At 40.5% G+C, this 72089-nt stretch overlaps 5 protein-coding genes, 1 long non-coding RNA gene and 1 pseudogene across 6 annotated transcripts; all 7 read left to right on the top strand.

Moving 5' to 3' along the window:
• Positions 1 to 6178: 6178 nt before the first annotated feature.
• On the top strand, positions 6179 to 7255 carry Taar7c (trace amine-associated receptor 7C). Its single transcript, NM_001009975.1, is given in 1 exon segment — positions 6179 to 7255. A coding segment is annotated over 1 exon segment (1077 nt).
• An 18965-nt stretch (positions 7256 to 26220) lies between these two features.
• Positions 26221 to 27297, top strand: Taar7d (trace-amine-associated receptor 7d). The gene is given in 1 exon segment (NM_175591.2): positions 26221 to 27297. A coding segment is annotated over 1 exon segment (1077 nt).
• Positions 27298 to 33819: 6522 nt separating this feature from the next.
• Taar7e (trace-amine-associated receptor 7e) lies at positions 33820 to 34896 on the top strand. Its single transcript, NM_175590.2, has one exon. The coding sequence runs from the start codon at positions 33820 to 33822 to the stop codon at positions 34894 to 34896; it is 1077 nt and encodes a 358-aa protein (NP_783180.2).
• Positions 40035 to 40923, top strand: Taar7f-ps (trace amine-associated receptor 7f, pseudogene; annotated as a pseudogene).
• Positions 48180 to 49256, top strand: Taar7g (trace amine-associated receptor 7g). Its single transcript, NM_175588.1, is given in 1 exon segment — positions 48180 to 49256. A coding segment is annotated over 1 exon segment (1077 nt).
• Positions 49257 to 59078: 9822 nt separating this feature from the next.
• Positions 59079 to 60609, top strand: LOC148006880 (uncharacterized). The gene is made up of 3 exons (XR_015644792.1): positions 59079 to 59127; positions 59406 to 59582; positions 60455 to 60609. It is a non-coding gene; the product is annotated as an uncharacterized LOC148006880 (long non-coding RNA).
• A 1441-nt stretch (positions 60610 to 62050) lies between these two features.
• On the top strand, positions 62051 to 63127 carry Taar7h (trace amine-associated receptor 7h). Its single transcript, NM_175587.1, is given in 1 exon segment — positions 62051 to 63127. A coding segment is annotated over 1 exon segment (1077 nt).
• Positions 63128 to 72089: the final 8962 nt, after the last annotated feature.

Raw genomic sequence — 72089 nt, 5'->3', positions numbered from 1 at the left:
AAGGAATTTCAGTAAGAATTTGGGAATTACACAATTCCTAAACAGATTGTATTTAATTAGTATGATGTTAGGTAGTGGACAACAATTCAACAATTTGATTATTAAAGTTTGGAGTTGCTCCATCAGTTATTGAAAGATATCCAGGCCTTGTGCCCTGGGATCTGACTCCTTCTTTCATTCTTTCCAGGCCGCAGCATGGTCCAGAGGTTCTGGGAGGATCTTAGGGCTGTGCTCCCCCATCAGCACTGTAGAGTCTGGTGGGTTGCTGCCAGTGTCTTGCTCTTCTGCTTTTAGAATATGGAATCTGAACATGAACTCAGCAATCTAATGGTGATACATTGTTGAACATTTTCAGAGAAAATAAATAGAAATTTTGATAATGCATTTCAAAATATAAAAATTTAAAATGTATCCAAAAGTGTCAAAGACTCAGTTACCATATCTGCTCAACCAAAAAAAATTGAGATATCTCAAACCTGTGATAGTACAGTGGAGACTATTTAAAATATTAAGAAAAGGAACAAGGCAGAGACCTTAACCATTGCATTCTTCAATACTTGTTTTCTTTTGTTAGTTTATTGGATATCTATCTATCTATCTATCTATCTATCTATCTATCTATCTATTATTTATTTATCTATTTATTTATATTTTAAATGTTATCCCCTTCCCTGGTTTCCCATCCATAAATCCCCTATGCTATCACACTTCCCCCTACTTCTACGGGAGTGTTACCCTTCTGCAACCACCCACCCATTCTCACCTCCCCGCCCCGGCATTCTCTCATACTGGGAGAGGGGGTGTCCAGCCTTGGCAGGACCAAGGGCTTCTCCTCCCATTGGTTCCCAACAAGGCCATCCTCTGCTCCATATGCAGCTGAAGTCATGGGTCTGTTCATGTGTACACTTTGGGTGGTACATAAGTCCCTGGGACCTCTGGTTGGTTGATATTGTTGTTCTTTTGGGAGGCAAACCCCTTCAGCTCCTTCAATCCTTTCTCTAACTCCTCCAATAGGGACCCTGTTCTCAGTTCAATGGTTTGTTGCTAGCATTCACCTCTGTATTTGTCATGTTCGGACAGAGCTTCTTTGCAGACAGTTATATCAGGCTGCTGTCAGCATGCACTTCTTGGCATCAGCAATAGTGTCTGAGTTTTGTGGCTGTGTGTCCATGGGCTGGATCCCCAAGTTGAGCAGGCTCTCATAGGCCATTCCTTCAGTCTTTGCTCCAAACTTGTCCCCATATCTCCCCCTATGAATATTTTTCCCCTTGTAAGTAGGACGCAAAAATACTTGATAAAATTGATGCAAACCACATCCAAAAACACGTCACAACGATCATCCATCATGATCAAACCATACCAGGGATGCAGGTATGGTTTAATCTACAAAAATTCATCAGTGTAATCCACTATATAAACAAACTCAAAGATAAGAACCACATGGTCATTTCATTAGATGCTGAGAAACCACTTGACAAAATTCAACACACCTTCATGACAAAAGTCCTGAAAAGATCAGGAATTCAAGGACTATATCTATACATAGTAAAAGCAATATACAGCAAACCAGTGGCTAACATCAACCTAAATGGAGAGAAACTTGAAGCAATCCCACTAAAATCAGGGACGAGACAAGGCTGCCCACACTCTCCTTACTTATTCAATATAGTACTTGAAGTCCTAGCCCGAGCAATCAGACAGGGAAAGGAGGTCAAAGGGATACAAATTGGAAGGGAAGAAATCAAAATATCACTATTTGCAGATGATATGATAGTGTACTTAAGTGACCCCAAAAGTTCCACCAGAGAACTACTTATCCTGAAAAACAACTTCAGCAGTGTGTCAGGGTATATAATTAACTCAAACCAATCAGTAGCCTTCCTCTACTCAAAGGCTAAACAGACTGAGAAAGAGATTAGGGAAATGACACCCTTCACAATATTCTCAAATAACATAAAATATCTTGGTGTGACTTTAACCAAGCAAGTGAAATATCTGTATGACAAGAACTTCAAGTTTTTGAAGAAAGTAATTGAAGATCTCAGAAGATGGAAAGATCTTCCTTGGTCATGGATTGGCAGGACTAATATAGTAAAGATGGCCATTTTGCCAAAAGTAATCTACAGATTCAATGCAATCCCCATCAAAATTCTATAAAGAATCTGAATTCTTTATAGAGACAGAAAGAGAAATTTGCAAATTCATTTGAAATAAAAAAAAAACCCAGGATAGCGAAAACTATACTCAACAATAAAAGAACTACTGGGTGAATCACCATGCCTGACTTCACACAGGATTACAGAGCAATAGTGATTAAAAAAAACTGTGTGGTATTGGTACAGAGTCAGGCAGGTAGATCAGTGGAATAGAATTGAAGACCCAGAAATGAACCCACACACCTATGGCAACTTCATCTTTGACAAATGAGCTCAAACCATCCAATGGAAGAAAGAGCATTTTCAACAAATGGTGCTGGTTCAACTGTGCGTCAGCATGTAAAAGAATGCAGATCGATCCATTCTTTTTTTTTTTTTTTTAAGATTTTTTTCATTTATTATATATAAGTACACTGTAGCTGTCTTCAGATACACCAGAAGAGGGCATCGGATCTCCTTACAGATGGTTGTGAGCCACCATGTGGTTGCTGGGAATTGAACTCATGATCTCTGGAAGACCAGTTGGGTGCTTTTAACCGCTGAGTCATCTCTCCAGCCCCAGATCGATCCATTCTTATCACCCTGTACAAAGCTTAAGTGCAAGTGAATCAAAGACCTCCACATCAAACCAGATACACTCAAACTAATAGAATAAAAGTGGGGAAGAGTTTCAAACACATGGGCACTGGGGAAAATTTCCTGAACAAAACTCTAATGGCTCATGGTCTAAGATGAAGAATCAACAAATCATTAAACTGCAAAACTTTTTTAAATCAAAGACACTGTCATTAGGACAAAATGCAACCAACAGATTGAGAAAAGATCTTTACCAATCCTACATCTGATAGGTGGCTAATATCCAAAATATACAAAGAACACAAGAAGTTAGACTCCAGAGAGCCAAACAACCCTATTAAAAATGGGGTACAGAGCTAAAGAAAATGTTCTCTGCTGAGGATTATCAAATGTCCAAAAAGCACCTAAAGAAATGTTCAACTTCCTTAGTCATCAGGGAAATGCAAATCAAAACAAACCTGAGATTCCACCTCACAACAGTCAGAATAGCTAAGCTAAAAAACTCAGGTGGCAACAAATGCTGGCAAGGATGTGGAGAAAGAGGAACACTCCTCCATTGTTGGTAGGATTGTAAACCGCTATCACCACTCTGGAAATCAGTCTGGAGGTTCCTTAGAAAATTGGACATTCCACTTCCTGAGGACCCAGTTATACCCCTCTTGTGTATATACCCAAATGATGTACGCCAATATACAACAAAGACACATGTTCCACTATGTTCATAGCAGCCTTATTTATACTAGCTACAAGCTGGAACGAACCCAGATGCACTTCAACACAGGAATGGATTAAAAAAATGTGGTATATCTGCACAATGGAGTACTACTCAGCTATCAAAAACAATGATTTCATGAAATTCATAGGCAAATGGAATGAACTAGAAAATATCATCCTGTGTCACAGGAAAACATGCTTAGTATGCACTCATTGATAAGTGGATATTAGCCAAAAAGCTCGAATTACCCAAGATGCAATCCACAGATCATAGGAAGCTCAAGAGGAAGGATGACCAAAATGCAGATGCTCCCACTCCTTCTTAAAAGTGGGAAAAAAATATCCATAGGAGGAGATATGGAAGCAAAGTTTAGAACAGCAATTCAAGCAATGGCCATTCAGAGTCTGTCCCACATGTGGCTCATATATATATATATATATATATATATATATATATATATATATATATATATATGTATATACAGCCATCAAAACTAGATAAGATTGATGAAGTTAGAAAATGCATGCTGAAAGGGACCGGATATAGATCTCTCCTGAGAGACACATCCAGAACATATCCAATGCAGAGGTCAATGTTAGCAGCAAACCACCGAACTGAGAATAGGACCCCCCTGGGGGGAATTAGAGGAAGGATTGAAAGAGTTGAAGGAGCTTTCAACCCCATAAGAAGAACAATGCCCACCAACCAGAGCTTCAAGGAACTAAATCACTACCGAACGACTGACCCAGGGCTCCAACTACATATGTAGCAGAGAATAGCTTTGTTGGGGCACCAGTGGGAGGGGAAGCCCTTGGTCCTGCCAATGTTGGACTCCCAGTGCAGGGTAACGTGGGGGTCAATAAAGGGGATGTATGGGGGAATACTAATATGGGGGAGGGCAGGGGAAGAATTGTGGCTTGTGGACAGAAAACGACAAAGGGGAATAACGTTTGAAATGTAAGTAAAGAAATATATCTAATAAAAAATTAAAAAAAGAAATTGAAACTAAAATAAATGTTTGTAATTATGACCTTGAGAAATTGCATATGGCCTTTGAGATATGTTAAAAATTAATACCATGCCATCCAAAATTCATACAATGAAAACTAAACCAACCTTCCCAAATCATAAACTATAAGCTAAACATCTCAAATAATAAAATGGGCAAATTATAATACAACAGAGAATGAAATATTATTTCTTATCATTATTTGTGGTATATGTTGCAGTGTCCACATGTGAGTGCATATGTGTTGAAGCCTATAGGAGGCACTGGGCCATTACATACTGGCACTCCCATGATCCTTTGTGGGAAGATTCTCAGTTGAACCCTCAGCTTGCTAACACTGCCATTCTAGCTAGCTCACTTATTCTGGGAATCCACTCTCACTCCTGCTTAATCCCTGGAATTGCAAGTGGGCATCTGTGAATCCAGGCATTACAAGGCTCTGAAGGTGTACACAGCCATCTCCACATGTGCACTGCTAGCACCTTACATACTGGACAGCTCCCAGCCATCAAAGTGTGGCTTACTGTAGCATAGAGTCATGAGAGTAGTACAAAATATATCATCCGTTTGTTGTAAAGATTTCCAATATGAACAATACCGTTTTTATGTTGTTATTGTTTTATTATTATTATTTTAGTATTATTTGATGATGATGAGAAATAAGAATGCCATGATGACTACAATGGATCTAAAAGGAGAGTTTATTGTTCATTTGTTCTGATGAAAGCAAAAATTGTCTTGTTTTAATGGGGAGTATTTAAGGTACAATTTACACGTGAAAAAAACCAACTAACCAAACAATATTAATAACTCCTAAACATGCCAAAGAAAACCTGTTTTTTGAACTTATAGAGATCCTGTAGCAGGATTTTGGGAGGGGAAGGAAATATTTCTTGATTAAAATGGAATCATACGAGAGCGCCCACACGCTGAAGACTCCTTCCACATTTGATTTTTACAGTATCTTTCCACTGATTCCTTTAAAACCAAACAAAGCCCAAGGAAAAGACATTCCCATGTGTTTTCATAGCTGCCGTGCTACATTCTACAGGCAAATTCTGGCTGTCTATGTCCCCAATGTTCCAAGGAGAAGGAGAAAGGAAGATATTCACATGATTCTAGATCTAATTTCAATAACACAGACCAATGTTTGAAAAAAAGAATCCATTATGCAGGAATTTTGATCACTTTCAATGGGAGGGTCAGAGATAATATTTCTCACAATGGTAAACACCATCGCTAAGAAATGAACAAAATGTTCAATTCTGAGTGAAGGTCTACAGGATTAGGTGTCACATCCACTAACATTATAGAGAAATGTCAGTTGTCACAAACCAATTAGCAAGAGAAAATTTTGGCTCTAGTGTAAACATCATGCTTACTGGAAAGCTCTCAATTTATCTCACCTTGGACCATGGGGATTCAGTCTTAGGAACACCTTGCATTTGGCTTCATTAGGGCGCGTTCCTTGGGTTATTAAGGTAGGTTATTTAAATAGAGCTGAGGAAGTTAATAGCAGATCAGATTTTAATGTGCATCACAGAAAACATTGGTGCTTTGAGATGTAAAGAAAGATGAAACATGAAGAACTGAAATAGACGTACAGGACGTTTATGTCATTAGGAAGGTTAACTGTGGATCAGGAAGGAACTCTTTCAAAAAATAAAAAATAAACTAGCAATTACATCCTGCAATTTTTCTGAGGATTTTGGAGTAGCACACATGGCTACAGACGATGACAGTTTTCCCTGGGATCAGGACAGCATCCTGAGCAGAGATCTGCTCTCAGCCTCGTCTCTCCAGCTGTGCTATGAGAACCTGAACAGATCCTGTGTCAGGAGCCCATACTCCCCAGGCTCTCGCCTCATCCTCTATGCAGTCTTTGGCTTTGGGGCTGTGCTGGCTGTGTGTGGAAACCTCCTGGTGATGACATCAATTCTTCATTTCAGGCAGCTGCACTCTCCTGCCAACTTTCTGGTGGCCTCCCTGGCCTGTGCTGACTTCTTGGTGGGTCTGACTGTGATGCCTTTCAGCATGGTGAGGTCTGTGGAGGGCTGCTGGTACTTTGGGAACACTTACTGTAAATTCCATTCTTGTTTCGAAGGGTCATTCTGCTATTCGTCTCTCTTCCACTTGTGTTTCATCTCTCTTGATAGATACATTGCAGTCAGTGACCCCCTGATTTACCCCACCAGGTTCACAGCATCTATTTCTGGTAAGTGTATCACCTTTTCCTGGCTCCTGTCCATCATCTACAGCTTTTCCCTCCTTTACACAGGGGCCAATGAAGCTGGGCTTGAGGATCTAGTGAGTGCCCTCACCTGTGTGGGTGGCTGCCAAGTTGCAGTGAATCAAAGCTGGGTCTTCATCAATTTCCTATTATTTCTTGTCCCCACGCTTGTGATGATGACTGTCTACTCTAAGATTTTCCTCATTGCAAAGCAGCAGGCTCAGAACATCGAGAAGATGAGCAAGCAGACTGCCAGGGCATCTGAAAGCTACAAGGACAGGGTGGCCAAGAGGGAGAGGAAAGCAGCCAAAACCCTGGGCATCGCAGTGGCTGCCTTCCTCCTTTCATGGCTGCCATATTTCATTGACTCCATCATTGACGCCTTCCTGGGGTTCATCACGCCCACGTATATGTATGAAATCCTAGTTTGGATAGTTTACTATAACTCAGCCATGAACCCTTTAATTTATGCTTTCTTCTATCCTTGGTTTCGAAAAGCCATCAAACTCATTGTAACTGGCAAAATCTTGAGAGAAAATTCCTCAACCATCAATTTGTTCCCTGAGTAGATTCTTGGTTTCGTTGAGTATTGGAGAGATTCACAGCAGAACATCTGTGGGGAAATTCAGCACTCAGATCTGATCTTGTAATGTGATGAATTATGCTTCACCATAAATGCCCCACATAGATATCCAGGTTCTGTGTTCCTCAGTAAATGTAAAATTAATTTCTAGTTATTAGGGAATTGAATAAACCTGGATTTAACCCCTTTCCACTGTTTCTGTCTGGTTAGTATTGTTGGTTTTCCCTGAATCCAAGGCCCTTTTTGCCCTTTGTTAGACTTTTTAAGCCTCAAACTGGAATCTATAGTCTTCAAATCCCTTCGTAATAGCAAAGGAGACACAGAGACTCTTAGGGGCCATCTCTTGCTCAGTGTAGCATCCAATGCAGGACTCTATTAACTGAGGCCAAGATGTGACCACCTAAAATGGGATGCTTAAGCTCAGTAAAATTAGCCAAGATGTTTTAACTAACATCTACTCAGTTGTGTATAGAAGAGAAGAAGAACAGTGTCACAAATACTAACATCTCCTCAGTGACCTGTTTTTAGGGCATCGCACTGGGGAATGGCCAGAGTCCTAAAGCTTAAGTTGGTGTATGTTTAAATCAAGGATTTAAAACTGGTTCTTCATTTTCACTGTGCTTTATAAATTAGCTGATCCCTCATTTATTTTGTAATGTGTCTAAGGATGTATAGAAGTTTTCAAAGATAGGCACAGAAGCATAATTAATATCATGTTCAAAAGAATAGGAAGCACATTAATCCTGAGTCCTGTAAACTCAGATTGTTAGGTTCCAGGATGTCTACCTCAAGTCCCCTCCCCATTAAGATCTGAATTCCTTGTATAATTTGTCTTTGGTAAAGTCAAGCGGACATTTTACACATGACTCAGCTGATACTAACCTGCAGTAACGCAAACAGCAGAGAAATAATCAAACCCATAATTGACTCAGGGTCATTTAGTTTCACAGAAGAAATGACAAAACTCCAAGACTTAGGGCTGAAGGCCTGGCTTAGCCATTTAGGGCACCGAGTGCCTTCCCTCAGGACCAGGATTCAGTTACCAGCATGCCAAGGCCACCAGGGATAACAATTGACCTGACTGCAACTCTGGCTTCCTCGGGCTCTGCAAACACAACGCACAGACTTGCAAGCAAAGCATTCCTATCTATAATGGGAAAATATGGAAAAAATTTGAGCCCCATATATTTGGCGAGTTCTTCAATGCATATTGAAATGTTCTTGTTTGCTAGTATTTTCTTCTTTCTGTGTCGATAAACACCAAGACTACTATTAATGTATACTTTTTTATTCTCATGCTTTTGAAGCTGGTGAATTTTTCCTTAAGGTGCAATCTTCTTTATGACTTTGCTAGGAGACACACTCTGTCTCTGTCACTCAGACTAACTTGTACTGGGTTGTAACTGCAGGCAATCCCCCTGCCTCGACTTCCTGAAGTTATTTATTAGGGGCTTAAGCTACCACACTTGGCCTGTTTCTAAGGCAGTGTGATTCAGGAAGTCTGTCTTTGTGTGATGAGAGACACCCAATTCCAGTATCAGGTGCACAATAAAGCTTAAGATGGACTACACAGAAACTCCTGTGCAAAGTACAGGTGACCATGAAGGTCTGGAATCTAGTGTTGTCTCTGAGACACCATAGAGTTCTGCAGAACATTAGTTACAAGTGATGTCTCCCCTAAGGGTGGGTTCTATTAACTGGAGGGAAGAGCCAAGGATAAATATCACGAGGGAGTTTGGAAGTGTTCTGCCTCTACTGAGAGCAAATGCCACCACGTCATTAACAACACCCACTTTCAGCTCTCTGGGAAGATACAATGCAGATTGTTTGTTTCTTCTCCTGTACAGAGAAGGTGCCCCTGAATGTTCAACTTTCCTGTTTCTCCTAGAGCTTATCTGTGAACACAAGGACATCTGTGTCCCCAACCCATACCAATAGCAATCCTGACCAATAGGATTTGACACCTTTGAACCACATTTGTCAAGTGATTTTTCATGTTCCTTCCTTGATGAATAGACTTTCCTGAATACTTTCTATGCACTGTAGACTGAGTATAAATCTGAACATGTTAGTGATCATTATTCTCTAATAATCCCACTGCTTATGCTGATTTCTTCTATGAGCCCTATTTCAGTGTCTGTGAATGGACCCACCCTGTAGAAAACACAGGCACTCAGACAGGGAAAGCAAATGAAGGAGGGAACTTTAAGCCTTCAGAAGATCACATGTCATCCTGTAGAGTGTTTACCCTGTGCTGAGGGCTGATTTAGTTGCAAGAGCTCATTAAATCTTTACCACAACCGAGTAAATCAGATAGGATTGTTCCTCTATTTTTGAGCGTGCTTAGATCTGATGAAGCCAAGTCTCTCACCTATGTAGTCATAATCAGACCTGAGCCTAAGCCAAACTGATCTCAGAGACAATGGGAGAAGGACTGCTCCTAAGAATTCCTACCATCACAAAGGAAAATGAGGCCCAGTCAATGATGACAAGTTGTTTAGTGTAATTTTGGAGCACATACATATCATAAGATTATGGTAAGGGAAAATGATTTTCAGTAATATAATTAGAATTAAAATATATCTATATCTGTATATATACATATATATGTAGATGACTATGTGCATATGTAGGTATATATATTCTTTACGTTATATAGATGTCTGTGTGTAGATATTATGTATGCATATATATGTGTGGGTATGTGAATATTTGCATATACACACATATATATTTTATATGGATAAATATGTGTGTACGTATTTGTATGTGAACATAAATGTATATATTGTTTAAGTGTATTTACATGTGTAAATAAATATATATGTGTATTTATATACAATTGTGCATTTGTAAGTGCATATATATGTATATATCTTTGCAGATATATATGTATGTATATGTGTAGATATATATGTATAATTATAGATGTGTATATTTAATGAGTATATGTTTATGGGCTTTTCTGTTCTTTTTTGTTTTTGTTTTTTTATCAATATGATTCCTTCAGTTTTCTTTCAGTTATGCCTTAAGGAGTTTCTGTGAGAATTCGTAGGGAGCCATATTGGATTTGGGTCTGGCCGCTTTGTGACTGTATGGCTCAAAGTGGCTGCATGACTCTTGGCTGCGTGGCCACAGATGTTCAACCTTGAAATTACTGCCATAAGACTTGAGAGTGTTGGACAAAAGCCTCTCCCATGAATTTACAGCACAGAAAGATAACTTTCACAGGATGTTTCAGTCTGAGCAAACACCAGACATCTCCGGCACCTCCCTCGCATGACCTCTTCACCTTCTGCTCTGGCTGCTGGAATGCCCTCCTCCCTCCATTCTTTGTGTTTCACAAAGGACACTCCCCCTACCTGAAAGCCTTAAAAGCTGTAATGTTCACCCCAATAAACGAGACCTTGACAACAGAACTTTTGCTTTGTCTCCTTCTTCTCTTCACCCCCATTTGGCCTACAGGTAGAAAGCCTCTTCGGGACCCTGAATAACTGGATCTGCTGGACGGGTCAAGTGGCACCCAAACAGGGGCCCCAAAACATGGCCAACTACAGGATAATGGAGGCAAGAGAGCTGCAGTGGGAATTGTGGACTCTTCAGGCCGTATTACTCGTGCGTCGCTGGAGAGGGAGGTAAGGAACAGTTGAATAATTGTCGTCTAATTATCATGGGGAAGGTATGGATTAGGGAGGCTTGTTTCATAGGAGAGATCAAGCGCTCACTCAGGGAGAGAGGATTAAGAGTTAAGAAAATGGATTTAATCAAGTTCTTTTGTTTTATTGATGAAAAGTGTCACTGGTTAATTTTAAGCGAATTTTTCTTTTTTTGTCTTTGTGTCAGAAACTTGTCCTTGGCTTATTATTGAAGGACCAGAAATTAATTCCTATAGTTGGAATAAGGTTGGGAAGTGTTTAAATGTCTTATTGTAAGAAAAAGGATCCTAGGCGGTTCCAATTCAGGAGATAGCATCTGTGTCTTTGTGTCTTTGTGTCTTTGTGTTTTGTGCTGGCTACTGTGTGTCTTAGGTCTTTGTTTTGTGTTACTTGTGACTTTGACGATGGGACAGACTTGACGACCCCCTTTCTCTGACTTTCAACAACTAGACTGTTTAAAAAAAAAAAAAAGGACTCTGCTGCTCGGGGCGCTCTGTGGCGCGCCCTGAGACATCAGTGCCCTGCACAGCAACTCTCAAGCGCTGCGCCCTCCAAGCCAGCATTGGGGCTGTGGGGTGACCGTGGTGCCAGAGGCACCCGGCCGCTGCAGAGAAGCTAAACTGAAGCGGGCCGTCTGGGTGTTCGTGGGACATGGGCAGTTGGTTCAGTCCAGGGGCAACATACGCGGCGGGAGCGGCGGCTGAGAACAGAAGCCACTGCTATTGCAGCCCTTCTGAGTTAGGTCTAGGTCTTCTAACTCTGAGGCCGAGTTAGAAGAGGGGAATGAGAGATAGAGTTTTAAATTAGCCCAAAACTCAGCAACAGGACCTGACTCAGGAAGACAGATTGTTAAAAATGCATGAGAACTACCCCCCCACCCTGTGAGTAACTGTTCTGCCCCTGTGGTGTTTGTTTAAGCCCGCTGCGCCTTTCAGCCATTGCTCCTGCAGAGAGCATTCCAGGAAACCGGTTGGCCCAAGCCTAACCAGATGTGTTTCAAATTCAGATGCTTCATCAACTCTGACAAACTTCTACCTGACCGGACAAGAGATAAAAATAATGAGGACCTGAGGATCCAACCCTTCTCCTGATCTAGTAGCTCTGTTCCAGGAACCAGGGGGCCATAAAACCTTTAGGCGTCCCCTTATATCCTGGAGCCATAAAATAATTCTGTATCTTTGACATTCCCCTGTAACATCCTCTTATCCCCTGGGGCTCACAGCCTCTTCCTTTAATTACTCTTTCTCCCAGCCTCTAAGGAAGGGACAATACAAAATAGGGAAGTGTGGGGCTGGGTGACAAGCTTGCAGGCCTGCTAGCAAGCAAGCTGCAGGCTGTTCATAGACAACAGCGCAGCTCAGGCCAAGTCAGCATAAGAGGAATTTCAAGGTGAGGAAGCCAGCGCTGAAGCAGGGACGTATTGGGGTAAGATGGGCTAAAAAAGGCCTCGATTATTTGGGCTAGCGTGAGTAAAACTTATAATAAAAAAGAGACAAGGTAATGGTAAAGTGTTTTTGTGTATGCGTTCTTTTAGAATTATGTTTTAGTCTTTGGACCCTGACTAGAGATAGTTTACGCCCTAGACATGAGAGAGATGGGTTTGGGAAGAAGAGTCCTCCCGGACTCTCCATGGATGCTTTGGAGAAAGAGAAAAACTTTCATAGCTCTCCTAGGAACAAAAGAAAGGCAGGAGACGTCCTGCCTCTCTGCTGGCTCCTATTGGAGAAATGCTTATTTCTGGTTCTGGGTTTCAAGTAGGATATCTAGGTCCCTTCGGTGGGACACCATCTAGTTTTTCCCCTCTATGCCTATGGTCTGTCCTTGGTGCACCAAGATGTCCATGTTTGTCAGTTTATGTCTGTGGTAAAAATGGTAAAAACTTTATCTGCCAGTCGTTCACACCTTGATTTGGTTTTAACTCGTTTCAAAAAAAGGGAACACATGAATAAAAAACAGTTTCAACTGGCCTTTGGAGTTGTACCTGTACCTGTAGCTAGGAGCCTAGGTCAGCTGGAGAAGCTGCCCGGGGGCAGAGCGTCTACAAGAGCTGATCTTAAAGGCTCCAGAAGCCCCTCAGCTTCTTGGTACGGGAGCTGATGGCTGTTTCTCTTAGAAAAATCCCTGACTTATTATTTGACTTAACAGGTGACCAGGTGCTTCTCTTAAAATCACAGCTAGAAAAGTAAAAATGGTGCTTGGTCTAAATATTAAAGACACATGTAGCCACTTCAATTTTGTTTCTGAATGGTTTTAAACGTATAAATATGATCTACATGACTTGGTCATGGATTATTGGCTTTTAAGTTATTGGATATGGTTAAAAAATTATAATGTCGGTAACAGAAAGTTGACATAAAACTGGTAATTTGGACAGAGTCATTCTACACAACATGTGGCATGAGCCAACCTAGGGAAACAGGTCTAAATTGAGGTAATATTTTTATGGAACTCTTATCCTAAAAACCAGACTTCTAAAAGAATTTAGGACAATGTCTCTTTGTTGAGGTATTAGAGACCACACCATCATGTGTTCATATGTAGGAATTGACAGTCAAACTTTATAACATGACTCAGTGTCTTGGAGACTAGATTTTGGAGACTAGATTGTTTGTTAGAAGTTGAGTTTTGCCTTCCAAAGTTGTGGTTTGCCCTGGAGTTATCTGTATTTTGATACTACTTCTACTGCCCCAAGGGTAGCTGCCTAGTCACGTACTCAGAACTCAGATGACTTTCCAAAGTTGTGGTTGTGCTCTGGTGTTACAAGGAGAATTTAAGGATTGTAATTAAGGATTGCCAGTGTTACATTGACTAACTCAAACTTATTTATAATTAAAAAAAATCAAACAGATAGAAATTGTTACAGGATTTACAAAGGATTGATGAGGTTTTAGAACTTAAGAGAATATTATAGCCTGTTTGCTTACTCCAACTGTCATTTCAAGATAGATTTAGAGGATTGATTTTATGCAATTTGTTTATGTCCTGGCGATTGTGAGGAGTTTTCATTTCATGAGCTTGCTTATAATTTTAAAGAGCCCATGAAGTGATATTAAAAATTTTACAAAAAAAGGCTAATAGCCTTATATTATGTAATTTTGTCACTTCTTCAATGTAAGAAGTTAAAACTTTAAATTTTTCAGTATATATGGAAATTTTTACTACAAACCTTTGCTCTCAAAATGAGCTTTAATATTTGGGGAGTAGCTCTTACACTACTCCAAAAAAGAATATTTGAAACTAATTTTAAGCTTCTAAGGATATGTTAATTGGCTAAGTACCTCACCTTACCAGAGGACTTAGGCCTTTGTTTGTTATCCTCATTGGAGATAAAGATTCAGTTGTGTTAATACAGAATTGTGGGCTAGAGTCTTGAAAGTATTTAAAAATAAATAAACCTGGTAAGACATATCTTATTCCAAACAGCAATTAAATTGGTTATTACAAAATACTGATATTTGGCCTATTACATATACAAATTTTTCAGGCAAAGTTGGTAATTTTACTCTTGCATGCTTTTGTATTTCCTATAAATTTGTACATGCAACCCATAGGAAATGAGCTTACTGTATTTATAGGTGGTTCATCTAATGAAAAGGCTACATGTATGATTGGATCACTTGTTTATTCTCTTGAGTTTCCCCTGCTTCAGCACAGATTATTAAATTACATGCTGTAGCCACTGTTTTAAAAAATGTTAAAAAGAAAAAAAATCAAGCTTTCAATTTATATACTGATAGCCAATGTGTGGCTTATGGTTTACAATTGATTAAAAAGTTTTCCTTCTTTAGATACTACTAAACCTCAAATTTTACAATTACTTAGTGCTTTATCGGAGGCAAGTTTTCTACATGAAATCAGTGAGTCATGATTTCAGTGTGAATGTCTGACAACTCACTGTCCTTTCAGCACTCTGCCTCAGACAACTAAACAAAACCATAGACTCACACCCAGCTCTTTAGAAATGGTAATAGAGTTGATAACACCCTCACAGAAAGAGGAAGACTCCCTTTGCTTACTCTCAACTCCCAGCCTCACCTTGCCAACTCAGGGATTTCTAAGTAAGGCTAAATCTGGACCATGTTTACAGGATTTGGCATTTCTAATTAATGCTTATGTTTAGGTAAATAAAGCTGGCGAGGGGCTGGAGAGATGGCTTAGTGGTTAAGAGCACTAAGTACTGTTCCTTTATAGGCCATTTAAGAACTCAAACTGGATTGCCTGGACCCCTTAACAAGGGAGGACAATGATACCAGACAGATTATAGGCCTTACATAGGAACAATTAGTCAAAAAAATTCATTCTTTATATCACCAAAACAATAATGCTGGAGACAATAATTTGGTATAAAAGTCAATTTATAAATACAAGTGCTCAGTGTCCTCAATTTAATCCTCAAGGAATTATCTTAATAAATAATATTGTAACTATATCTTAATAAATAAAAAAGGGGAGTTATCCCTGTATGGTAAATAATGCTCCTTTTATTTCAATTTCAAAATTTGGATGCCAAGGAACACTCTGAGTGTTTATGGCCCCCTACAACTAGGCATACTTCTGCCTAGGTGAAATAGAAAGATCCACATATTGGCATGATCCTGTCCAGGTATTTTTATGGGGAAGAGGGAATCTTTGTGGTTTTTCTACAGGAGGTTACAGGAGTGTGCCAGCTGCCTGAGTGGCTGGTGAGACATGCTGATCCTGGGAGCATGAAGATTCAGCTCTCCTGGTTTGGGTCCCTGGAGTCATTCTTGTGCCCTTGGAGGAAGATGGAGACTTTTAAGATTTACCCTCACCGAGGTATCTGGGGTAGAAAGTTGTATTTTGGGAGAACATATGCTCCCTCCTCACCAGCTATTAGAAATATGCAACCATACCTTGGTTGTTAGCAAACATCATGAGTAACTGCTCGGCCCAAACCATACTTATCTGGCATGTTCATCAGGGCTGACTACCTATGTAATAATATCTGAGTTCTTGCAGCAGCGCGATTATTGCGTATTAGTACAATTACTCCCCAGATTCAGCATTCTTGAGCCACAAGATATCTTAGATTTTTGGGATAGAAACCATGGTGTACCCCATCATAAAAAGAGAGAGCCTATATCAGCCATCACTCTTGCAGTCCTCTTGGGGTTAGGGACAGTAGGGACAGGCACAGGCATTGCTTCTGTTGTGACTTCCCAACAAAATCAACAATGCTATCATTTACTCAGCCCTGCAATTGACCAGGACCTAACTGAGCTTAGAGAGGGCTTAGCCAATTTAAAAGACTCTGTTGCCTCCCTTTCAGAAGTAGTACTGCAAAATAGAAGAGGACTTGATTTACTCTTCCTACAACAAGGAGGACTTTGTGCAGCCTTAAAAGAGGAATGCTGTGTTTATGTAGATAAGACTGGACTTGTAGAAGACAGTCTAAGAAAAGTGAGAGATAGCCTGGAAAAACGAAAAAGGGAGAGAGAACAACAGGAGTCCTGGTATAAAATCTGGTTCTCCACATCCCCATGGCTCTCTACCCTGCTGCCTTTAATTTTGGGACCCCTTGTGGGCCTACTTTTCTTGATTTCCTTTGGTCCTTGGGCCTTTCAGCGACTTACACACTTTACTAAATCACAAATAGATTCTGCTTCGCCTAGAAATTCTGTTTCAGTACATTATCATTGCTTGGAGACAGGAACAGCTGAGGAGAACCAGAGAGACAATGAACAAGGTGAGGTGCCCACTACATATCGGGAGAGGCTCAATTTCCACAATCTCTTAAATTAATGCCATCTGGCCCCTACTCTTTCGCCCCTGGGCTTGAGTAAAAGAAATAAAAAGATGAGCCAATGTAGCCATCCTCAGTGACGGGCAACTTTCTCTGACCCTTGACCAATCTAAGACATGGAGCCTTGAGGGTGACAAGGTAATCCTATGACAGATAAGGCTAGGGTTCGAGAGGTCGATCCTAAGACAGAGGTGGCTGCACCCCGTTTAAACGTACGGGCCGGTCAAATGCTCCTCTGCCCAGTTTCTCCCCCCAAAACCACACAGGTATAGCCCAGAACAGTGTGTTACAGCATAAGTTCATTCCTAGCCATTGGGGTGCAGTCCTAACTGGAAGAGTGGCTCGCCATGGCCGAGCTGGGCACTCTATGAAGCATGTCTGATCTCTCTCAGACCACTACTTCCATCTAATGGTCTTTTATAAAAGAAAAACGGGGGAGATGTAGGGAGCCGTATTGGATTTGGGCCTGGCCGCTTTGTGACTGTATGGCTCAAAGTGGCTACATAACTCTTGGCTGCATGGCCACAGATGTTCAACCTTGAAATTACTGCCATAAGACTTGAGAGTGTTGGACAAAAGCCTCTCCCATGAATTTACGGCACAGAAAGATAACTTTCACAGGATGTTTCAGTCTGAGCAAACACCAGACATCTTCGGTGTCTCCATCGCATGACCTCTTCACCTTCTGCTCTCGCTGCTGGAATGCCCTCCTCCCTCCATCCTTTGTGTTTCACAAAGGACACTCCCCCTACCTGAAAGCCTTAAAAGCTGTAATGTTCACCCCAATAAACGAGACCTTGACAACAGAACTTTTGCTTTGTCTCCTTCTCTTCACCCCCGTTTGGCCTACAGGTAGAAAGCCTCTTCGGGACCCTGAATAACTGGACCTACTGGACAGGTCAAGAACTTAGGAGTAATACAAGCAAAATGTCATATTCATTGTGTATGATGTTAGGTAGTAGACAACGATTCAACAATTTGATTATTAAAATATGGAGTTGCTCCACCAGTTGTTACAAAATACCCAGGCCTTGTACCCTGTGATCTGACTCTGTCCTTTATACTCGACAGGCGGCCACATGGTCCAGTACTTCTGTGATGAGCCCATGACCAGGCTTCACCACCAGAATATCATAGATTCTGGTTGGTTGCTGCCCTTATCTCTGGGGCTATGTGTAGTTTTTGCATGGCAGCATATAGAAATTCTATATGTCACCATATGTGGTGGGCTAGTCTTCTTGTTTTAGAATATGATGTGTTAATATGAACTCATGGATCTAGTTATGACACCTTGTTGAACATTCTCACTACAATGAATAAAAATTTTGATTATGCATACCAAAATATACTATCTTAAGATGTAGTCTAACGTATCAAAGCATCGATAATATGGATGTTTAACAAGCAAATGGGATACCTCACACTTGTGAGAGCATGCAGTGCAGGATTTAAATTGTTCAGAAGAGGAGCAGGGAAGAGAGTGTCCCCACCACATTCTTGCATAGTCAAATTCTGCACTGAGCACTGAGCAGTGGAATTCGTGTCCAGTTTCCTTGGAAACTACTTTGTGTCTATTGCACACACAGCATGACTTTATCACTTTATCTCTGAAATTGTGTGTATTCTGTGTAATAGCACAGAGCACTGCTGTCTTCATGTTCTACAAACACTAGTCTCAAAATAAAGTTGTTAATAAAAAAATCACGATGTAGAAAAAGACATGAAAAAGATTATTTAAGAAATAATGTTGGAGTATAGGTTGTTTAAAAATTACTAAATGTGTTACTCATATCCTTCACAAAATTATAACTAATTCCTTCAGATGTGAGATATTAGAAGATTCAATTCCCAACACCCAGATGACAGCTCACAACTGGATATGACACCTGTTCCACGGAAAATCTCTCTCTCTCTCTCTCTCTCTCTCTCTCTCACACACACACACACACACAAACACAACCTGCACCGACACAACTGCAGTCAAATAATTAATATACATAAAATTTAAAAATAATAAAAATTTTAAAAAATATTAGAAGAAAACACTTATTTCTTGGACAAAATATTACTACTATAAATTATAAACTTAGGTTTGAGGAAAATTGTCACACCACTGGAGACTAAGAAGTTGAATAAATGTTTGAAATGATGACATATAGAAATTACACATCGTCTCTGCTCCCAGACCCCGTGAGAGAGAGAGAGACCTCACTGCCTGGTCAGGTGGGCACTCCTGAGGCTGCAGAGCGGAAGAGACCACCAACACTGCTCACCCCTGCCCACATCCCTGGCCCAAGAGGAAACTGTATAAGGCCTCTGGGCTCCCGTGGGGGAGGGCCCAGGAGCGGCAGGACCCCTGCCTGAGACACCGCCGGAACCTGAAGGAAACAGACCGGATAAACAGTTCTCTGCACCCAAATCCCGTGGGAGGGAGAGCTAAACCTTCAGAGAGGCAGACAAGCCTGGGAAACCAGAAGAGACTGCTCTCTGCACACACATCTCGGACGCCAGAGGAAAAAGCCAAAGACCATCTGGAACCCTGGTGCACTGAAGCTCCCGGAAAAGGTGGCACAGGTCTTCCTGGTTGCTGCCGCTGCAGAGAGCCCGTGGGCAGCACCCCACTAGCGAACTTGAGCCTCGGGACCACAGGTAAGACCAACTTTTCTGCTGCAAGAAAGCTGCCTGGTGAACTCAAGACACAGGCCCACAGGAACAGCTGAAGACCTGTAGAGAGGAAAAACTACACACCCAAAAGCAGAACACTCTGTCCCCATAACTGACTGAAAGAGAGGAAAACAGGTCTACAGCACTCCTGACACACAGGCTTATAGGACAGTCTAGCCACTGTCAGAAATAGCAGAACAAAGTAACACTAGAGATAATCTGATGGCAAGAGGCAAGCGCAGGAACCCAAGCAACAGAAACCAAGACTACATGGCACCATCGGAGCCCAATTCTCCCATCAAAACAAACATGGAATATCCAAACACACCAGAAAAGCAAGATCTAGTTTCAAAATCATTTTTGATCATGATGCTGGAGGACTTCAAAAAGACGTGAAGAACTCCCTTAGAGAACAAGTAGAAGCCTACAGAGAGGAATCGAAAAAAGGCCTGAAAGAATTCCAGGAAAACATAAATAAGCAAGTAGAAGCCCATAGAGAGGAGACACAAAAATCCCTGAAAGAATTCCAGGAAAACATAAATAAACAAGTAGAAGCCCATAGAGAGGAGACACAAAAATCCCTGAAAGAATTCCAGGAAAACATAAATAAACAAGTAGAAGCCCATAGAGAGGAGACACAAAAATCCCTGAAAGAATTCCAGGAAAACACAATCAAACAGTTGAAGGAATTAAAAATGGAAATAGAAGCAATCAAGAAAGAACACATGGAAACAACCCTGGATATAGAAAACCAAAAGAAGAGACAAGGAGCTGTAGATACAAGCTTCACCAACAGAATACAAGAGATGGAAGAGAGAATCTCAGGAGCAGAAGATTCCATAGAAATCATTGACTCAACTGTCAAAGATAATGTAAAACAGAAAAAGCTACTGGTCCAAAACATATAGGAAATCCAGGATTCAATGAGAAGATCAAACCTAAGGATAATAGGTATAGAAAAGAGTGAAGACTCCCAGCTCAAAGGACCAGTAAATATCTTCAAAAAAATCATAGAAGAAAACTTCCCTAACCTAAAAAAAGAGATACCCATAGGCATACAAGAAGCCTACAGAACTCCAAATAGATTGGACAAGAAAAGAAACACCTCCCGTCACAAAATTGTCAAAACACCAAACGCACAAAATAAAGAAAGAATATTAAAAGCAGTAAGGGAAAAAGGTCAAGTAACATATAAAGGCAGACCTATCAGAATCACACCAGACTTCTCGCCAGAAACTATGAAGGCCAGAAGATCCTGGACTGATGTCATACAGACCCTAAGAGAACACAAATGCCAGCCCAGGTTACTGTATCCAGCAAAACTCTCAATTAACATTGATGGAGAAAACAAGATATTCCATGACAAAACCAAATTTACACAATATCTTTCTACAAATCCAGCACTACAAAGGATAATAAATGGTAAAGCCCAACATAAGGAGGCAAGCTATACCCTAGAAGAAGCAAGAAACTAATCGTCTTGGCAACAAAACAAAGAGAATGAAAGCCCACAAACATAACCTCGCATCCAAATATGAATATAACGGGAAGCAATAATCACTATTCCTTAATATCTCTCAATATCAATGGGCTCAACTCCCCAATAAAAAGACATAGATTAACAAACTGGATACGCAATGAGGACCTTGCATTCTGCTGCCTACAGGAAACACACCTCAGAGACAAAGACAGACACTACCTCAGAGTGAAAGGCTGGAAAACAACTTTCCAAGCAAATGGTCAGAAGAAGCAAGCTGGAGTAGCCATTCTAATATCAAATAAAATCAATTTCCAACTAAAAGTCATCAAAAAAGATATGGAAGGACACTTCATATTCATCAAAGGAAAAATCCACCAAGATGAACTCTCAATCCTAAATATCTATGCCCCAAATACAAGGGCACCTACATATGTAAAAGAAACCTTACTAAAGCTCAAAACACACATTGCACCTCACACAATAATAGTGGGAGATTTCAACACCCCACTCTCATCAATGGACAGATCATGGAAACAGAAATTAAACAGTGATGTCGACAGACTAAGAGAAGTCATGAGCCAAATGGACTTAACGGATATTTATAGAACATTCTATCCTAAAGCAAAAGGATATACCTTCTTCTCAGCTCCTCATGGTACTTTCTCCAAAATTGACCATATAATTGGTCAAAAAACGGGCCTCAACAGGTACAGAAAGATAGAAATAATCCCATGCGTGCTATCGGACCACCACGGCCTAAAACTGGTCTTCAATAACAATAAGGGAAGAATGCCCACATATACGTGGAAATTGAACAATGCTCTACTCAATGATAACCTGGTCAAGGAAGAAATAAAGAAAGAAATTAAAAACTTTTTAGAATTTAATGAAAATGAAGGTACAACATACCCAAACTTATGGGACACAATGAAAGCTGTGCTAAGAGGAAAACTCATAGCGCTGAGTGCCTGCAGAAAGAAACAGGAAAGAGCATATGTCAGCAGCTTGACAGCACACCTAAAAGCTCTAGAACAAAAAGAAGCAAATACACCCAGGAGGAGTAGAAGGCAGGAAATAATCAAACTCAGAGCTGAAATCAACCAAGTAGAAACAAAAAGGACCATAGAAAGAATCAACAGAACCAAAAGTTGGTTCTTTGAGAAAATCAACAAGATAGATAAACCCTTAGCCAGACTAACAAGAGGACACAGAGAGTGTGTCCAAATTAACAAAATCAGAAATGAAAAGGGAGACATAACTACAGATGCAGAGGAAATTCAAAAAATCATCAGATCTTACTATAAAAACCTATATTCAACAAAACTTGAAAATCTTCAGGAAATGGACAATTTCCTAGACAGATACCAGTACCGAAGTTAAATCAGGAACAGATAAACCAGTTAAACAACCCCATAACTCCTAAGGAAATAGAAGCAGTCATTAAAGGTCTCCCAACCAAAAAGAGCCCAGGTCCAGACGGGTTTAGTGCAGAATTCTATCAAACCTTCATAGAAGACCTCATACCAATAGTATCCAAACTATTCCACAAAATTGAAACAGATGGAGCACTACCGAATTCCTTCTACGAAGCCACAATTACTCTTATACCTAAACCACACAAAGACACAACAAAGAAAGAGAACTTCAGACCAATTTCCCTTATGAATATCGACGCAAAAATACTCAATAAAATTCTGGCAAACCGAATTCAAGAGCACATCAAAACAATCATCCACCATGATCAAGTAGGCTTCATCCCAGGCATGCAGGGATGGTTTAATATACGGAAAACCATCAACGTGATCCATTATATAAACAAACTGAAAGAACAGAACCACATGATCATTTCATTAGATGCTGAGAAAGCATTTGACAAAATTCAACACCCCTTCATGATAAAAGTCCTGGAAAGAATAGGAATTCAAGGCCCATACCTAAACATAGTAAAAGCCATATACAGCAAACCAGTTGCTAACATTAAACTAAATGGAGAGAAACTTGAAGCAATCCCACTAAAATCAGGGACTAGACAAGGCTGCCCACTCTCTCCCTACTTATTCAATATAGTTCTTGAAGTTCTAGCCAGAGCATTCAGACAACAAAAATAGATCAAGGGGAGAAAGATCGGAAAAGAAGAGGTCAAAATATCACTATTTGCAGATGACATGATAGTATATTTAAGTGATCCCAAAAGTTCCACCAGAGAACTACTAAAGCTGATAAACAACTTCAGCAAAGTGGCTGGGTATAAAATTAACTCAAATAAATCAGTTGCCTTCCTCTATACAAAAGAGAAACAAGCCGAGAAAGAAATTAGGGAAACGACACCCTTCATAATAGACCCAAATAATATAAAGTACCTCGGTGTGACTTTAACCAAACAAGTAAAAGATCTGTACAATAAGAACTTCAAGACACTGAGGAAAGAAATTGAAGAAGACCTCAGAAGATGGAAAGATCTCCCATGCTCATGGATTGGCAGGATTAATATAGTAAAAATGGCCATTTTACCAAAAGCAATCTACAGATTCAATGCAATCCCCATCAAAATACCAATCCAATTCTTCAAAGAGTTAGACAGAACAATTTGTAAATTCATCTGGAATAACAAAAAACCCAGGATAGCTAAAGCTATCCTCAACAATAAAAGGACTTCAGGGGGAATCACTATCCCTGAACTCAAGCAGTATTACAGAGCAATAGTGATAAAAACTGCATGGTATTGGTACAGAGACAGACAGATAGACCAATGGAATAGAATTGAAGACCCAGAAATGAACCCACACACCTATGGTCACTTGATTTTTGACAAAGGAGCCAAAACAATCCAATGGAAAAAAGATAGCATTTTCAGCAAATGGTGCTGGTTCAACTGGAGGTCAACATGTAGAAAAATGCAGATCGATCCATGCGTATCACCCTGTACAAAGCTTAAGTCCAAGTGGATCAAGGACCTCCACATCAAACCGGACACACTCAAACTAATAGAAGAAAAACTAGGGAAGCATCTGGAACACATGGGCACTGGAAAAAATTTCCTGAACAAAACACCAATGGCTTATTCTCTAAGATCAAGAATTGACAAATGGGATCTCATAAAACTGCAAAGCTTCTGTAAGGCAAAGGACACTGTGGTTAGGACAAAACGGCAACCAACAGATTGGGAAAAGATCTTTACCAATCCTACAACAGATAGAGGCCTTATATCCAAAATATACAAAGAACTCAAGAAGTTAGACCGCAGGGAGACAAATAACCCTATTAAAAATGGGGTTCAGAGCTAAACAAAGAATTCACAGCTGAGGAATGCCGAATGGCTGAGAAACACCTAAAGAAATGTTCAACATCTTTAGGTATAAGGGAAATGCAAATCAAAACAACACTGAGATTTCACCTCACACCAGTGAGAATGGCTAAGATCAAAAACTCAGGTGACAGCATTTGCTGGCGAGGATGTGGAGAAAGAGGAACACTCCTCCATTGTTGGTGGGATTGCAGACTGGTAAAACCATTCTGGAAATCAGTCTGGAGGTTCCTCAGAAAATTGGACATTGAACTGCCTGAGGATCCAGCTATACCTCTCTTGGGCATATACCCAAAAGATGCCTCAACATATAAAAGAGACACGTGCTCCACTATGTTCATCGCAGCCTTATTTATAATAGCCAGAAGCTGGAAAGAACCCAGATGCCCTTCAACAGAGGAATGGATACAGAAAATGTGGTACATCTACACAATGGAATATTACTCAGCTATCAAAAACAACGAGTTTATGAAATTCGTAGGCAAATGGTTGGAACTGGAAAATATCATCCTGAGTGAGCTAACCCAATCACAGAAAGACATACATGGTATGCACTCATTGATAAGTGGCTATTAGCCCAAATGCTTGAATTACCCTAGATCCCTAGAACAAACGAAACTCAAGACGGATGATCAAAATGTGAATGCTTCACTCCTTCTTTAAATGAGGAAAAAGAATACCCTTGGCAGGGAAGGGAGAGGCAAAGATTAAAACAGAGACTGAAGGAACACCCATTCAGAGCCTGCCCCACATGTGGCACATACATATAGAGCCACCCAATTAGACAAGATGGATGAAGCAAAGAAGTGCAGACCGACAGGAGCCGGATGTAGATTGCTCCTGAGAGACACAGCCAGAATACAGCAAATACAGAGGCGAATGCCAGCAGCAAACCACTCAACTGAGAATAGGACCCCCGTTGAAGGAATCAGAGAAAGAACTGGAAGAGCTTGAAGGGGCTCGAGACCCCATATGTACAACAATGCCAAGCAACCAGAGCTTCCAGGGACTAAGCCACTACCTAAAGACTATACATGGACTGACCCTGGACTCTGACCCCATAGGTAGCAATGAATATCCTAGTAAGAGCACCAGTGGAAGGGGAAGCCCTGGGTCCTGCTAAGACTGAACCCCCAGTGAACTAGACTATGGGGGGAGGGCGGCAATGGGGGGAGGGTTGGGAGGGGAACACCCATAAGGAAGGGGAGGGGGGAGGGGGATGTTTGCCCAGAAACCGGGAAAGGGAATAACACTTGAAATGTATATAAGAAATACTCAAGTTAATAAAAAAAAAAAGAAATTACACATCACCCTGGTCTTCTCTGAAATCACACAAAAACCAAGCAGAAGACAGTCCTGCTGTTTTGCAGAACCCTGTGCTACATGCCATGAGTATATTGTGGCTGTCAACACATTCAATGTTCCAAACCAAAAACATGACAGCTGTAGAAAGGAGGGTGTTCTCATGACTCAAGATCTTGTCTCTTTTTCACAGACAAGTGCTGGGGAAAAGAAAACTTTTATGCAAGAATCTTGATCACTTTGAATAGGACAGTCATAGATAACATTTCTCACAAAGGGAAAAGGCTGACTCTATGAACAAAACATTAAATTCTTGGTAAAGTTCTATTGGGGCAGGAAGCACATCTAATTACATTACACCACAAGGTCACTGTCACTAGCAAATTGGCAGGGGACATTTTCACTGTGGTGTAAACAACATGCTAACTGACAAGCTCTCACCTAATCCTACACCATGGGGAGAGAGTCCTAGGGACACATTATGCCTGTCTTCATTAGGGTGCTTTCCTCATTGTTAAGGGTGCTTGGGGTATTGATGTAAATTAGTTAGATAAGAGTGAGTATGTTATTAAAAGGTGACATTTAAATGTGCATCACAGAAAACACTGTTGCGTTTGATATGAGAGGAAATAGATGAAGCAGAGAAAAAATAGAATAGACTTAAAGAGACTTCATGTAATTAGGAAGGTTTACTGTGGATTAAGGAGGAAGTCTTTTAGGGAATAGACAGGCACTAACAATTACACCCTGTAATTTTTCTAAGGACTTTGGAGTAGCATACATGCGTGTAGATGATGACCGTTTTCCCTGGGATCAGGACAGCATCCTGAGCAGAGATCTGCTCTCAGCCTCGTCTCTCCAGTTGTGCTATGAGAACCTGAACAGATCCTGTGTCAGGAGCCCATACTCCCCAGGCCCTCGCCTCATCCTCTATGCAGTCTTTGGCTTTGGGGCTGTGCTGGCTGTGTGTGGAAACCTTCTGGTGATGACATCAATTCTTCATTTCAGGCAGCTGCACTCTCCTGCCAACTTTTTGGTGGCGTCTCTGGCCTGTGCTGACTTGTTGGTGGGTCTGACTGTGATGCCTTTCAGCATGGTGAGGTCTGTGGAGGGCTGCTGGTACTTTGGAGACACTTACTGTAAATTACACACTAGTTTTGATGTCTCGTTCTGCTATTGTTCTCTCTTCCACTTGTGCTTCATCTCTGTGGATAGATATATTGCAGTCAGTGACCCCCTCATCTACCCCACCAGGTTCACTGCATCTGTTTCTGGCAAGTGCATCACCTTCTCCTGGCTCCTGTCTATCATCTATGGCTTTCCCCTCATTTACACAGGAGCAAGTGAAGCTGGGCTGGAGGATCTAGTGAGTGCCCTCACCTGTGTGGGTGGCTGTCAAATCCCAATGAATCAAAAGTTTGTCCTTATTAATTTCCTATTATTTCTTGTCCCCACGCTTGTGATGATGACTGTCTACTCTAAGATCTTCCTCATTGCAAGGCAGCAAGCTCAGAACATCGAGAAGATGAGGAAGCAGACTGCCAGGGCATCTGAAAGCTACAAGGACAGGGTGTGCAAGAGGGAGAGGAAAGCAGCCAAAACCCTGGGTATTGCAGTGGCTGCTTTCCTCCTTTCATGGCTGCCATACTTCATTGACTCCATCATTGATGCCTTCCTGGGGTTCATAACACCCACGTATGTATATGAAATCCTAATTTGGATAGTTTATTATAACTCATCCATGAACCCTTTGATTTATGCTTTCTTCTATCCTTGGTTTCGAAAAGCAACCAAACTCATTGTCACTGGCAAAATCTTGAGAGAAAATTCCTCAACCATCAATTTGTTCCCTGAGTAGATTCTTGGTTTTGGTGGGGATTTGAGAGATTCACAGCAGAACATCACTGGGGAGATTAAGTAGGTAGACATGATCCTTGTTAAGTGATGAAATATGCTTCAACATAATTGTCCCACATAGCAATCCAGGTTCTGTGTTCCTCAGTAAATGTAAAATTAACGTCTAGATGTTACAGAATTGAATGAGCCTGGATTTCACTACTTTCCACTGTATTTCTTTCGGGTTAGTATTGGTTTTCCCTGAACCCATGGCCCTTTGTTAGACCTTTTAAGCCTCAAACTTGAATCTATACTATAGTCTTTAATTCCCTTTGTAGTAGCAAAGGAGACACAGAGACTCTTAGGGGCCATCTCTTGCTCAGTGTAGTGTCCAATGCACGACTCTATTAACTTAGGCCAATATGTGAGCACCTAAAAATGGGATGCTTAAGTTCAGTAAAATAAGCCAAGATGTATTAACTAACAACTACTCAGTTGTGTATAGAAGAGAAGAAAAACTGTGTCACAAATACTAACATCTCAGTCACCTGCTTTTTGGGGCATCACACTGGGAAATGGCCAGAGTCCTAAAGCTTTACAAGTTGGTGTATGTTTATATGACTGCACTGTCCTTGACATACCCAAAGCTGGCATCAGATCCCATTACAGATGGTTGTGAGCCACCATGTGGTTCCTGGGAATTGAACTCAGGACCTTTGGAAGAGCAGACAGTGCTCTTTTTTTTTTTCTTTTCTTTTTCTTCGGAGCTGGGGACCGAACCCAGGGCCTTGTGCTTGCTAGGCAAGCACTCTACCACTGAGATAAATCCCCAACCCCGTTGGTGTATGTTTAAATCAAGGAATTGAAACTGGTTCTTCATTTTCACTGTGATTTATAAATTAGCTGATCCCTCACTTATTTTGTAATGTGTCTAAGGATGTATAGAAGTTTTTAAAGATAGACACAGAAGCCTAATTAATATCCTGTTCAAAAGAATAGGAAGCACATTAATCCTGAGTCCGGTAAACTCAGATTATTAGGTTCCAGGATGTCTATCTCAAGTCCCCTCCCCATTAAGATCTGAATTCCTTGTATAATTTGTCTTTGGTAAAGTCAAGCGGACATTTTACACATGACTCAGCTGATACTAACCTGCAGTAATGAAAACAGCAGAGAAATAATCAAACCCATAATTGACTCAGGGTCATTTAGTTTCACAGAAGAAATGACAAAACTCCAAGACTTAGGGCTGAAGGCCTGGCTTAGCCATTTAGGGCACCGAGTGCCTTCCCTCAGGACCAGGATTCAGTTACCAGCATGCCAAGGCCACCAGGGATAACAATTGATCTGACTGCAACTCTGGCTTCCTTGGGCTCTGCAAACACAACGCACAGACTTGCAAGCAAAGCATTCCTATCTATAATGGGAAAATATGGAAAAAATTTGAGCCCCATATATTTGGCGAGTTCTTCAATGCATATTGAAATGTGCTTGTTTGCTAGTATTTTCTTCTTTCTGTGTCGATAAACACCAAGACTACTATTAATGTATACTTTTTTATTCTCATGCTTTTGAAGCTGGTGAATTTTTCCTTAAGGTGCAATCTTCTTTATGACTTTGCTAGGAGACACACTCTGTCTCTGTCACTCAGACTAACTTGTACTGGGTTGTAACTGCAGGCAATCCCCCTGCCTCGACTTCCTGAAGTTATTTATTAGAGGCTTAAGCTACCACACTTGGCCTGATTCTAAGGCAGTGTGATTCAGGAAGTCTGTCTTTGTGTGATGAGAGACACCCAATTCCAGTATCAGGTGCACAATAAAGCTTAAGATGGACTACACAGAAACTCCTGTGCAAAGTACAGGTGACCATGAAGGTCTGGAATCTAGTGTTGTCTCTGAGACACCATAGAGTTCTGCAGAACATTAGGTACAAGTGATGTCTCCCCTAAGGGTGGGTTCTATTAACTGGAGGGAAGAGCCAAGGATAAATATCACGAGGGAGTTTGGAAGTGTTATGCCTCTACTGAGAGCAAAATGCCACCATGTCATTAACAACACCCACTTTCAGGTCTTTGGATAGGTCCAATACAGATCGTTTGTTTCTTCTGTACAGAGGAGGTCCCCCTGAATGTTTAACCTTCCTGTTTCTCCTAGCACTTATCTGTGAACAAAGGACATCTGTGTCCCCAACACATACCAATAGCAATCCTGACCAATAGGATTTTGACACCTTTGAACCACATTTGTCAAGTGATTTTTCATGTTCCTTCCTTGATGAATAGACTTTCCTGAATACTTTCTATGCACTGTAGACTGAGTATAAATCTGGACATGTTAGTTGTCATTATTCTCTAACAAACCCACTGCTTGTGCTGATTTTTTCCATGAGCCCTATTTCAGTGTCTGTTAATGAATCCACCCCATAGCAAACACAGGCACTCAGGCAGGGAAAGCAAATGAAGGAGGGAACTTTAAGCCATCAGAAGATCACATGTCATCCTGTAGAGTGTTTACCCTGTGCTGAGGGCTGATTTAGTTGCAAGAGCTCATTAAATCTTCACCACAACTGAGTAAATCAGATAGGATTGTTCCTCTGTTTTTGAGCGTGCTTAGATCTGATGAAGCCAAGTCTCTCGCCTATGAAGTCATAATCAGACCTGAGCCTAAGCCAAACTGATCTCAGAGACAATGGGAGGAGGACTGCTCCCAAGTATTCCTACTGTCACAACGAAAAATGAGGCCGAGTCAATGATGACAAGTTGTTTAGTATAATTTTGGAGCACATACATATCACAAGATTATGGTAAGGGAAAATGATTTTCAGTAACAAAATTTGAATTAAAGTCTATCTATATCTGTATATGTATATGTAGATGACTATGTGCATATGTAGGTATATATATTCTTTATATATATAGATGTCTGTGTGTAGGAAATTATGTATGCACATATATGTGTGGGTATGTGTGCATTTGCATATTCACATATATATTTTTTATATGGATAAATATGTATGTGTGGAGGTATATATGTATGATTGTATGTGTACATATTTGTATGTGAACATAAATGTATATATTGTTTTATATATATCTATATGTGAAGATAAATATGTATGTGTATTTATGCACAATTGTGCATTTGTATGTTTCCATATATGTGTAGATGTATATGTATGAGTAATTATAGATGTGTGTATTTAATGAGTATATGTTTATGGGCTTTTCTGTTCTTTTTTGTTTTTGTTTTTTATCAATATGATTCCTTCAGTTTTCTTTCAGAGTTATGCCTTAAGGAATTTCTGTGAGAATTTAGGAGTAATACAAGCAAAATTTCATATTCATTGAGTACGATGTTAGGTAGTGGACAATGATCCAACAAGTTGATTATTAGAATATGGAGTTGCTCCACCAGGTGTTACAAAATATCCAGGCCTTGTACCCTGTGATCTGACTCTGTCCTTCATACTCCAAAGGCGGCCACATGGTCCAGCGCTTCTGTGATGAGCCCACGACCAGGCTTCACCACCAGACTATCATAGGTTCTGGTTGGTTGCTGCCCTTATCTCTGGGGCTATGTGTAATTTTGGCATGGCAGCATATACCAATTCTATATGTCACCGTACGTGGTGGGCTAGTCTTCTTGTTTTAGAATATGATGTGTTAATATGAACTCATGGATTTAGTTATGACACTTGTTGAACATTCTCACTACAATGAATAAAAATTTTGATTATGCATACCAAAATATAAAATCTTAAGATGTAGCCTAACATATCAAAGCATCGATTACTATGGATGTTTAGCAAACAGATGAGATACCTCACACCTGTGAGAGCATGCAGTGCAGTATTTAAATTGTTCAGAAGAGGAGCAGAGAAGAGAGTGTCCCCACTTGTAGAGTCTAATTCTGCACTGAACACTGAGCAGTGGAATGCGTGTCCAGTTTCATTGGAAACTAGTTTGTGTCTATTGCACACACAGCATAGCTTTATCACTTTATCTCTGAAATTGTGTGTATTCTGTGCTATAGCACACAGCACTGCTGTCTTCATGTTCTACAAACACCAGTATCTCAACAACGTTGTTATTAAAAAATCACAATGTAGAAAAAGACATGAAAAAGATTATTTAAGAAATAATGTTGGAGGATAGGTTGGTTAAAAATTACTAAATGTGTTACTCATATCCTTCACAAAATTATAAATACTTCCTTTATATGTGAAATATTAGAAGATTCAATTCCCAGCACACACATGACAACTCACAATTGGCTGTGATACCTGTTCCAGGGGACCTGACACACACACACACACACACACACACAGAGAGAGACACACACACCACACACCCTGCAGAAACACAAATGCAGTAAAAATATCGTTAGTCATAAGGAAAATGCAAATCAAAACAACCCTGAGATTCCACCTCACACCAGTCAGAATGGCTAAAATCAAAAACTCAGGCGACAGCAGATGCTGGTGAGGATGTGGAGAAAAAGGAACACTCCTCCATTATTGGTGGGATTGCAGACTGGTACAACCATTCTGGAAATAAGTCTGGAAATTCCTCAGAAATTTGGACACTGCACTACCTGAGGGCCCAGCTATACCTCTCTTGGGCATATACCCAAAAGATGCTCCAACAGATAGCAAAGACACATGCTCCACTATGTTCATAGCAGCCTTATTTATAATAGCCAGAAGCTGGAAAGAACCCAGGTGCCCTTCAACAGAGGAATGGATACAGAAAATCTGGTACATCTACACAATGGAGTATTACTCAGCTATCAAAAACAATGACTTTATGAATTTCATAGGCAAATGGATGGAACTTGAAAATATCATCCTGAGTGAGAAAAACACACATGGTATGCACTCATTGATAAGTGGCTATTAGCCCAAATGCTCGAATTACCCTAGATTCATAAAACATGTGAAACTCAAGAAGGATGACCAAAATGCAACTGCTTCACTCCTTTAAAAGGGGAACAAAAATATCCTTGGGAGGGAAGAGGGAGGCAAAATTTAGAACAGAGGCTGAAGGAACACCCATTCAGAGCCTGCTCCACATGTGGCCCATACATATACAGCCACCAAACTAGATAAGATGGATGAAGCAAAGAAGTGCAGGCTGACAGGAACCGGATGTAGATCTCTCCTGAGAGACACAGCCAGAATACAGCAAATACATAGGCTAATGCCAGTAGCAAACCACTGAACTGAGAATGGGACACCCGTTGAAGGAAATTAGAGAAAGGACTGAAAGAACTTGAAGGGGCTTGAGACCCCATATGAACAATGCCAACCAACCAGAGCTTCCAGGGACTAAGCCACTACCCAAAGACTATACATGGACTGACCCTGGGCTCCAACTGCATAGGTAGCAATAAATAGCCTAGTAAGGGCACCAGTGGAAGGGGAAGCCCTTGGTCTTGCCAAGGCTGGACCCCCACTGAACGGGATTGTTGGGCTATGGGCGGTAATGGGGGGAGGATGGGGAGCGGAACACCCGTATAGAAGGGGAATTTGGAGGGGTTAGGGGGATATTTGCTTGGAAATCAGGAAAGGTAATAACAATTGAAATGTAAATAAGAAATAACCAATTTAATAAAGATGGGGAAAAGGAAAAAATTAAAAAAAGAAATATTAGAAGAAAACACTCATTTCTTAGACAAAATATTAGTACTATGAATTATAAACTTAGGTTTGAGGATAATTGTCACAGGACTGGAGACTAAGAAGATGAATAAATGTAATACAAATTGCACATCACCCTGGGATTCCCTGAAACCACACAAAGCCCAAAGAGAAGACAGCCCTGCTTGTTTGCAGAGCCCCTGTGCTGCATTCTACAAATGAGTTCTGGCTGTCAATGCCTTCAGTGTCCAAACCAAAAACATCACAGCTGACACTGGCTCATGACTCAAGAACTTGTCTCTTTAACACAGACCAGTGCTTGAGAAAAGAAAACTTTTATGCAGGAATCTTGATCACTTTGAATAGGAATGTCATAGATAACATTTCTCCCAAAGGGTAAAGGCCAACTCTTAGAAATGAAGAAAACATCACATTCTTGGTAAAGTTCTATTGGGGCAGGAAGCACATCTAATTACATTGCACCACAAGGTCACTGTCACTAGCAAATTGGCAGGGGACATTTTCACTGTGGTGTAAACAACATGCTAACTGACAAGCTCTCACCTAATCCTACACCATGGGGAGAGAGTCCTAGGGACACATTATGTCTGGCTTCATTAGGGTGCTTTCCTCAGTGTTAAGCGTGCTTGGGGTATTGATGTAAATTAGTTAGATAAGAATGAGTATGTTATTAAAAGGTGACATTTAAATGTGCATCACAGAAAACACTGTTGCGTTTGATATGAGAGGAAATAGATGAAGCAGAGAAAAAATAGAATAGACTTAAAGAGACTTCATGTAATTAGGAAGGTTTACTGTGGATTAAGGAGGAAGTCTTTTAGGGAATAGACAGGCACTAGCAATTGCGCCCTGTAATTTTTCTAAGGACTTTGGAGTAGCACACATGGCTACAGATGATGCCAGTTTTCCCTGGGATCAGGACAGCATCCTGAGCAGAGATCTGCTCTCAGCCTCGTCTTCCCAGCTGTGCTATGAGAACCTGAACAGATCCTGCATCAGGAGCCCATACTCCCCAGGCCCTCGCCTCATCCTCCATGCAGTCTTTGGCTTTAGTGCTGTGCTGGCTGTGTGTGGAAACCTCCTGGTGATGACATCAATTCTTCATTTCAGGCAGCTGCACTCTCCTGCCAACTTTCTGGTGGCCTCCCTGGCCTGTGCTGACTTGTTGGTGGGTCTGACTGTGATGCCTTTCAGCATGGTGAGGTCTGTGGAGGGCTGCTGGTACTTTGGAGACATATATTGTAAATTCCATTCTTCTTTTGATGTTTCTTTCTGCTATTGTTCTCTCTTCCACTTGTGCTTCATCTCTGTTGATAGATACATTGCAGTCAGTGACCCCCTGATCTACCCCACCAGGTTCACTGCATCTGTTTCTGGCAAGTGTATCACCTTCTCCTGGTTCCTGTCCATCATCTACAGCTTTTCCCTCCTTTACACAGGAGCAAGTGAAGCTGGGCTGGAGGATCTAGTGAGTGCCCTCACCTGTGTGGGCGGCTGCCAACTTGCAGTGAATCAAAGCTGGGTCTTCATCAATTTCCTATTGTTTCTTGTCCCCACGCTTGTGATGATGACTGTCTACTCTAAGGTCTTCCTCATTGCAAAGCAGCAGGCTCAGAACATCGAGAAGATTGGCAAGCAGACCGCCAGGGCATCTGAAAGCTACAAGGACAGGGTGGCCAAGAGGGAGAGGAAAGCAGCCAAAACCCTGGGCATCACAGTGGCTGCTTTCCTCCTTTCATGGCTGCCATACTTCATTGACTCCATCATCGATGCCTTCCTGGGGTTCATCACGCCCACGTATGTGTATGAAATCCTAGTTTGGATAGCTTACTATAACTCAGCCATGAACCCTTTGATTTATGCTTTCTTTTATCCTTGGTTTCGAAAAGCCATCAAACTCATTGTCACTGGCAAAATCTTGAGAGAGAATTCCTCAGCCACCAACCTGTTTCCTGAGTAGATTCTCGGTTTAGTTGGGGATTGGAGAGATTCACAGAAGAACATCACTGTGGAGATTGCACACCCAGATTTGATCCTGTAGCATGATGAATTATGATTCAACACTGATCCACACATATAAATCCAGCTTCTCTCCTTTTTATAAAACGTGTAATTAATTTTTAAGTGTGATGGATTCAGTGCAACCAGATCTAATTCTTTCCTTCTGATGTTTGTGCTGGTTAGTGTCACTTAGCTTCTGTATGTCCCTGGCCACTAGCCCCTTTCTGTCCTTCTTAGATCCTAATTGTTGGCTTTGTTGAATTTTTCTCATGTTTTCATATGTAATGTTTAAAGCTCTTAATCATATTCTTCTTTTTATTCTACTATAATATTTTTTATGGATTCTTTCGGACATAATGCAATGCACTGTACCGTGATTACCCTTGGTTACTATTGCTCCTAGGTTCTCCCCCCTGTTTTTGTCTTTCCCAAGCCAAAAATAAATAAATAAATGAATAAATATCAAGAAAAATACACCAAGCGAGTAAAATTTGTATTGGCAGTAGACTCTTTGGTGTCCAGTCAAACATTCAGTGTCCAGCACCTTAAGTGTAACTGAGTCCTTTCCTATTCTCCCACCAGACACCATAAACTCTGAGGAGCTGCAGATCTGTTAGTTTATCACAATTCTTAAGGACTCTCTTCACTGTCTTCCTGTCTGTACTGTTTCTTTGTGTGTGTGTGTGTGTGTGTGTGTGTGTGTGTGTGTGTGTGTGTTTGGTCAGGGGGGTGTGTTGCAGAAGGGTTCGATGAGAGTTCTGTGTCAGGAGGAAATCTCATTTGAGAAAAATGCCTCCACAAGACTTGAATATAAGTAATTTACTAATTAGTAATTAATGGGGGAAGGCCCAGCCCATTGTGGGTGGTTCCACCCCTGGGCTGGGGTCCTGTATAAGGAGGCAGAATGAGCAAGCCATGTTGAGCCAGACGGTACTTAGCACACTCCATGGTTTCTGCATCAGCTCCAGTCTTCAGGTTCCTGGCCTGTTTGAGTTCCTGCCTAAGCTCCCTCAGTGAAGCACTATTGCCTGGACTTGTTTGCTGAAATAAACTCTTTGCCCCAAAAGTTTGCCTTGGTCCTAGTGTTTCATCACAGCTGAGGGGGTCCCTAGAGGTGTCACAGGAGGCAGGGTAAAGAATCTGCCAGAACTGAGAATGACAACTTGGTTCTGACTACTTAGTCAACCTGGAACAACCATGGCATCAGAAGCCAGGGCATTCATTGCCAGTGTATTTAAACACAATAGAATGTGGAGAAAGGTTTCAAGGCAACAATCATTCCCATTCTAGTTGCACAATAAACCTTGAGGTAGGACTACGTAGTAACTCCTTTGCAAAGTACACGGACCGTGAAGGGGTCTTCTCTCACTACACAGAATCTAGAATGTAGTGTGGACTCTGATTGAGACACACAGAGGACCACATGGCATTACGTCCACTAAGGGTGGGTTCTATTACCTGGCAGTTACAGATAATGGTGCAGTGAGGAAGACTCTAGGATAAACATCCTGGGGGACTTGAGGTCTGTCTCTACTGATAGCAAAATGTCACCATGTCATGAACAACGTCCACTCTCAGCTGCCTGGGTGGAATGCAGTATTTTGTTTTGTCTCCTGCACGAAGAAGTTGCCCCTGCAGGGTCAGCCTTCCTGTTTCTCCTACTGCTTATGAATAGAAGGATATCTCTGTCTCCAGCCCACAGGAATAGCGATCCTGAGGAAGACACCTGTGAACCATGTTTGTCAAGTAATTTTCCATGTTTCTTCTTTGATCAATAGATTTTCCTGAATACTTTCTATACACTGTAGATTGAGTATAAATCTGAATACATTAGTGGTCATTATTCTCTTATAATCCCACTGCATGTGCTGGTGTCTTATATGAGCCCTATTACACTGTGTGTTATAGGACCCACGCAGTAGCAAGCACAGGGACTCAAGTGTCAGGGACGGGTCTTGGTACCTGGAAAAGAATGGGGTACAAGAGACGCGAAGAAGGATGCCAAGACAAGAGTCTGATCAAGGCAACAATTTTATTTTTCCCCAAGGCTGAATTTATACCATAACATGGGTAACAGAGGGAGGGGGAAGTAAGAAACATTTATGCAGGCCAAGGACACAATATTCATGTGGTCAGGGAATCAGCTGATGTTGACAGGATGTCAGAAAAGTCACAGGTTTGTCAAATCTATTAGTCAGCAGGATGTTGGTTTTTCAGAAAGATTACAGGTCATCACATTGGGCATCTTGACGTATCATATTATTATTCATTTTGACCACCAGATTTGTATTAATCTTCTGCAGCTGGCTGGGGATTTTCCATGAACCCAGTCATACTTAATTCTAACCATAATAATAACATCAACAATGGAGGGCATCAAGGACATCGCTCCCAACACTCAGGCACTGTAAGCACATGAAGGAGGGAACCTTAAGCCTTCACAAGATTGCATGTCATCATGTAGAGTGTTTACTCTGTGTTGTGGAATTTGTTAATGACAAAAGTTCATTGACTTTCCCCCTACCATGGTAAATCATGTAGGATTGTTCTGGTCTGTGTGCTTAGGTGAGAAGAGGTCAGAGCTCAGGCCTAATGTCATCACAATCAGACCTGAGCCTGTACCACCCTGGTCTCAGAGATTACAGGAGGAAGTCTGCTCCCAAACATTCCTACCATCACAAAGGAGAGCAAGCCCAGTCATCAATGACTAATTGTTCTGTCTAATTTTTGAGTATATACATTTCACAAGATTATTGTAAAGAAAATGATCTTTATTAATAAAATAAAAATTTATGTGTATGTATATTTTGTATGTGTACACATGTGTATATATACTTGTATGCATATATATATGCAGGTATGTATATGTGTGTATATATTTGTACATGCACATGTATATTTATCTTCTTATACATATATATGTGTGTAGATATATATATATATGTGTTTATATGTATATGTGTGTGTATTTCTGTGTGGAAATGTATGTATATTCTTGTATATATATGTGTAGATAAATATGTACATATATTGGTAGACTCTATGTCGGTATATATATTTATTCTTATATGTGTACATGTGTATGTAGATGTCTATGTATGTGTGTGTGGATATATATGTGTGTGTATGGGCATGTGAGTATATGTGTATGTGCTATTGTGTAATTTTTATGAATTTGATTGCTACTATTAGTTATCTATCAAGTATGCTTTAGGGAATTTCAGTAAGAATTTAGGACTAATGCAAGCAAATACTGTCAGTTTAGTATGATATAAGGTAGTGGACACTGATTGAAACTATAGAATTCCTCCATCAGTTATTAGAGCATATCCAGGCCTTCTTTCCCTAAGTGAACTGGATCTTTTCTCCATAGTTCTTAGGCTGCTGCATGGTCCAGAGCTCACGGGCTCTCTGGTCCAGGCTCCACCATCAGAATATCATAGATTCTGGTGGGTTGCTGCCCATTTCTTGCTCTTTTGGTTTTAGAATATGGAGTCTTAAAATAAACTCGAGAATTTAGTTATGATATATTGTTGAACATTATTACTACAATGTCTTTAAATTTTGTTAATGCATGTGAAAATATAAAACTTTACATGTATTCAAAATATCAAAGCAGTTACCATTTCTGTTCAACAAACAAATGAGATAGCTCAAGTATCTATGTGAGAATATGCTATGGAGTATTTAAATTATTCATAAAAGGAGCAAGGACTTTAACCATCAAATTCTTCTGCTCACTGTCCATTTGTACAGTGAGTTCTGAACAGTGGAATGTGACTCTTGTGTCACTTTACTCTACATCGGGTCTACTGCAGACACAAAATGGCTTTATCCCCTTATATCTGAATTCTTATATGTTCTATGTCACAATGTACAGCTATGTAAACTTTATTTCCTATAAACACCTATATTTCTACAATATTGATAGTAAAATATCTACAATGTAGAATAAGACACTGAAATAGAAGAAATTATTGAAGAAATGACCTTTGAGGATAGGGCTGATGAAAACCCACTATTTACCCATACTCTTCATAAAAGTATAATTAACTCCTTTACATATGAAATATTAGAAGAAAATATTGGTTTTATTTCAGGGACAAAATATTAGTGTTATAAATTATAAAAGTACGTTTGGGGATAAATGTCACAGAAATGGAGACTAAGAAGTTGAATAAATGTTTGAAATGGTGACATATAGAAATTGCACTTCACCCTGGGATTCCCTGAAACCACACAAAGCCCAAGCAGAAGACAGTCCTGCTTGTTTGCAGAGCCCCTGTGCTACATTCCATGAGTATATTCTGGCTGTCAACTTCCTCAATGTTCCAAAAGAAAAATATGACAGCTGAAACTGGAGAAAGGAAGGTGTTCTCATGACTCAAGACCTTGTCTCTTTAACACAGATAAGTGCTGGAGAAAATAAAACTTTTATGCAGGAATTTTGATCACTTTGAATAGGAATGTCATAGATAACATTTCTAACAAAGGGTAAAGGTCAAATCTATGAACAAACATTAAATTCTTGGTAAAGTTCTATTGGGGCAGGAAGCACATCTAATTACATTACACTACAAGGGCCCTGTCCCTCGAAAATTGGCAGGGGAAAAATTGGTTGTGGCACAAACAACATGCTAACTGACAAGCATTTTGTCTCACCTTATACCACGGAGACTCATTTCTAGGGACCCACTGTACTTGGGTCATTAGAGTCATTTATCTGACAGTTAGGAGTGCTTGAGATATAAATGTAGACTGGTTAAATAAAGCTGAAAATGATAATAGCAGTCAGATTTAAGTATGCATCTCAGAATACACTGTTGAATTTGATATGTGAGGAAATAGATGAAACAGAGAAGAAAATAGAAGAGACTTAAAGAGCCTCCATATAATTAGGAAGCTTTATTGTGGATTAAGGAAGAACTCTTTCAGGAAATCGATAGGTACTAACAATTACATCCAGTAATTTTTCTGAGGATTTTGGAGTAGCATACATGCCTGTAGATGATGAGAGTTTTCCCTGGGATCAGGACAGCATCCTGAGCAGAGATCTGCTCTCAGCCTCATCTACGCAGCTGTGCTATGAGAACCTGAACAGATCCTGTGTCAGGAGCCCATACTCCCCAGGCCCTCGCCTCATCCTCTATGCAGTCTTTGGCTTTGGGGCTGTGCTGGCTGTGTGTGGAAACCTCCTGGTGATGACATCAATTCTTCATTTCAGGCAGCTGCACTCTCCTGCCAACTTTCTGGTGGCCTCCCTGGCCTGTGCTGACTTCTTGGTGGGTCTGACTGTGATGCCCTTTAGCACAGTGAGGTCTGTGGAGGGCTGCTGGTACTTTGGGGACACTTACTGTAAACTACACACCTCTTTTGATATGTCATTTCGTTGTTCTTCTCTCTTACACTTGTGCTTCATCTATGTTGACAGATATATTGCAGTCAGTGACCCCCTGATCTACCCCACCAGGTTCACTGCATCTGTTTCTGGCAAGTGCATCACCTTTTCCTGGCTCCTGTCCATCATCTATGGCTTTTCCCTCATTTACACAGGAGCAAGTGAAGCTGGGCTGGAGGATCTAGTGAGTGCCCTCAGCTGCGTGGGTGGATGTCAAATCGCAGTGAATCAAAGCTTTGTCCTTATTAATTTCCTATTTTTTCTTGTCTCTGCCCTTGTGATGATGACTGTCTACTCTAAGATCTTCCTCATTGCAAAGCAGCAATTGAACATTGAGTCAAAGAACATTGAGAAGATGGGCAAGCAGACCGCCAGGGCATCAGACAACTACAAGGACAGGGTGTCCAAGAGGGAGAGGAAAGCAGCCAAAACCCTGAGCATCGCAGTGGCTGCCTTCCTCCTTTCATGGCTGCCATACCTCATTGACTCCCTCATTGATGCCTTCCTGGGGTTCCTCACGCCCTCATATGTGTATGAAATCCTAACTTGGGTAGTTTACTATAACTCGGCCATGAACCCTTTTATATATGCTTTCTTTTATCCTTGGTTTCGAAAGGCCATCAAACTCATTGTCACTGGCAAAATCTTGAGACCAAATTCCTCAACCACCAACCTGTTTCCTGAGTAGATTCTGAGTTTAATTTTGGATTCAAGAGTGATTGACATGAGGACATAACTTTGCGGATTGAGTTCTCAGATCTGTTCCTGTAAAGTGATGAATTAACTTTACAGTGGTTCAGCTGTGATTCAACACATACATCCAGCTTTCGGTGTTTCTAAATAAATGTAAAATTAATTTCTAGATATACAAGAATTACATGAGCTTGGAGCTAACCAGTTTCCACTGTGTTTTGTGCTTTTGCGTATTTTCTCTGACTAAGAACCCCAGCTCCATCTTCCTACAGTTCTAATTGTTGATCTCGGTTAAAACTGTTAGGCCTCAAATTTAAATATATAGTCTTTAAATCTCTTTGTAATGTGTTTCTAGTACACTATAAATAAAACACAGAGACTCTCAGGAGCAGTGTCTTGCTCAGGGAAGGAGGACTATGAAGGGAAGGCCTCTGTTAACTGAGGCTCAGATTTGCTCACTTAAGGTCAGAAAAAGAAGCCCGCATGTTTCTATATTAACTAACATCCACTCAAATTGCTTATAGATGAAAGTAAAAGCAGTGTTACAATAGGATCGTCTGCTCATTGACCTGCTTTTTATGGAACATCATGTAAGTAATCGTCACAGTCCTAGAGCGTTACAAGGTGGTATGTGTTTCAGTCAAGTATTTAAAGGTGATCATTCTTTCTTCATTGTGATTTATTGATTAGTTGATCCCTTTGTAAACTTGTAAAGATGTGTAGAAGTTTTCAAAGACATACATAAAAGTCAAATGAATTATGTGCTCAGAAGGAAAACACACCAAGATAAGGGGGAGAATATATAGCCACCCTGAATCTCCTGTCCTCATCTTATTAGCTGCAAGATGTTTTTCTAAAATTCCCTCCCCGGAAGGACAAAATTCCTTTTTTTTAAGCTTTTATGAATATATTTATAGATACTCTTGAAAAAAATGAATATTAGAATGTCCATTTTATGTAGATTACAGCACTTCTTGGAAGATAAACATTGAAAAATGTGCAGAGGAAGAAACTCAAGATAATAGAGCCCTGAAAGTTTGAGAAACTATTAGAAATAAGTTAAAACTATGATTTTGTATTTCTCAAGTCAATCATATTTATCTCTGGGATTTCCTTTTGAATCTATGAGAAACACGGTAGATAAAAACACATAGAGTATCCTTAGCTTTTCAGACACTGCTACTGAAGATATCCTCACACCATTGGTAGAGTACAGTTCACACAATGAAAAAATTCACATTGACAATAGTCATCTATTCCTATGCGTATGACTATTGCCAGTCCATATCATTGATAGAGTAGGCAAAAGACCAATGCAATCATGGTGAAAAGAAAATATATGGGACTGGTACATCAGGTAGAGAAACCTTTGGTTACATTGATTCATGATCAAATGTAACAAATTAAAATGCTTCTGAATTAAGCCATGATTTTGGCAAATGCAGTCTCTTTGAAAACCTACTGGCACATCACAGAAAGATATTTTTCTCAAGAGAACTGATTCAGAATAATTTTAGAATTGATGAAAATCTGCAGGAATGAAGCTCCTGGTACACTTTAATTTTCAAGGTTCATCTTGTGATTTTGGTCTTGAGATAAATTAGTCTGGATCTCCTGTCTCAACATTCTGTAGACTAGGATTACAAATGAGTTGGTAGGCACAGTCAACTTTTCTATGTGCATTGGTGATCTGAACTCTTGTCCTCAAACTTTTGTTGCAAGTGTTGGCTTAATCAACATTAAAAATCATTTGCTCTTGATTAAGCCAACAAGATGTTTTAGATGGGACTTACTAGACAGTAAACTACAAAGCATTGTACAGCAGAGGAACACTCTATTTTATTAAAATTATTAAAAACCACATTCTACTTAAAATTACTTTGTTTCATAGAAGAAATTACAAGACTCTAAGGCTTAGGGCTTGAGAGATTGCTCTGCACTTTAGAGCACTGACGGCTTTTCCCAGGAGCAGGATTGAATTACAAGTACCCCACAGCAACTTGCAGGCATAGATAACTAACCCTGTCTAACTCTCACCTCCATAGACACTGCAAGCATGTGATGGATAGACAGACATGCAAGCAAAACACCTTTATAGACACTAACCAAAATAAAGAAACCATTGAGTTTCTCACATTTGCCAATTTATTGATCATATGGAAATGCTTTTGCTCATCGTTATCCTCTAGGTCTATGTTGACAACTACTGAGCCTATTTCCCATCAGATTCATTTAAGACTGGTGAAGCTCTACCTCGATTGCAGTCCTCTTTCTGGGTTTTATATGAGACAGAGTCTTTCCCTGTAGCTCAAACTAACTTACATTGAGTTGTCACTTCAGGCAATCCCCCTCCTTCAGCTTTCTGAACCTTGTGATTAGAGGGTAAGATAACACCTTTGGCTTACTTTCTATTTTAATGTGTTTGAGGAAGTTTGTCTGTGTGTGATTGACAGATGACTAAAGGATCTTAAGACTCCTTCATTTAAGACCTTCCTTAAACATTTTGAAACTCCAGCTATAGGGCAGAAGAGACAGCTCTGCAGTGAAGAGCACTGGCTGCTCTCCCTGAGGACCATGATTCGATTATCAGCCTTCCATGGCAGCTCACAACCGTACAAAACTTTAGTTGTGTTTGAGATTGACCTTCCACAGGCTTTCTAAACATATGGTTGGTAGACAGACATGTAAGCAAAACACTCTTACCTACTGTAGAAAAATAAAGGAAAAGATGAGCCTTAAATATTTGGCAAAGTTGTCAATACCAGAAATGTTCCGCTTACTAGTATTTTCTAATTTCATGTGGACAAACATTGACTACTATCAGTATCTGATGTCCATTATTGTCAGATATTTAATGCTGGTAAATTCCCCCTTAGTTGTGATCCTGTTTCAGATTCTTATGTGAGACAGAGTGTTTCTCTGCAGCTCAAACTAACCTATATTAGGTTGTAACTGAGGGCAATTCTCCTGTCTCAGGTTTGTGAATGTCGCTGACAGGCTTGAACTACAACACATGGCTTCTTTCCCATTTCCACCAATTGAGGAAGTCTGTCCTTGTGAGATCGACAGGCGATCCAAGGCTCCTACAACTCCTTACTAAGCTCTGCTCGTGGCTCTTTTGCTTGGATCTTAAACGCCTTCAGTTTATTTTTGCCTCAACTGTTCATACAGGCATGGTTTATCCTGCATGCATGGAACTCTGACCCTTCTATACTTGCGTGACAGTGTAGATAAACAAAAGTTTTAGAGTAGCTGGTGCTCTCTAATCTTCTGCATTCAAAGAACTCTATTGTTTCGTTCAATATGAACAAAGCAGAAATCCCTTTATAAGTAGTCTTTTGTGCTGTCTAATTTTATATCAATGTAGCCAAAGGGAGATGTCTCAGGAGGTAACCGCATTTGAGAAAATGCCTTCACAACACATGCATATGAGGAATTTTACTAGTTAGTAATTAATTTGGGAAAACCCAGCCCATTGTGGGTGGTTCCATCCCTGCGTTGGAGTCCTGGCTTGTATAAGGAGGCAGGCTGTGCAAACCATGTTGAACCAGACAGTACTTTGAACCCCTCCATGGTCTCTGCATCAGCTCCAGTCTTCAGGTTCCTGGCCTGTGTGAGTGCCTGCCCAAGCTACCTCAGTGAAGGCCTGTTACCTGGAAGTGTTTGAAGAAATAAACTATTTGCTCCAAATGTTGCCTTGGTCCTAGTGTTTTATAACAGCTGAGGTGTTCCCTAGGGTTGTCACAGCAGGCAGGGAAAAGAAACTACCAGAGCTGAGAATGAAAAATTGGTTCTGACTACTTAGTCAATCTGGAGCAACCATGGCATCAGATGCCAGGGTATTCATTGTCAGCATATTTAAACACAATAGAATGTGGATAAAGGTGTTCAGGCAACAATCATTTCTGTTCTAGTTGCATGATAAACCTTAAGGTGGGATTATATAGAAACTCCTTTGTCAAGTACATGGATCATGAAGGTGTGTTCTCTCAGTACACAGAATCTAGAATCTAGTGTGGTCTCTGGTTGAGACAGTACAGATACCCGCAGGGTATTAAGTCCATGTGAAGTCTCCCCTAAGGGTGGGTTCTATTACCTGGGAGCTACAGGTAATAGTGCAGTGAGGAAGACTCTAGGATAAACATCCTGAGTGACTTGGGGGAGGTCTGCCTCTACTGATAGCAAAATGTTACCTTGTCTTGTCCAATGTTGACTCTCTGCTCTCTGGGTGGAATGCAGTATTTTGTTTTGTCTCCCTCATGGAGGAGCTGTCCCTGCATGTTCAATCTTCCTGTTTCTCCTAGTGCTCATCTGTGAATACAAGGACATCTGTGCCCCCAGCACACAGCAATAGCAACCCTGAGGAAGACACCTGTGAACCATGTCTGTCAAGTAATTTTCCTGTTTCTTCCTTGATCAATACACTTTCCTGAATTCTTTCTCTGCATTGTAGATTGAGTATAAATCTGAACATGTTAGTGGTCATTATTCTCTTACAATCCCTCTGCTTATGCTGGTTTCTGGCATCAGCCCTATTTCAGTGTCTGTTAACACATCTACCCAGAAGCAAAGTGAGGGAGTCAGGTACTGTAAGCACATGAAGGAGGGACCTTTAAGCCTTCACAAGTTTGCATGTCATCCTATAGAGTGTTTACTCTGTGTTGTGGAATTTGTTAATGACAAAAGGTTATTGACTCTCCCCACACCTTGGTAAATCATATAGGATTGTCTGTGTGCTTAGTTCAGAAGAGGTCAGAGCTCAGGTCTAATGTCATCACAATCAGATGTGAGCCTGCACCACCCTGATCTCAGAGACTACAGGAGGACGTCTGCTCTCAAACATTCCTACCATCACAAAGGAGAGCAAGACCCAGTCATCAATGACTAATTGTTCTGCATAGTTTTCAAGTATATACATTTCACAAGATTATTGTAAAGAAAATTATTTTCATAAATAAAATAAAAAGTATGAGTATGTGTTCACATGTGTATATATACTTGTATGCATACATATGTATATGTGTAGGTATATATATGTGTATATATGTGTATGTGTAATTTGTACATGCACATGTATGTATATGTTCTGATATATATATGTATGTGTGTAGATACATATGTATGTGTATATGTAAATGTGTGTGGATTTCCATGTAGAAATATACGTATATATTCTTGTATGTATAATATGTATGTGTAGATAAATATGTACATATACGTTGGTAGATTTGTATGTCAGCATATATATATATATTCTTTTATGTGCCCATATGTGTATGTAGATAAGTATGTATATGTTTGTGTGTGTGTATATACATGTGTGTGTGTGCATGCACATGTGCATGTCTGTGTGTGCATGTGGGTATATGTATATGCACTATTCTGTAATTTTTATCAATTTGATTACTTCTATTAGTTATCTATCATGAGTATGCATTACAGAATTTCAGTCAGAATTTAGAAATAATAGAAGTAAATACTATCAGTTTAGTATGATATAAGGTAATGGACACAGATTGAAAATATAGATATTCTCCATCAGTTATTAGAGCATATCCAGGCCTTATTTCCATATGTGATGTGACTCTTTTTCCCATAGTTCTCAAGCTGCCGCCAGGTCCAAAGCTCACGAGCTCTCCTGTCCAGGCTCCACCACCAGAATATCACAGACTCTGGTCGGTCCAGGCTCTACCATCAAAATATCATAGATTCTGGTGAGTTGCTGCCCGTATCTTACTTTTTTGATTTTAGAATATGGAGTCTTAAAATAAACTCAAGAATTTAGTTATGTTACATTGTTGAACATTATTACTACAATGTCTTTAAATTTTGTTAATGCATGTAAAAATATAAAACTTTACATGTATTCAAAATGTCAAAGCAGTTACCATTTCTTTTCAACAAACAAATGAGATAGCTCAAGTATCTATGTGATAATATGCTATGGAGTATTTAAATTATTCAAAAAAGGAACAAGGACTTTAACCATCAAATACTTCTGTATGTCCATTTGTACAGTGAGTCCTGAACAGTGGAATGTGACTCTTGTGTCACTTTACTCTACATCGGGTCTATCGCAAACACAAAATGACTTTATCCCCTTATATCTGAATTCTTATATGTTCTATGTCACAAAGTACAGCTATGTAATCTTTATTTCCTATAAATACCTATATTTCTACAATATTGATAGTAAAAAAAATCTACAGTGTAGAATAAGACATTGAAATACAATAGGTTATTGAAGAAATAACATTGGAGTTATTATTGGAGCTGATTAAAAGCCGCTAACTACTTACCCATATTCTTCATAAAATTATAATTAATTCCTTTATCTTTGAAATATTAGAAGAAAATTTTAGCTTTATTTCATGGACAAAATATTAGTATTATAAATTATAAATGTTGGTTTGGGGATAATTGTCACAGAAATGGAGACTAAGAAGTTGAATAAATGTTTGAAATGGTGACATAGAGAAATTGCACTTCACCCTGGGATTCCCTGAAACCACACAAAGTCCAACGAAGTTGTTGCCAGGACTCAAGACCTTGTCCCTTTAACACAGATCAGTGCTTAAGAAAAGAAAACTTTTATGCAGGAATCTTGATCACTTTGAATAGGAATGTCATAGATAACATTTCTCACAAAGGGTAAAGGCCATCTCTGTGAACAAACATTAAATTCTTGATAAAGTTCGATTGGGGCAGGAAGCACATCTAATTACATCGTACCACAAGGTCACTGTCCCTAGCAAATTGGCAGGGGAAAATTTGATTGTGGCATAAACAACATGCTAACTGACAAGCATTTTATCTCACCTTATACCATGGGGATTCATTCCTAGAGACATACTGTACTGGATCATTAGGGTACTTTTTCCTGAGGGCTAGGAGTGCTTGGGGTTTGATGTAGACTGGTTAAATAGGGCTGAAAATGCTGATAGCAGGTCAGATTTAAATGTGCATCACAGAAAACATTGGTGCTTTGAGATGTGAAGAAATAGATGAAGGATAAAGAACTGAAATAGACGTACAGAGCTTTCACGTCATTAGGAAGGTTTACTGTGGATCAGGAAGGAACTCTTTCAGAAAATAAAAACTAACTAGCAATTACATCCTGCAATTTTTCTGAGGACTTTGGAGTAGCACACATGGCTACAGATGATGGCAGTTTTCCCTGGACTCAGGAAAGCATCCTGAGCAGAGATCTGCTCTCAGCCTTGTCTCCCCAGCTGTGCTATGAGAACCTGAACAGATCCTGTGTCAGGAGCCCATACTCCCCAGGCTCTCGCCTCATCCTCTATGCAGTCTTTGGCTTTGGGGCTGTGCTGGCTGTGTGTGGAAACCTCCTGGTGATGACATCAATTCTTCATTTCAGGCAGCTGCACTCTCCTGCCAACTTTCTGGTGGCCTCCCTGGCCTGTGCTGACTTCTTGGTGGGTCTGACTGTGATGCCTTTCAGCATGGTGAGGTCTGTGGAGGGCTGCTGGTACTTTGGGGACAGTTACTGTAAATTACACAGTTGTTTTGATATTTCTTTCTGTAGTTCTTCTCTCTTACACTTGTGCTTCATCTCTGTTGATAGACATATTGCAGTCAGTGACCCCCTGATTTACCCCACCAGGTTCACTGCATCTGTTTCTGGCAAGTACATCACCTTTTCCTGGCTCCTGTCCATCATCTATGGCTTTTCCCTCATTTACACAGGAGCAAGTGAAGCTGGGCTGGAGGATCTAGTGAGTGCCCTTACTTGTGTGGGCGGCTGTCAAGTTGCAGTGAATCAAAGCTGGGTCTTCATCAATTTCCTATTATTTCTTGTCCCTGCCCTTGTGATGATGACTGTCTACTCTAAGATCTTCCTCATTGCAAAGCAGCAGGCTCAGAACATGGAGAAGATGAGCAAGCAGACTGCCAGGGCATCTGACAGCTACAAGGACAGGGTGGCCAAGAGGGAGAGGAAAGCAGCCAAAACCTTGGGCATTGCAGTGGCTGCCTTCCTCCTTTCATGGCTGCCATACTTCGTTGATTCCATCATTGATGCCTTCCTGGGTTTCATTACGCCCACGTATGTGTATGAAATCCTAGCTTGGATAGCTTACTATAACTCGGCCATGAACCCTTTGATTTATGCTTTCTTCTATCCTTGGTTTCGAAAAGCCATCAAACTCATTGTCACTGGCAAAATCTTGAAAGAGAATTCCTCAACCATCAATTTGTTCCCTGAGTAGTTTCTTGGTTTAGTTAGGGATTGGAAAGTTTCACAGCAGAACATTGTTGGAGAGATTTTGTGTCCATATCTGATCTTATAATGTGATGAATTATGATTCAGCACAGGCCCAAACATATAACTCCAGCTTTTCTCTTCTTTTAAAAATGTGTAATTAATTTTTATTTGTGATGCAGTAAGTGGAACCAGATCTAATTCTTTCCTTCTGATGTTTGTGCCAGATAGTGTCACATAGCTTCTATATGTCCCTGGTTACTAGTCCCTTTTTGCCCGTCTCAGATCCTAATTGTTGGCTTTGTTAAACTTTTCTCCTCAAATTTTAATATATAATGTTTAAAGCTCCTAGTAATATTTTTGTTTTTATTCTATCATAATATTTTTTATGAATTCTTTGGGACATAATTCTATGCAATGTAACCTGATCACCCTTGGTTTCCATTGCTCCTAGGTTCTCCCAGCTGTTTTTATCTTTCCCCAACCAAAAATAAATAAGTAAATGAATATCAAAGAAAAAGTACACCAAGTAAAATTTGTGTTGGCAATATACTCTTTGGTGCATGGTCAGAGTTCCATTTGCCAGCACCTTAAGTGTAACTGAGTCCTTTCCTGTCCTCTCACCAGATGCTATAAACTGTGAGCAGCTGCAGATCTGCTACTTTATCCCTATTCTTACGGACTCTTCACTGTCTTCCTGTATGTACTGTTTCTTTCCATGTGTGTGTGTTTGTGTGAGTGTTTGTGTGTGTGTTTGTGTGAGTGTTTGTGTGTGTGAGTGTTTGTGTGTGTGTGTGTGTTTACGTGTGTGTTTGGTTGGGGGGACTGTGTTGCAGAAGGGTTCGATGCTTAGAAGTTTTCTCTTGCTCAGTGAAGGGGGTGGATATGTAGGTTCAGTAACTGAGGCCAGCTTTATTCATTTAAAGTGTATTAATTAACATGTACTCAGGTGTTTACAGAGGAAAATAAAAACAGTGTCACATCTACTAACACTTATTCAGTGACCTGCTTTCTAAAGAGCAAACACACAAAGGAGGGCTCACAGTCCTAAAGCTTTACAAGTTGTTGTAGTATGTTTAAATCAAGGATTTAACAATGATCATTTTTATTCACTATGATTTATAAATTTGCTGATCCCTCAGTTATTTTTTATGCTCTTAGAGGAGTATAGAAGCTTTCAAATGTATGCACAAAGGCAAAGTTAATAAGGTGTTCAGAAGAAAATGTGATGATAAAGGCTGGAATAGGTTAATTTGAAAATCTGAAAAGTTAATTTCATTAGGATCCATAGATGTCTTTCATCCTCACCCCCTAAATGTCTGAATTCCTTGTACAATTTAAAGCCAGCAGGACGTTTTTGAGATTCCTTGCTTAATAGTAAATGTGACTGTAGTATACAGTCGATGAATAGAAAAAAATCATATTCTATTCAAAAATTGTGCCTTGTCATGACACTGAGAACTGGGCATAGGCCTGTGAGATTTAAGAAACACGCACTCGGGTCATTGATGTTAAAAGAATGCCATCCAGGCTTTACTGAGATCTCCTTATATACCAGAGGCAAAAGCCATGGACAAACAACAAAGGAGGTGAAAATCCCCATCCAAGGAAACAGGAGAACAGGAAAAATCAGTGTTTTGGAAACTCCCGGTCCCAAATCGGGGCCAAGAGCAGCTGCCAAGGGTGTAAACAACTTTCTGCTATAGCAGGCTAAAAGGCTCAGCGAGGGGTAAGGGAAACACCAAGGTAGGGCCCAACAATTCCCTCTCTTTTATTTATTTATTTATTTTAAGTAGCGAGTGTTTTAGGATTAATTTGGGGCTCCAAAACTCTTTCCCGTCTCTGAAAACACTGCCAGTCCTCAGGGTTTCTGTCTTAGGCGAGTATGGTCCCAGAAGGTTGCCCATCTTTGGCTAACTACTTGTCATACAAACTGAGCCTAATTTGGGCCAATGAATTATTCCTGGCCAATGAAAACCAAACCTGTTTGGTATCAGCCTGAGATTGGGTCTGTTGGTACTTGAAACAGCCCAAGGGCAGCTGCTAAGAGCGAGCAATCAAGATAAGCATTCATCCCCAACAGTCTTGCTGCTATTAAGGACACTAACAGGGGTTACACACTCAGAATGATAAAAGGTAGAACAATATATAACATGGGTTTTGCAGAGAAAGTCCAATTGTTCCTGCAGGAGAGCTGTTTGTTGGTTGAGATTAAGAATGACCAACTGAATCTGAATATTAAGGCTATTATGCACAGTCAACGCCATGGCAACTTCTCCAGACAATGTATCCACAGTCCCGGTGACAGCTGCCAATTGAGATATGGCTATGGCAATGGCAGCAATGACTGTCGCAGCAATGCCAAAGTCTCTTTTATGACTCTAGAGTACCACTGGGAATCAGTCTTCATCCAAAGGCATGGGGATCACACCAGTAACTCGATCAATGCAAAATCTTCCTGTTCCCCACAACTGATCAGTAGACAGGACCTGGAAGAACAATTGAGCATCTCCTCCCTTGACACTGCCTCAAGTCCCATTCCAAACCAAAAAGGAAAAAAGTAAGCCTGAATTTAAAAAGGAGGAGCCATTTAATGAGGCTTTATAGAAATCTTAACAAAACATAGACTATCCTTTAAGATGAAAAGGAAGGTTAAGAATTATTCATTTTAGCTTTATGCAAGCTGCTGCTTTACCTGTTGTGAGGTTTATTGTAATGACGGCAGGCTGTGCCTTGTTATGTGTTCCCACTGGCATCAGGATTGCTGGATTCTTCATGAAGCTTCAGTGTATCTCCAGGTGGACTGTCATCCACAGGATGCACACAGTGCTCAGGAACCCAAACAGGGGCCTCAGCATCCTTGGGAAAGATGCCAGCAGATCCTCTCACCCTGACTAAGATGGGGTTAGGTTCCTCCAGGCTCCCGAGGCCAGATCTTTCCATTTAACCAAACCATTCTGTGCTCTGTCCTTCCTCCAGTGCCTGTTGGCTGCTGAGAGACCAGCCTTATCCACAATTAAAAAATTTAAGATATAAAGAATATTTGATAATTTAGTAGGAGGGGCTGTATACCCTCCCTCTTTTATTCTTTCAAGTTGGTTTTTATGGACAAATGGGTTCGCTCTACGATTGCTCAAACTTGAGAATTGTAAGGGAAACCTGTTTTATGAAGAATATCAAAATAAGCACAAAACAGTTGAAATGTTTTGCTGGTATATGATGGTCCATTATCAGTTTTTATTTGCCTAGGCACATTCATAAAGGTAAAGGCTTGTAAACAATGGCTTTTCACATCTTTGATCTTTTCTCCACTATGAGCAGAAGCAAAGATCAATCATGAGTAGGTATCTATGGACACATGAACATATTTCAATTTCCCAAAAGAAGGTACATGTGTATCATTCATCTGCCAAATATCATTTGGCATCAATCCTCTAGGATTAATGCCCAAACTGGGTGATGGAATTTACAGAGCACACGAGAGACATTGAGTAACTATCTGAACAGCTTGCTCCTTGGTGCATCCTGTACTATGTCTTAAAGATTGTGAGTTAATATGAAATTTTCTATGTAATTGAAGGGCCAAATTATAAGAATCAAGAACTATAGCTACAAATTGTGGCCTAGTATAAAAATCAGCAGCAGCATTGCCTTCTGCCAAGGGGGCCAGGCAATGACCTCTGATATGCCCTACATGAATAGGCTCTCTGCATTACCACAGTAGCTTACTTGCAAAAGACAAAAGCAAATGGAGAACACAGGAGCAACATATACAGCAGTTTCCAAAGGTACAGTAATATTAGATACATAAACACTATCTGTATAAATATTGCAGGGCTCTTCGGGAAACAAAGATAGCACCAAAAGAAGGGCCTTTAATTAACCCAACTTTGCCGAGGTGCAATCAAGCATTTTCTCCACCTTGCCCTCTGAAAGGACCACAGTGTATCCCTTAAAAGAACCATCAATGAAAACTAATCTAGTCTTACTTAAAGGCTAATTTTTTTTACTATAGAGGGAAAGATCATAGGATGTAACTTAAAAAACTGACAAATTTTATTTTCAGGATAATGGTTATCAAATTGACTAGTAGTGGAACATGAAAAAAATGGACCAATCATCAAAAGTTCTAATCAAACTACTTACCTATTCTTGATCATAAGGTAAAATAATCATTCTATGAGCATGTAGCATAGTCAAGACAGCTCCCATATCATAAAGAACATCCCGTTCCCATAGATTAACAGGAATATTATCAATGATAAAGGGTTGAAAATATCCCATATGTCCTTCCTCATCTTTCCATTTAAGTATTATTTTACTACTTTTTTGAGGAGCTGTAGCTGTTCCCACTCCTTGTAAAGTACATAATGATTAATTACACTTTTAGTTGCTTCTCCTGTTAAAGCAGTTCAACCAGAAAGTCTGAAAAAGTGCCAATAGTCACAAATAAATCTAGAAATACCAGATTATTATCTCTAGCTATTACTATTTTGATGATATAAAGAATGAGATTGTCTAATTGTTCCTATGCAAGACCCAAAATATGCCTGGTATATAAATCTATTGTGACTTTACCCTCACTAAGGGGTCCAGGCAATCCAGTCTGAGTTCTTAAATGGCCTATAAAGGAACAGTACACTTCTCTTAAATCAGTTGTATTAGCATAAATAGTTGTAAAATTCAAGGGTTAATAGTATCTAAAACAGGAAAGATTTTAATCAATTGCAGACCATAAGCTTCACATTGGCTATCAGTATACATATTGAAAGCTAGAACTTTTTTTTTTTAACAACAGTGGCTACGGCATGTAATTCAATAATCTGTGTTGAAGCAGGGCGAAAGTCAAGAGAAAAATGTGATCAATTAGGTATGTTGCCTTCTCATTAGAAAACCAATTTGATTGCTGTTTGGAATAAGATATGTTTTATCTGGTTCTTTTTCTAAAATACTTCCATGACTCAATCTTGCAATTCTGTAAACCTAGCTCTCTTTACTTTCTGTAAAGCTATTCAGTCACTCCTCAGTTAATTGTTTAGGGAAATAGAATTTGCCTCTCCCTTGGGAATATCAAACAAAGACTTAAGTCCTCCTGTAGTCAACTAAGGTGAGGTCTTAGCCAATTAACAAATCTTAGAAGCTTTTAAAAATAATTTAAAGTAGGCTATCTTGAATTTTCTGTGCCACAGTTTGTCTAGGATATAACCGATGTCTCAAATATTGAAAAGGAATATTGAATTTTTTCTGAAGCAGCAACAACTCCCCCAAATTTAAAGAACATTGTAAGAGTAAAGACTTGTAGTAAAATTGAAATGTCTATATAATGAATAATATACACTGAAAGATTCAAAGTCTTAACTTCTTGTATTGAAGCAGCGACAAAAAAATTTTACATAATGTAGGGCCAAAAGTGATTCCTTGAGGCAAAACTTTACAATGGCATCACTTCATGGACTCTCCAAAATTATAAGCAAGCTCACTAAATGAAAATCTTTCACAATAGCCAGGATGTAAAGAAACAGCATAAAAACAATCTTTTAAATCTATAATAAGTCTACATGTATTTCTTGAAATAGCAGTTGTAGTAAGCAAACAGACCGTAATGCTCTTATAAGTTCTATAACCTCATCAACCCTTCATAAATCCTGTAACAATCTCTACCTGTTTGATTTTTTTCTTAATTACAAATATGTGTGAGTTAGAATCCTGAGCCTGTCTGTGATCGAACTGTGAACTATAGCCAATGTAACACTAGGAATCATTAACCACAATCTTTAAGTTTCCCTTTTAACACCAGAGCACAACCATAACTTTGGAAAGCAAAACTCAACCTCCCACAAACCATCTATTCTCCAAAACCCAGTCTCTCCAAAACATCAAGTCCGGTCCTCATGCTTTAAAATTTAACTGCCAATTCTTGCATATGAACCAATGATGGCGCAGGCTCTGATACCTCAACAAAGAGACATTGCCTTAAATTCTTTTATAAATTTGGTTTCTATGATAAGAATTATATTTAAATATTATCCCAATTTAGACCTGTTTCCCTGGGTTGGCTTATGCCACATGTTGTCTAAAATGACTCCATCCGAATTATCAGATTTAAGCCAACTTTATATTACTAATGTTACAAAACTTTAACCATACCCAATAACTTAAAAGCCAGTAACCTATAACCAAGACATGTAGAGCATATTATACATTTAAAACCAATCAGAAACAAAAAAATGAGGTGGCTACACATTATCTTTAATATTTAGATCAATCACCATTTTTACTTTTTCTAGCTGTAGTTTTAAGAGAAGCACCTTGTCACCTGTTGAACCCAATAATCACAGTCAAAGCTTTTGCTAAGAGAAACAGCCATCAGCTCCCTTACTATAGAAAACTTTGAAGCTGCTGGCCCCTTTAAGATCAGCCCATGCAAACACTGAGCCCCTGGGGAGCTTCTCCAGCTGACCTAGGCTCCTAGCTACAGGTGCAGGGATACAAAGGCCAATTGAAACTGCTTTTTATTTATTTGTTCCTTTCTTGAAATTAGTTAAAACTAAATCAAGGGGTGAAACAACTAGCATTTAAAGCTTTAACCATTTTTTCTTTTAAACATGAAACACAAAACATTCAAGCAATGAGAAGCAAAACCCAGACATAAACTGACATACATGGACAGCTTGGTGCACCAATGACAGCAAATAGGCATAGAGGGAAAGAACTAGATGGTGTTCCACCAAAGGGACCCAGATATCCTACCTAAAGGACCCAGAACCAGAAATAAGCACTTCTCCAATGGGAGCCAGCAAGGAGGCAGGACATCTCCTGCCTTCCTTCTGTCCCTAGGAGACCTCTTAAAAAGCTTAAGTTCATTTTCCTTCTTTTGCCAAAACATCTGTGGAGAGTCCAGGAGGACTGTTTTTCTGAAACACATTCTATCTCTTGTCTAGGGTATAAACTGCTCTGGTCAGGGACAAAGACTAAAAGCATCAATGAGAATTGACTTCGCTTCTCTAGATTTTAGTATAACTCTAAAAGAACACATACACAAAAACATTTTATCATTATTACCTTGTCCCTTTTTATAAGGTTTACTCACCACTAGCCAACATCTTTATTTTTCTTTTCACGTGCTTTCAATTCCCACGGTCCTTCTGTATCCTGCTTACTGGGGCCTTTCCTGACCTATTTTCCCCAATGCGTCCCTCCTTCTTCACCGGCCGACTCCTGGGAAGATCTAGTCAGGTTGTCTTCTTGTTCCCAATCTCAGTGGGACCTTCATTTGACGATGCAGTGTCATCATGACACTGAGAACTGGATATAGGCCTGGGTGATTTCAGATGAAACACACACTCGGGTCATCCGTGTTAAAAGAATGCTATCCAGGCTTTACTGAGATCTCCTTATACACCAGAGGCAAAAGTCATGGAAAAACAACAAACAGGTAAAAATCCCCAACCAAGGAAACAGGAGAACAGGAAAAATCAGTGTTGTGGAAAGTCTTGGGCCCAAATCAGGGACATAAACAATTTCTTAATAACAACAAGCTGAAAGGCTCAGCGAGGGAGAAGGGTGCCATGGAAAGTTCCAGGCTCAAATCAGGGCCGAGAGCACCTGCCAAGGGTCTAAACAATTTCTTGCTATAGCAGACTAAAAGGCTAACGAGGGGAAGGGAAACACCAAGGTAGGGCCCAACACATTATAACATTCCAAACCTTAGGGTAGCAGAAACATCTCTGCAGTTAAGAGCACTGGCTGCTCTTCCTGGGGACCAGAATTCAATTGCCAGAATTCCATGGCTGCACACAACTGTAGATAACTCTAATCCTGGCATGATTCTGGTCTCTACAAACGCTGCAAGCACTTGGTGAATGAACAGAGGAGAAAAGTACAGAAAAACTCTGAGCCTTGGATACTTGACAAATTATCAATACATAAGAAATACTCTTGATATTATTTTATAATTTCACGTGGTCAAACACTAAGACTGTTCATTATTAATGTATAATCTCTTTTTTTCCAGATGTTTTTAAGCTGGCAAATCCTTCCCTTATTTGTAATTCTATGTCTGATTCATATTTGAGACAGAGTCTTTCTCTGCAGTTCAGACTAACCTATATTGGTTTGCAACTGAGGGCAATTCCCCTGCCTCAGGTTTCTGAATGTTGCTGACAGGCTTGAACTACAACACATGGCTTCTTTCCCATTTCTTACAATTGAGGAAGTGAGTCCTTGTGAGATGGACGGGGGACCCAAGGCTCCTACAACTCCTTACTAAGCTCTGCTCATGGCTCTTCAGCTTGGATCTTAAATGCCCTCAGTTTATTTTGGCCTCAGCTGTTCAGATGCGAGTGTCTTATCCTGCATACATGGAACTGTGACCCTTCTTCACTTGAGTGACAGTGTTGATAAAGAAAAGCTTTAGAGTAGCTGGTGCTCACTGTAATCTTCTGCATTCAAAGAAACTCTATTGTTTCATTCAACATGAACAAAGCAGAAATTCCTTTACAAGTAGCCTTTGTGCTGTCTAGTTTTATATCAATGTGACCAAAGTGAGTTACGTGTCAGGAGAAAACCTCATTTGAGAAAATGCCTCCAGATAATATGGATATAAGGAATGTTACTAATTAATAATTTATGAGGGAAGGCCCAGCCCAGTGTGGGTGATTCTACCCGTAGGCTAGGATCCTGGCTTGTAAGAGAAGGCATACTGAGCAAGCCATGTTGAGCCAGACAGTACTTAGCACCCCTCCTTGGGCACTGAATCAGCTCCAGGTTCCAGTCCCTGGCCTGTGTGAGTTCCTGCCTAAGCTCCCTTGGTAAAGTGTGGTTTCCTGGAAGTGTTTGCTGAAATAAACTATTTACTCCAAATGTTGCCTTGGTTCTACTGTTTTATTACAGCTGAGGAGGTCCCTGCAGGTGTCACAGCAGGCAGGGAAAAGATCCTGCAAGAACTGAGAATGAAAACTATGTTCTGACTACTTAGTCAACCTGGAACAACCATGGCAGTCAGATGCCAGGGCATTCATTGTCAGTATATTTAAACACAATAGAATGTGGATAAAGGTTTCTAGGCAACAATCATTTCTGTTCTAGTTGCACAATAAACCTTAAGGTGGTACTACATAGAAACTCCTTTGCCAAGTACACGGACCATGAAGGGGTCTTCTCTCACTATACAGAATCTAGAATCTACTGTGGACTCTGATTGAGACAGCACATGTGACATCTCCCTTAAGGGTGGGTTCTATTACCTGGGAGCTACAGATAATAGTACAGTGAGGAAGACTCTAGGATAAACATCCTGAGTGACTTGGGGGAGGTCTGCCTCTACTGATAGCAGAATGACACCATAGCATGAAAAACGTTCACTCTCAGCTCTCTGGGTGGAATGCAGTATTTTGTTTTGTCTCCTTCATGGAGGAGGTTCCCCCGCATGTTCAACCTTCCTGTTTCTCCTAGTCTTTATCCGTGAATACAAGGACATCTGTGCCACAAGCACACAGGAATAGCAATCCTGACGAAGACACCTGTGAACCACATCTGTCATATTCCTTCCTTGATCAATAGACATTCCTGAATATTTTCTATTCACTGTATGTTGGGAGCAGGTGTGGCGGCAGTCCCAAGATGGCGCCCGGGACTTCAGCTAAGTCTCATGACTAGCACCTGACTTCCTCACACACCTGAAAGTAGCCACGTCCATTGTGAAAGATGCGCAGGCGCACCATGACGCAAGATCAGGCCATGTGACGTGGGCCTATGAACTGAGATTACGAAGTCTGGACTGAGGAGGCGGAGTTGAGGGAGGATATAAGGGAGTGTGCTCGGGGGCTGGGAGGAAGAGAGAAGAAAAGAAAGATTGCTGCTTGCATGCCGGAAGAAAGGTTCCTGAATAAACCGCTTTAAGAAGAACGCTGTCGGGGCTGGGGATTTAGCTCAGTGGTAGAGCGCTTACCTAGGAAGCGCAAGGTCCTGGGTTCGGTCCCCAGCTCCGAAAAAAAGAACAAAAAAAAAAAAAAAAAAAAAGAAGAAGAAGAACGCTGTTGTCGCTCTTTTCTGCGGGTCGGAAACAGACGCGACAACTGTAGACTGAGTATAAATATGAACATGTTAGTGATCATTATTCTCTAACAATCCCACTGCTTGTGCTGATTTCTTACAGGAGCCCTATTTCAGTGTCTGTTAACAGACCCACCCAGTAGCAAACACAGGAACTCAGGCACTGGAAGCACATGAAGGAGGGAAGGTTAAGCATTCAGAAGATTGGATGTCATCCTGTCGAGTGTTTACTCTGTGTTCTGGAATTAGTTAATGTCACATTGACTCTCACCACACCTTGGTAAGTCACGTAGGATTGTTCTGGGATGTGTGCTTAGTTTAGACGAGGTCACAGTTCAGGCCTAATGTCATCACAATAAGATGTGAGCCTGCAACACACTGATGTCAGAGACTGCAGGAGGAAGGCTGCTGTCAAACATTCCTACCATCACAAAGAGAGCAAGGCCCAGTCAACGATGACTAATTGTTCTGTCTAACTTTTGAGTATGTACATTTCACAAGATTATTTTAAGGAAAATGATTTTTATTAATAAAATAAAAAATTATGTATATGTATATTTTTATGTGTACAAATACATATATATACTTGTATGCATATATATATGCAGGTAGGTATATATGTGTGTATATAATGTATGGGTATATTTGTACATACACATGTATGTTTTTGTTCTTATATATATGTATGTGTGCAGTACATACATGTTTATATGTATATGTGTGTGTGTTTCCGTGAGAAAATGTATGCATATATTCTTGTATGTATACATACAAGATATGCATTTGTAAATAAATATGTACATATTTGTTGGTAGACTTGTGTGTTTACATATATATGTATTCTTGTATGTATACATATGTGTATGTAGATGTATATGTATGTATATATACATATGTATGTGTGTGTGCATGGTAGTATATGTGTATGTGCTATTCTGCATTTCTTATGAATTTGAATACTACTATTAGTTATCTATTATGAGTATTCTTTAGGGAATTTCAGTAAGAATTTAGGACTAATGCAAGCAAATACTATCAGTTTAGTATGATATAAGGTAGTGGACATTGACTCAAAATGTAGAGATTCTACATCAGTTATTAAAAAAAATGCAGGCTTTCTTTCCATGTGTGATTTGACTCTTTTCTCCATAGTTCTCAGGCTGCCACATAGTCCAGAACTCACGGGCTCTCCGGTCCAGGCTCCACCATCGGAACATCATAGATTCTGGTGGGTTGCTGCCCATTTCTTGCTCTTTTGGTTTTAGAATATGGAGTCTTAAAATAAACTCGAGAATTTAGTTATGATATATTGTTGAACATTATTACTACAATGTCTTTAAATTTTGTTAATGCATGTGAAAATATAAAACTTTACATGTATTCAAAACATCACAGCAGTTACCATTTCTGTTCAACAAACAAATGAGATAGCTCAAGTATCTATGTGAGAATATGCTATGGAGTATTTAAATTATTCATAAAAGGAATAAGGACTTTAACCATCAAATTCTTCTGCTCACTGTCCATTTGTACAGTGAGTCCTGAACAGTGGAATGTGACTCTTGTGTCACTTTACTCTACATCGGGTCTACTGCAGACACAAAATGGCTTTATCCCCTTATATCTGAATTCTTATCTCTTCTATGTCACAATGTAGAGCTATGTAAACTTTATTTCCTATAAACAACTATATTTCTACAATATTCATAGTAAAAAAATCTACAATGTAGAATAAAACACTGAAATAGAATAGATTATTGAAGAAATAACATTGGAGTATAGTGCTGATTAAAACCACTAAATTCCTACCGATATTCTTCATAAAATTATAATTAATTCCTTTACATATGAATTATGAGAAGAAAATATTGATTTCATAGACAGAATATTATTATTACAAATTATAAATGTAGGTTTAGGGATAATTGTCACAGAAATGGAGACTAAGAAGTTTAATAAATGTTTGAAATGGTGACATATAGAAATTGCACTTCACCCTGGGATTCTCTTAAACCACACAAAGCCCAAGAAGACAGTCCTGCTTGTTTGCAGAGCCCCTGTGCTACATTCCATGAGTATATTCTGGCTGTCAACGCCCTCAATGTTCCAAACCAAAAACATGACAGCTGAAACTGGAGTAAGGAAGGTGTTGACATGACTCAAGATCTTGTCTCTAACACAGACAAGTGCTTGAGAAAAGAAAACTTTTATGCAGGAATCTTGATCACTTTGAATAGGAATGTCATAGATAACATTTCTAACAAAGGGTAAAGGTCAAACTCTATGAACAAATATTAAATTCTTGGTAAAGTTCTATTGGGGCAGGAAGCACATCTAATTACATTACACCACAAGGTCTCTGTCCCTAGCAAATTGGCAGGGGAAAATTTGGTTGTGTCATAAACAACATGCCAACTGACAAGCATTTTTCTCACCTTATACCACGGAGACTCATTCCTAGGGACCCACTGTACTTGCATCATTAGAGCACTTTTCCTGGAGGCTAGGAGTGCTTGGGGTATTGATGAAGACTGGTTAAATAAGGCTGAAAATGTTAATACCAGGTCAGACTTACGTGTGCATCTGAGAACACGCTGGAGCTTTTGGGATGTGAAGAAATAGATGAGGCCTAAAAATATTAAAATAGATTTAAAAGAACCTGTAGATTAGGAAATAAATCATCAAGGAAATGAAAATGTACTAGCAATTATATCCTGTAATTTTTCTGAGGATTTTGGAGTGGCATACATGGCTACAGATGATGAGAGTTTTCCCTGGGATCAGGACAGCATCCTGAGCAGAGATCTGCTCTCAGCCTTGTCTCCCCAGCTGTGCTATGAGAACCTGAACAGATCCTGTGTCAGGAGCCCATACTCCCCAGGCCCTCGCCTCATCCTCTATGCAGTCTTTGGCTTTGGGGCTGTGCTGGCTGTGTGTGGAAACCTCCTGGTGATGACATCAATTCTTCATTTCAGGCAGCTGCACTCGCCTGCCAACTTTCTGGTGGCCTCCCTGGCCTGTGCTGACTTGTTGGTGGGTCTGACTGTGATGCCTTTCAGCATGGTGAGGTCTGTGGAGGGCTGCTGGTACTTTGGGGACAGTTACTGTAAACTACACACCTCTTTTGATATGTCATTTTGTTGTTCTTCTCTCTTACACTTGTGCTTCATCTCTGTTGATAGATATATTGCAGTCAGTGACCCCCTGATCTACCCCATCAGGTTCACTGCATCTGTTTCTGGCAAGTGCATCACCTTCTCCTGGTTCCTGTCCATCATCTATGGCTTTTCCCTCATTTACACAGGAGCAAGTGAAGCTGGGCTGAAGGATCTAGTGAGTGCCCTCAGCTGTGTGGGTGGATGTCAAATCCCAATGAATCAAAGCTGTGTCCTTATTAATTTCCTATTATTTCTTGTTCCCACGCTTGTGATGATGACTGTCTACTCTAAGATTTTCCTCATTGCAAAGCAGCAGGCTCAGAACATGGAGAAGATGAGCAAGCAGACCACCAGGGCATCTGACAGCTACAAGGACAGGGTGGCCAAGAGGGAGAGGAAAGCAGCCAAAACCCTGGGCATTGCAGTGGCTGCCTTCCTCCTTTCATGGCTGCCATACCTCATTGACTCCATCATTGACGCCTTCCTGGGGTTCATCACGCCCTCTTATGTGTATGAAATCCTAGTTTGGATAGTTTACTATAACTCAGCCATGAACCCTTTGATATATGCTTTCTTTTATCCTTGGTTTCGAAACGCCATCAAACTTATTGTCACTGGCAAAATCTTGAAGCAGAATTCTTCAACCACCAACCTGTTTTCTGAGTAGATTCTGAGTTTAGTTTAGCATTGTAAAGCGATTGAGAGGACGACCTCACAGAGGAGCTTGAGTGCTCAGGTCTGCTCCTGTAAAGTCACGAACCATGCTTCAGCTGTGGTCCACCACAGACATCCAGCTTCTGGGTTCTTCAATAAATATAATGTTAACTTCTAGATACAACAGATTTAGGTGAGCTTGGATCTAACCAATTTCCACTGCATTTTGTGCTCTTGCCTGTTTTCTGTGGCTAAGAACCCCCTCCTGCCATTCTACAGTTCTAATTGTTGATCTTGGTCAAACCTTTTAAGTCTCAAATTTATATACATAATAGTCTTTAAATCACTTTGCAATGTGTTTCTTCTACATTATAAATAAAACACCGAGACCCTCAGGGGCAATGTCTTGGTCAGGGAAGGGGGACTATGAAGAAAAGTCCTCTGTTAACTCTGGACCTGATTTGGTCACTTAATAACATGTTCTTAAGGTCAGAACCATATTTTTTGTGGTTCATCACGTGAGTAATCACCACAGTCCTATAACATTGCCAATTAGTATATGTTTCAATTAAATATTTAAAGGTGATCAATCTTTTGTCACTGAGATTTAAAAATTAGCTGATCCCTTTGTAAACTTGTAAAGATGTTTAGACGTTTTCAAAGGTATAGGGAAAAGCCAAATTAATAATGTGCTCAGGTCTTGGGGCATCTTTAGGGTAAATGCTCAAGAGAGGTATAGCAGGGTCCTCAGGCAGTACTATGTCCAATTTTCTGAGGAAGCTCCAGACCGATTTCCAGAGTGGTTGCACCAATTTGCAATCCCATCAACAATGGAGGAGTGTTCCTCTTTCTCTACATCATCACCAGCATCTGCTGTCACCTGAGTTTTTATCTTAGCCATTCTGACTGGTGTGAGGTGGAATCTCAGGGTTGTTTTGATTTGCATTTCCTTTATGACTAAAGATGTAAATATTACTTTAGGTGCTTTTTGACCATTCGATAATCTTCAGCTGACAATGTTTCATTTAGCTCTGTACTTCGTGTTTTAATAGGATTATTTGGCTCTCTGGAGTCTAACTTCTTGAGTTCTTTGTATATTTTGGATGTTATCGCTCTATTAGATGTGGGATTGGTAAAGCTCTTTTTCCAATCTGTTGGTTGCCATTTAGCCCTAATAACAGTGTCTTTTGCTTTACAAAATCTTTGTAGTTTTATGAGGTCCCATTTGTCGATTTTTGATCTTAGAGCATGAGCCATTGGTGTTTTGTTTAGGAAATTTTCCCCAGTGCCCATGAGTTTGAGACTCTTCCCCAGTTTTTCTTCTACTAGTTTGAGTCTATCTGCTTTGATGTGGAGGTCCTTGATCCACTTGGACTTAAGCTCTGTACATGGTGATAAGAATGGATCAGTTTGCATTCTTCTACATGCTGACATCCAGTTGAACCAGCACCATTTGTTGAAAATGCTCTCTTTCTTCCATTGGATGGTTTTGGCTCCTTTGTCAAAGATCAAGTGACTATGGGTGTGTGTGTTCATTTGTTGGTATTCAATTCTGTTCCACTGATCTATCTTCCTGTCTCTGTATCAATACCTTACAGTTTTTATGACTATTGCTTTGTAATACTGCTTGAACTCAGGGATGGTGATCCCCCCAGAAATTTTTTATTGTTGAGTATAGCTTTCGCTATTCTGGGCTTATCATTATTCCAAATGAATTTGCAAATTGCTCTTTCTATCTCTATAAAGAATTGAGTAGGAATTTTGATGGGGACTGTATTGAACCTGTAGATTGCTTTTGGCAAAATGGCCATCTTTACTATATTAATCCTGCCAATCCACGAGCATGGAAGATCTTTCCATCTTCTGAGACCATCCTCAATTTCTTTATTCAGAGACTTGAAATTATTGTCATATAGATCTTTCACTTGCTTTGTTAAAGACACACCAAGATATTTTATAGTATTTGGGACTATGGTGAAGGGTGCCATCCCCCTAATTTCTTTCTCAGCCTGTTTATTCTTTGAGTAGAGGAAGGCTACTGATTTGTTTGAGTTAATTTTATACCAAGACACTTTGCTGAAGTTGTTTATCAGGTTAACTATTTCTCTGGTGGAAATTTTGGTGTCACCTAAGTACACTATCATATCATCTGCAAATAGTGATATTTTGATTTATTCCCTTCCAATTTGTATCCCTTTGACCTCCTTTCACTGTCTGATTGCTCTGGCTAGGACTTTAAGTACTATATTGAGCAAGTAGGGAGAGAGGTGGGCAGCTTTGTCTGGTCCCTGATTTTAGTGGGATTGCTTCAAGTTTCTCTCCATTTAGTTTGATGTTAGCTACTGGTTTGTTGTATATTGCTTTTACTATGTTTAGATATAGGTTTTGAATTCCTGATATTTCCAGGATTTTTATCATGAAGGGGGTGTTTAATTTCATCAAATGCTTTCTCAGCATCTAATGAAATGATCATGTGGTTCTTATCTTTGAGTTTGTTTATATAGTGGATTACATGGGTGGATTTTCATATATTAAATCATGCCTGCATCCCTGGGATAAAGCCTATTTGATCATGGATAATCGTGTTCTTAGATTTGGTTTGCAAAAATTTTATTGAGTATTTTTGCATCAATATTTATAAGGGAAGTTGGTCTGAAGTTCTCTTTCTTTGTTGGGCCTATGTGTGGTTTCAGTATAATAGTAATCTTGGCTTCATAGAAGGAATTTGGTAGTGCTCTTTCTGTTTCTATTTTATGGAATAGTTTGGATAGTATTGGTATGAGGTCTTCTATGAAGGTCTGATAGAATTCTGCACTGAACCCATCTGGACCTGGGCTCTTTTTGGTTGGGAGACTTTTAATAACTGCTTCTATTTCTTTAGGAGTTATGGGGTTGTTTAGATGGTTTATTTGTTCCTGATTTAACTTTGGTACCTGGTATCTATCTAGAAAATTGTCCATTTCCTCCAGAATTTGCAGTTTTGTTGAATATAGGCTTTTGTAGTAGAATCTGATGATTTTTTTTAATTCTTCAGAATATGTTGTTATGTCTCCCTTTTCATTTCTGATTTTGTTAATTTGGATAGTCTCTCTGTGACCTCTGGTTGGTCTGACTAAGGATTTATCTATCTTGTTGACTTTCTCAAAGAACCAGCTCCTGGTTTTGTTGATTCTTTGTGTAGTCCTTTGCCTCGCCTAACCTTGACCAGCAAGGAAGACACGACCAGAGGAGATCTTCTTCAAGCAGTTTTACTCAGGAACCTTGATACAATCTTCTGAACCCGGGGAGCCCCCGAACCACACTTAAATAGCTAGCGCTGGCCAATCCCAGCAAGCCACGTGGGTCATGCAGATAGGCTGTCACTATGCAGAAGCTAGCAGGTCAGGCAGGCATAGTCAAATAAGGACTTGTTTACTACAAGGAGCGCTCACCGTTGGGAGGGTGGAAGGCAGAAAGCAGCGCCATCTTTGAGGCATGGCACGTCGCAGCTCCCTACAGTTCCCCCCCCCTTTTTAATCAATCAAGCAGGCAAAGGCACCGTTGAGCGTGGCAACCCCCCTTGTCTTAGGATCATCCCTTCATTAAACCCGTCTCAGGACACCTCGTCGCCCACAAGGTTCCATGCCATAGGTAGAAGGGAAGTTGCCCATCACTGGGCAGGGTCACTCACACATACTCAGGAACGAGGTGCAACTAGGTCTTCTGAATGACCTTAAGCCAGGCTTGAGGGGACTGTCCTGCTTCAATGGCTGCAAATGCCTGTACCACCTTAGCTGCGTGCCGCCTCTGAACAAACCTCATTCTACAGAGACACCACAGGCTCACTAGGGAGACCAGCAGCAAGAGTCCAGCTAGGACTCCCATACCTGCCCACTCCCTCAGATGATTCATAGCAGCAGCAATCCAAGATGACAATCCCGTAGCCAGTCTAGCATCCGCACGTGTGGAGTTCACGGTCACGATGGCTACACGTAGCTGGCCCATTAAGAAATCGAATTCTCCCGTCCAATTACCTAAAAGATAACTTGACAACTGTTTAGACAAATTAGAGGAGTGGGCTTAAAGGTCATGACGTATCGGCATGAGTCTCGGGAACACCGATAGTATCCCCAACCAGGGCTCTGTTTTGACCTGCATTTGGGTCACACCGAGAAGTGTCAGCAGCAGCAGGATCTTCATTCTTGTTGCACCTCCTGGTCAATCTTTCAGGGACCCACAACGGATCTTGCCGGTCCTGAGGAAACACACAAACAGACCCTCTCGCCCACGCCAACACGGGATCTGGCCCATGCCATAAGCCAGTGATCACATCTTTCCATTTCACGTAACCTTTCAACATGCCTGCCCGACATTGATGCCCGCTGTATAGGAACACTGGAGGTAACCTTAGGAAAGATCACGGGATGTTCCTTAAAGAAGGATAGCAAAGGGTGTTTTGGATAATGATTATCTATCTCTCCATGGAATCCACAGCGTAATATAGCCCAATCATCCACAGTGCCACACAAGATCTTCATCTGCTGACCTGTATAGGGCACTATGATTGAGGTTGGGGAAACACCAAAAAATTGTATGCACTGTTGGATCCCATTCAGGGCTAATTCTGCAACAGTTGTAGGATAATACTCTACTGATCTAGCTTGAGAAGCTCTGGGATAAACCCCAAGCAGAGGGCCATCTTGCCACAACAATCCTGTGACCTGCATGTAGGGGGCTAGAATGCATAGCACAATGTCTGCACCCTCCTTCCATCGATGTAAAATTGCACCTTATAATCCTTTTTCAACCTTCTTTAAAGCTTCCCTTGCTTCATCAGTCAATTGTCTAGGAGAATCCAAGGCCGATTCCCCAACTAAAGTATTATACATCGGTTTTAATTCATAATTTGGTAATTTTAAATAACATCTGACCCAATTAATATCTCCTAGTAATTTTTAAAAATCATTAAGAGTCTTAAGATTATCTTTCCTCAATTCAACCTTCTGGGTGACAATAGCATAAGGACTCCTAAATAATTTACAAGATTGCCCTTTTGTACCTTTTCAGGGGCAATAATCAATCCCATACCTTCTAGCAATTTAACTAAATTTCCATATGCTAAATCTAAAATCTCTTCATTCTTTGCAGTTAATAGGATATCATCCATAAAATGGACGCATCTCAGCACAGGAAACTTCTATCTTAATGGGGCGATGGCATTGCCCACAAAAAGTTGACACATAGTAGGGCTATTGGCCATACCCTGTGGTAAAACCACCCATTCATATTGTTGATCAGGTTCTTCATGATTGCATGATGGAACAGTAAAAGCAAATCTTTCACTATCCCTTGGACAAAGAGGTATAGAGAAAAAGCAATCTTTTATATCAATCACTACAACAGGCCAACTGGCTGGCAGAGAGGATAAAAGAGGAAGGCCGTGTTGCACTGGGCCCATGATTTGCATCTGTTGATTAATAACTTGTAAATCATGCAACAGTCTCCATTTCCCTGACTTCTTTTTAATCACAAATATTGGGGTATTCCAAGGTGACACTGATGGTTTTATATGCTTCATAGCCAGCTGTTCATTTACCAGGGCTTTAGCTGCGGCAAGCTTCTCAGAGGAAAGCGGCCACTGAGGAACCCACACCGGTTCTTCTGTTTTCCAGGTAATGGGAATGCCTTCCTCAGTGGCCCCTAGGAAAAACCCAGGTCCTGATTCCTTTCTCTCTGTTGAGCAGTTATAGGGCTAGTCCTACCCTGCAGGTATTTCCCTATTCCTTTACTGGGAAAATAGCCCATATTTTTTCATAATCTTTTGTGAAGTTTCAGAATACTCAGTGGTCAATTTGAAACCCATATCTTTCAGCAAATCTGTCCCCCAAAGGGAAATGGGCAAATCCAACACATGGGGTTGCATAACTCCTGAATGCCCTTCCTGATCTCTCCAACTCAGTTGTCTTGCACTCATATCAGGAGCTCTTGCATAACCGAGACCTTGTAATGTTTGAGATGAGGCCTGTACTGGCCATCCAGAGGGCCAATCTTTCTTAGCTATTATACTTCTATCGGCCCCTGTATCCAAGAGTCCTAGGATCCTTTTACCATCTACCCTTAGCTCCATTACTGGGCATTGGTCTAAACCCAAGGCTAAAAATGTAAGGTCGGAGCCTGTGGAACTGAAACCCTTCTCTCCCCTCTCTCTAGACTGGGCTGCAAATCTTTCATGAAGGCTAGGCAAAAGTAATAGTGGGGCTATTCTGTCCCCAGGGGAAATGGAAGTAATCCCTTTCGGTGATTCTACCATGATCTTGACTACCCCGGTATAATCTGGGTCAATAACTCCTGGATGGACATGTAGTCCTCTTAAAGCTGTAGATGATCTCCCTATAAGTAACCCTACTGTGCCAGGTTCAAGGGGTCCTTTAAAATCAGTTTCTATCAACTGGACCCCCATCCAGGGAGTTAGTATGAGTCTGGCGGTAGAGCGGAGGTCCAGTCCTGAGGAGCCCTTAGTGGCTCTCCTTGGCCCCTTGGATGGCAAAGGGACGGCCATCTCTCGTGACTCTGTTCTATATCCTGATTCTCGACTGCCCCATATATTTGTGGGCCCTGGGGTCGTGGACCCCGCTGTCCATTTTTTGGACATGCTCCACCAAAACCCGAGCTAAGAGGCTGCCCATTGATGTCTTTTACTGAGCGGCACTCATTAGCCCAATGGTTCCCCTTTTTGCACTTGGGGCACAGCCCTGGTTGCCTTGGGCGTTGGCCGCTTCCTGTACTGACTAGACTTCTTTCTGGACATTGCCCTTTTAGGTGCCCCTGTTTACCACACTTAAAACAGGCTCCTGAGCTTCCTCCTTTTCTCTGCATCATCTGCATAACAGCAGCCGCAAGTCCAGCATTAGTCAAAGGTCCTCCTAGTTTTATATGAGACAGAGTCTTTTCCTGTAGCTCAGACTGACTTACATTGAGGTGTCACTTCAGGGAATCCCCCTGCTTCAGCTTTCTGAACCTTGTGATTAGAGGGTAAGATAACACCTTTGGCTTACTTTCTATTTTAATGTGTTTGAGGAAGTTTGTCTGTGTATGATTGACAGATGACTAAAGGATCTTACGACTCCTTCATTTAAGACCTTAAACATTTTGAAACTCCAGCTATAGGGCAAAAGAGACAGCTTTGCAGTGAAGAGCACTGGGTGCTCTCCCTGAGGACCATGATTCAATTATCAGCCTTCCATGGCAGCTCACAGCCATACATAACTTTAGTTGTGTTTGAGACTGACCTTCCACAGGCTTTCTAAACATATGGTTGGTAGACAGACATGTAAGCAAAACACTCTTACCTACTGTAGAAAAATAAAGGAAAAATGAGCCTTAAATATTTGGCAAAGTTGCCAATACCAGAAATGTTCCGCTTACTAGTATTCTCTAATTTCATGTGGACAACATTGACTACTATCAGTATCCAATGTCTGTTACTGTCAGATATTTAATGCTAGTAAATTCCTCCTTAGTTGTGATCCTGTTTCAGATTCTTATGTGAGACAGAATCTTTCTCTGCAGCTCAGACTAACCTATATTGGTTTGCAACTGAGGGCAATTCCCCTGCCTCAGGTTTCTGAATGTTGCTGACAGGCTTGAACTACAACACATGGCTTCTTTCCCATTTCCAATAATTGAGGAAGTCTTTCCTGAGATGGACGGGGGACCCAAGGCTCCTACAACTCCTTACTATGTCCTGCTCATGGCTCTTCAGCTTGAATCTTAGACATCATCAGTTTGTTTTGGCCTCAGCTGTTCAGACATGAGTGGTTTATCCTGCATACATGAAACTGTGACCCTTCTTCACTTGAGCGACAGTGTAGATAAACAAAGGCTTTAGAGGAGATAGTGCTTACTGTAATCTTCTGCATTCAAAGAAACTCTATTGTTTCATTCAACATGAACAAAGCAGAAATTCCTTTTTAAGTAGCCTTTTGTGCTCTCTAGTTTTATATCAATGTAGCCAAAGGGAGATGTCTCAGGAGGTAACCACATTTGAGAAAATGCCTTCATAAGACATGGATATAAGGAATTTTACTAATTAGTAATTAATGGGGGAAGACCTGGCCCATTGTGGGTGGTTCTACCCCAAGGCTAGGTTCCTGGCATGTACAAGGGGGCAGGCTGAGCAAGTCATGTTGAGCCAGACGGTACTATTAGCAGCCCTCCATGGTCTCTGCATCAGCTTCAGCCTCCAGGTTCCTTTCCTGTGTGAGTTCCTCCCTAAGATCCCGCCGTGAAGGACTACTGCCTGGACGTGTTTGCTGAAATAAACTATTTGCTCCAGCGGTTGCCATGGTCCTATTGTTTCATCACAGCTGAGGGGTCCCCTAGAGTTGTCACAACAGGCAAGGAAAAGAACCTGCCAGAGCTGAGAATGACAACTTGGTTCTGACTACTTAGTCAACCTGGAACAACCATGGTGTCAGATGCCAGTGCATTCACTGCCAGTGTATTTAAACACAGTAGAATGTGGAGAAAGGTTTCCAGGCAACAATCATTTCCATTCTAGTTGCACAATAAACCTTAAGGTGGGACTACATAGTAACTCCTTTGCCAAGTACACGAACCATGAAGGTGTCTTCTCTCACTACACAGAATCTAGATTCTAGTGTGTACTGTGATTGAGACACACAGAGATCTGCATGGCATTATGTCCATGTGACATCTCCCCTAAGGGTGGGTTCTATTACCTGGGAGCTAATAGTGCAGTGAGGAAGACTCTAGGATGGGGGAGGTCTGCCTCTACTGATAGCAGAATGTCACCATGTCATGAACAAAATTCACTCTCAGCTCTCTGGGTGGAATGCAGTATTTTGTTTTGTCTCCTTCATGGAGGAGGTGCCCCTGCATGTTCAACCTTCCTGTTTCTCCTAGTGCTTATCTGTGAACACAAGGACATCTGTGCCCCAGCACAGGAACAGCAATCCTGATGAAGACACCTGTGA

The sequence above is a fragment of the Rattus norvegicus genome, chromosome 1, assembly GCF_021556685.1.
Source record: "Rattus norvegicus strain SHRSP/BbbUtx chromosome 1, alternate assembly SHRSP_T2T, whole genome shotgun sequence".
Lineage (NCBI taxonomy): Eukaryota > Metazoa > Chordata > Mammalia > Rodentia > Muridae > Rattus > Rattus norvegicus.
Note: the sequence above shows the minus strand (reverse complement) of the source record. Positions and strands in the feature narration are given on the sequence as shown.

Coding starts and splice junctions, on each gene's coding strand:
- Taar7e (NM_175590.2), top strand. CDS start 33,820: ATGGCTACAGATGATGCCAGTTTTCCCTGGGATCAGGACAGCATCCTG.